Source organism: Mobula hypostoma, chromosome 2, assembly GCF_963921235.1.
Source record: "Mobula hypostoma chromosome 2, sMobHyp1.1, whole genome shotgun sequence".
Taxonomy (NCBI): Eukaryota; Metazoa; Chordata; class Chondrichthyes; order Myliobatiformes; family Myliobatidae; genus Mobula; species Mobula hypostoma.
In genome coordinates, this window is record NC_086098.1 from 247,541,536 (window position 1) to 247,613,037 (window position 71,502).

Genomic DNA, 71,502 nt, shown 5'->3' on the forward strand with positions numbered 1-71,502 from the left:
AGCTCTTAATGATAGCGGAGTGAAGGGATATGGGGAGAAGGCAGGAACTGGATACTGATTGTGGATGATCAGCCATGATCACAGTGAATGGCGGTGCTGGCTCGAAGGGCCGAATGGCCTACTCCTGCACCTGTGGTCTATTGTCTACACCCAATGACTTCGCCACCACAGCCATCTGTGACAATGAATTCCACAGATTCACTGTCCTCTGGCTAAAGAAATCCCTCCGTCTCTCGGTTCTAAAGGGACCCCCTCTATGCTGAGGCTGTGCCTTCTGGTCCTAGACTCCCCCACCACAGGAAACATCCTCTCCATGTCCAGTCTCAGTTTTGTCTGATGAATAAGAACCTTTTAAAGGCCTCCATCATATGTGACTCCACCTCTGGCGTTCGAGGCACTCACCAGTCTCTCTGTAAAATAACCTGCCCTGCTCATCTCCTCTGAACTTTCCCTTCCCAGCTTCGTGCATGCCCCCCCAGTATTAGACCTTTCAAGCCTTAGAGAAAGGTTCTGGCTGCCTGACCTTTCTATATCTCTCATAATCTTATAAACTCTCCCCTCGGCCTCTGTCACCCCAGAGAAAACAACTCAAGTTTAGAGTCACAGTCATAGAGCACTACAGCACAGAAACGGGCCCTTCAGCCCATCTAGTTCATGCTGAGTTGTTATTCTCCCTAGTCCTATCGACCAGCCCACTATCTCTTTATAGCTCACACACTCTAACCCAGGCAGCGTCCTGGTGAACCTCTTCTTCAGCCTCCACATGCTTCCTGTAATGGAGGTGACCAGAAATGAAGGTCGTACTCCGGGTGAGGCCTAACTTTCCGACCCCTGACTTCAGTGCCTGGACTAATAAGAACAGGAATGCCACACACTTGCTTTACCACCCATTTCTGCAGCCACTGAGGAGCTGCAGATCTGGCTCCAGCATCCCTCTATGCATGACGTGCAGATAAGGCCTGAGGCCTATCAACCATCATCAAATCAAATGGTGGGAGCAGTCCTAATGTTTCTGTTTTCTTTTGTTCTTACGCAAGGTTAGGAACAGCCTAGAGTCAGAAACAATAAATAGACAGGATTAGGAAAGGAGTGTTAGAACATCTCAAGCAAGATTGCTGGAATGATGGGAACAGAGTGAGTCCATTGCCTTCATGCGGGAGGCCCAAATACTGGGTTGTGAATCTGAGGGGTGGGGTCCTCTGTCATAGAACACTGCCACCTTCCGTCTGCCCCAGGCACTGCTGCAGTTGTACAGACCAACCCAGCGGAATGAATCAGTGACATTTGTTGTTTCGCAAGACATACAAATTTGACGTCAATACCTCCAGTGCAGTTGGATCCTCGATTTCCCCACTTGCAGACCCCAGTCAGTTCGGGGTGGGAACAACATCCCCACAATCTCCACCAGCATAGGTGCGCCAGCGTGTGCGTGACCCCAGTTCTACTTGCCGTACACTTATGACTGTGTGGTCAACTCTAGTACCACACTCAGGTTTGCTGACGGCACCACTGTCGTGGGCCAAGTCAAAGGTGGTGATGAATCAGCTTATAGGAGGGAGGTTGAAAATCCGGCTGAGTGGTACCATTTCAACAACCTCTTGCTCAATGTCAGCTGATTATTGACATCTGGAGAAGGAAACCAGAAGTCCATGAGTCAGTCCTCAGTGGAGGAACAGAGCTGGAGAGGGTCAGCAGTTTTAAAATTCCTCGGTGTTGTCATTTCAGAGGATCTGCCCTGGGCCCAGCACGTGAGCGCAATTACGAAGAAAGCCAGGCAGCAGCTCTACTTCCTTAGAAGTTTGCGAGATTCAGCATGACGTTTCAAACTTTGACAAACTTTTATTTGTGTGTAGTGGAGAGTACATTGACTGGCTGCATAGAACTGCACAGTACAGGCCCTTCGGCCCACAATGTTGTGCCGACCCTCAAACCCTGCCTCCCATATAACCCCCCACCTTGAATTCCTCCATATACCTGTCTAGTAGTCTCTTAAACTTCACTAGTGTATCTGCCTCCACCACTGACTCAGGCAGTGCATTCCACGCACCAACCACTCTCTGAGTTAAAAAACCTTCCTCTAATATCCCCCTTGAACTTCCCACCCCTTACCTTAAAGCCATGTCCTCTTGTATTGAGCAGTGGTGCCCTGGGGAAGAGGCGCTGGCTATCCACTCTATCTATTCCTCTTATTATCTTGTACACCTCTATCATGTCTCCTCTCATCCTCCTTCTCTCCAAAGAGTAAAGCCCTAGATGCCCTAATCTCTGATCATAATCCATACTCTCTAAACCAGGCAGCATCCTGGTAAATCTCCTCTGTACCCTTTGCAATGCTTCCACATCCTTCCTATAGTGAGGCGACCAGAAATGAATCACAACTTGGTATGGAAACACCAATGTTCTTGAACAAAAGTTCCTTCAGAAACTAGTGGATATGGTCCAGTTCATCACGGGTAAAGCCCTCCCCACCATGAGCACATCTACACGGAACGCTGCTACAGGAAAGCAGCATCCGTCATCCGGGACCCCCACCACCCAGGACCTGCCCTCATCTCACTGCTGCCATCTGGAAGAAGGTACAGGAGCCTCAGGACCCGCACCACCAGGTTCAGGAACAGTTACTATCCTTCAACCATCAGGAAGGAGGTACAGGAGTCTCAGGACCCACACCACCAGGTTCAGGAACAGTTACTATCCCTCAACCATCGCTCCTGAACCAGAGGAGATAGCTTCACTCAAAGTCACTTACCCCATGATTGAATTGTTCCCATAACGTATGGACTCACTTTCAAGGGTTCTTCATCTCATGTTCTCAATATTTATGGCTTATTTATTTATTAGTATTATTTCTTTCTTTTTGTGTTTGCACAGTTTGTTGTTGTTTCCACAGTGGTTGAATGCCCAAGTTGGAACAGTCTTTCATTGATTCTGTTATAGCTACTACTCTATAGATTTACTGAGTAGGTCTGTAGGAAAAAGAATCTCAGGGTTGTATATGGTGACGTGTATGTACTTTGATGGCTATGGTGGTGGCATCCATTAGTCTCGCAAGACCATGGATCTGCGCCTGGAAAGGTTTCCAGGGCACAGGCCTGGGCAAGGTTGTATGGAAGACCGGCAGTTGCCCATGCAGCAAGTCTCCCCTCTCCACCACACCGATGTTGTCCAAGGGAAGGGCAAGGGCCGATACAGCTTGGCACCAGTGTCGTCACAGGAGTTGCCAGAACGAGGTTGAAGGCAACGTCGGACTGCCTTAGGGACTCCAGCTCCGGATTTGTCCTCAGGGTTTACTCCCTAAGCCTTTCCCATGAGTGGGTATGGCCGCAAGGCAGCGGAGGTTTGAAATCAGAGTTTTCCCTCTCTTAGATGGACTGCCTTCCCAGGCTGACGAGCTCCATCTACCCGAAGCACTGGTTTTAAGGCACCAGGACCCACCTTCGCCCCTTCTCCTGTCAGTAGAAACAGTTCCGCTGGGCTTAGAGGCTAAACCACACGAGAAGGCCAGGAGTTGGACTTGGTCATCAGAGGCTAGTTGAGGTGCATGCCGTGAGGAGCACTTTTATGTAGAGGGAGCTTGTCCCCACTACCACCCCTCAGCTTGACAACCTTGGAACACTATAAATTACAGAAAATCACAAACTTGAACGTGCTCACCTTTTTCACCACCGACCTCTGGTGTGTGTTACTGCCTTTGTTTCCTTGTGTTTTTGCACGTTAGGATCAGCCCAGTCAACAGCTGGAATTCAAAGGGAATGTTAGAAAATCTCAAGCGAGATTGCTGGAATGATGGGAACCTGTTCTTTTGGACCTTCTGAGTCTACTGACTTTGTGACGTGGGACCTCATGACACCCAGCTACAGGGGGGAGGGGGTGAAAGCGGCGGACACCCCTGCTGAAATCTGGAGGAAAACACACAGAGGATGCAGAGGGGGATCACAAAGTCGAGGAAAGAGGACCGAGTCGAGACAACAGAGACTTATGGAGAAGAGGAGTTCGGTGGGTAATAAAATGGGCGAGTTCACTGCGCTAGCCAGGCATCAGAGAACATTTCGGGAGTGCAGTGTTATGTGTTTTACTGGAACGGGGCTGCACGAGGACATACCTGATCAAAACTTTTCCATGGAGGGCTTCCAGACCTTTCGGGCTGACCAGCAGTGCACTGAGAGCGGTAAGCGTAAAGGAGTTGGGGGCTTGCTGTTCTGGTTAACAACGGATGGTGCAATCCTGGTCATATTACGATCGAGGGACGTGTTTGTAGACCAGATATTGAACTTTTTGCTGTTGGACTCCGGCCATATTCCACCGAGAATCAACACTGGGCGTCACGGGAGTTCGTTCCTGCCTGTGGCCATCGAACTTTGCAGCTCCTCTCGTGGAGGGTCAGACACCCTGAGCCAATGGGCTGGTCCTGGACTTATTTCCATCTGACATAGTTTGCATTTTGTTGTTTGATTGTTTGTGGTTTTTGTATTGCTATATTTATGCTCTATTCTTGGTTGGTGCAGCTGTAACGAAACCCAATTTCCCTCCGGATCAATAAAGTATATCTATCTATCTATCTATCTTCGAGGGGCAGGGTCCCGCTGTTGTACAACACTGCCACCTTCTGTCTGTCCTAGGCAGTGTCACAGTTGCACACAGGAACCTGATGCCGTGAACCAAAATCATGTTTACACTTTATTAGGTGCTTAATAAAGCGGCCACAGGAGTGGATCCCGCTGTGGTCTTCTGCTGCTGTAGCCCTTCCACTTCAGGGTTTGTCGTGTTGTGCGTTCAGAGATGCTCTTCTGCACACCTCTGTTGTAATGCGTGGATATCAGAGTTCCTGTCAGCTTGAACCAGTCTGGCCATTCTCCTCTGACCTCTCTCGTTCACAAGGCACTTTCACCCTCAGAATTGCCACAAACTGCTCGCACCATTCTCTGCAAATTCTAGTGGATGCTGTGTGTGAAAATCCCAGGAGATCAGCAGTTTCTAAGATAGCCAAACCACCCTGTCTGGCATCAACAAGGTCACTGAGATCACATTTCTTCCCCATTCTGATGTTTGTCCTGAGCAACAACTGAGCCTCTTGACCATGTCTGCATGCTTTTACGTACTGAGTTGCTGCCACATGATTGGCTGATGAGATATTTGCATGAACGAGCAGGTGTACAGGTGTACCTAGTAAAGTGGCCACTGAGCACACATTGTGAAATTTGTTGTTTGGTGGTGACAATACAGAGAAAATAAAAAAAATTACCATAAGTTGAAAATAAATTACTATTGCAAAGACAAGTGGTGGCCCTCCTTTGGGGCTGACCTGTCTACATCAAAGTTGGCACGCGAGCCTGGGCAGTACGATACGGAGAGCAAGCTCGCCCTCTCCAGGCAGCTGGTGAATCTAAAGGAATGGCAGAGGCCGATACAGCTCGCCACCGGCGGCAATGCAGGAGTTACAAGTGTTACAACAGTGGTGTGTAGAAAAGAGCATCTCAAACGCATTGAATCTTGAATTTGATGGGCTACGGCAGCAGAAAACCATGAACGGACACACAGTGGTCACTTTATTTGGTACGGGAAGCCACAGAGTGTTTTTCAGGAGAGTTTTATCACGTCATTGATAAAACTCTCATTGTATCATCGTTCCTCAGCAGACAGCAGACAGCACTCATTGGTCAACTGTCTGTATATTCTGTACCAAGTTCCTCTTATGCCATCATGGTGACTCATCTCATCAGAGTCCAGCGCTGACAGTCCTTTGTGATTCTCTAGCCCCAGTCCCCTCCCGGACCCTCTCCTCCCCAACACCAGACTCCCTGTGTCTCATCCACCAACACCCCCCCCCAGTCCACCCCCTCGATGTTGACAATAAACTGGTCAAAGAACACTGAGGCTGTCTACAAGAAGGTTCAGAGCCGTCTCTATTTCCTGAGGAGACTGAGGACCTTTAACATCTGCCGGACGATGCTGAGGACATTAGGAGAGGAAGAACTTAACTGTTTCACTGATGGGCTGGGAGAAGTTGGTCTCTGGCTCCATCTTTAGCCTCTGCAGGGTAGAAACATTTCCACCAGCTTCACACGAAGGCCAGGACCTGGACTTGGTTGTCAGAGGCTATTTGAGACGCGCATCATTGGGAACATTTAATAGGTGCTGGGAGCCCAACCCCACTACCCCACTCCCCCACTACCCCACTACCCCACTCCCCCACTGCCCCACTCCCCCACTACCCCACTACCCCACTCCCCCACTCCCCCACTACCCCACTACCCCACTCCCCCACTACCCCACTCCCCACTCCCCCACTACCCCACTCCCCCACTCCCCCACTACCCCACTACCCCACTCCCCACTCCCCCACTCCCCCACTACCCCACTCCCCCACTCCCCCACTACCCCACTACCCCACTACCCCACTACCCCACTACTCCACTCCCCCACTACTCCACTCCCCCACTACCCCACTCCCCCACTACCCCACTACCCCACTACCCCAGTCCCCACTCCCCCACTCCCCCACTACCCCACTCCCCCACTCCCCCACTACCCCACTACCCCACTACCCCACTCCCCCACTCCCCCACTACTCCACTCCCCCACTACCCCACTCCCCCACTACCCCACTACCCCACTCCCCCACTACCCCACTCTCCCACAACCCCACTCCCCCACTACCCCACTACCCCACTACCCCACTCCCCCACTACCTCACTACCCCACTCCCCCTACCCCACTCCCCCACTACCCCACTACCCCACTACCCCACAACCCCACTCCCCTGGCTATGACAGCCTTAAGGAACCAAAAGGCGAAATAGTGATGTAATACTCATAGGTTGACAGGCCATTCAGAAATCTATAGTGGAGGTGAAGAAGCTGTTCCTGATATTACTGAGACTGGAGATTCGAGTGAAAAAGGGAAAGATTGGATAAGCTGTGTCTGTTTTCCCTGGAGTGAAGGAGGCCGACGGGTGACTCGACGGAGGTTTATAACATTTTGAGGGGCGTAGACAGGGTGGACATAGAAACATAGAAAAATAGAAAATAGGTGCAGGAGTAGGCCATTCGGCCCTTCGAGCCTGCACCGCCATTCAGTATGATCATGGCTGATCATCCAACTCAGAACCCTGTACCAGCCTTCCCTCCATACCCCCTGATCCCCGTAGCCACAAGGGCCATATCTAACTCCCTCTTAAATATAGCCAATGAACTGGCCTCAACTGTTTCCTGTGGCAGAGAATTCCACAGATTCACCAATCTCTGTGTGAAGAAGTTTTTCCTCATCTCGGTCCTAAAAGGCTTCCCCTCTATCCTCAAACTGTGACCCCTCGTTCTGGACTTCCCCAACATGGGGAACAATCTTCCTGCATCTAGCCTGTCCAATCGCTTTAGAATTATATACGTTTCAATCAGATCCCCCCTCAATCTTCTAAATTCCAGAGAGTATAAGCCTAGTCGATCCAATCTTTCATCATATGAAAGTCCTGCCATCCCAGGAATCAATCTGGTGAACCTTCTTTGTACCCCCTCTATGGCAAGGATGTCTTTCCTCAGATTAGGGACCAAAACTGCACAAATACTCCAGGTGTGATCTCACCAAGGCCTTGTACAACTTCAGTAGTACCTCCCTGCTCCTGTACTCAAATCCTCTTGCTATGAATGGACGGTTACAGACAGTAGAGGAGTCTAAAACTAGAGGGCACAGGTTTAAAGTGAGAGAGGAAAGATTAAAAAGCGAATTAAGGGGCAACTTCTTCACCTAGAGGGTGGTCAGTCTATGGAGAGAGCTGCCAGAGGAGGTGGTTGAGACAGGTACATTAACAACATTTAAAAGGCACTTGGACAGCAACCTGGATGGGAAAGGTTTAAGGATCCAAACCCAGGGAAATAGGATTATCTTCAAGGGAAGTCTTGGTCAGCACGGACGAGTTGGGCTGACAGGCCTGTGTGAGTCTAATTTACACTTTATTAAGTCCACCTGTACACCGGCTCGTTAATGCAAATATCTAATCAGCCCGTCACACAGCTGTGTACAGTCAAGGTCAAGAGGTTCCGTTGCTGTTCAGACCGAACATCAGAATGAGGATGAATTGTGACCCAAGTGACTTTGACCATGGAATGGTTGCTGGTGCCAGATGGGGTGGTTCGAGTATCTCAGAAACTGCTGATCTCCTGGGATTTTCACACACAACAATCTTCACACCAGAAAACGGTGTGAAAAAAAGAGAAAAAAACACAGTGGCAGATGTGTGGGTGAGAACACCTTGTTAACGAGAGAGGCCAGAGGAGAACGGCCAAACTGGTTCAAGCTGACAGGAAGGCAACAGCAACTCAGATAACCAAGTGTTACAACAGTGGTGTGCAGAAAAGAGCATCTCAAACACATTGAATCCTGAAGTTGATGGGCTACAGCAACAGAAGACCAAGAACGGACACACAGTGGCCACTTTATTAGGTACAGGAAGCCACAGAGTGTTTTCCATGAGAGTTTTATCACGTCATTGATAAAACTCTCATTGTATCATCGTTCCTCAGCAGACAGCAGACAGCACTCATTGGTCAACTGTCTGTATATTCTGTACCAAGTTCCTCTTATGCCATCATGGTGACTCATCTCATCAGAGTCCAGCGCTGACAGTCCTTTGTGATTCTTTAGCCCCAGTCCCCTCCCGGACCCTCTCCTCCCCAACACCAGACTCCCTGTGTCTCATCCATCAACACCCCCCCCCAGTTCACCCCCTCAATGTTGACAATAAACTGGACTGGTCAAAGAACACTGAGGCTGTCTACAAGAAGGGTCAGAGCCATCTCTATTTCCTGAGGAGACTGAGGTCCTTTAACATCTGCCGAATGATGCTGAGGATGTTCTACGAGTCTGTGGTGGCCAGTGCGATCATGTTTGCTGTTGTGTGCTGGGGCAGCAGGCTGAGGGTAGCAGACACCAACAGAATCAACAAACTCATTCGTAAGGCCAGTGATGTTGTGGGGATGGAACTGGACTCTCTGACGGTGGTGTCTGAAAAGAGGATGCTGTCCAAGTTGCATGCCATCTTGGACAATGTCTCCCATCCACTACATAATGTACTGGTTGGGCACAGGAGTACATTCAGCCAGAGACTCATTCCACCGAGATGCAGCACAGAGCGTCATAGGAAGTCATTCCTGCCTGTGGCCATCAAACTTTACAACTCCTCCCTTGGAGGGTCAGACACCCTGAGCCAATAGACTGGTCCTGGACTTATTTCCTGGCATAATTTACATATTACTACTTAACTATTTATGGTTCTATTACTATTTATTATTTATGGAGCAACTGTAACGAAAATCCAATTTCCCCCAGGATCAATAAAGTATGATTATGACTTTGACTATTTGACAGGAGTACGTGTGTCACCCCACTTCCAACAGTCAATAACCAGCTCAAAGTATAAAGTAATTGAATTATCAAACCATACACAGCCTTCAGTTTAATCTCTTCTTGCAGGCAGCCACTAAACAAAGAAACAGAATGGAATTCACACAAAACACAGACCGACAAACATCCAATGTGCGAAATAGAACAGGTCACGGAATGGTACTCAGAACAAGAGCCACTATTCTTTTGTTTTGCTGACATTGAGGTAGGAAAGGTTGTTGTCATGACATCACGTCACTGGGCTCTCTGTCTCCTTATTGTACTCTGACTCATTGATATTTGAGATACAGCCCAGTACGAGAGTGAAAATGGAGTTAGAGAATCATATGGCCACACAGCCGTGAGTCTATAGGGAGCAGGGTGGGCGTCTGAGGATACCGTGTTGAGGGTAATTCTGCTGGGGGTGTGGCTGCCTACCCTTTCTCAGACTGGTCCATTGGTCAGAAAGTCAAGAATCCAGATGCAGCGGGAGATGTGATGGCACATGAGATGAGTTTGCCTGGAATCATAGCACTGAGCTTGGAGCTGTAGTCCATAAACAGGCTAATGTACTGTCCAGGTGCTCGGAAGATGAGCGTAGGGCCAGGGAGATGGTTTCTGCCAGAGGCCTGTTTCGGCAGATGACTTGCAGTAGGTCAAGGTTTTCTTGGAGGCTGGAGTGTGACCAGACTCGCAAAGTACTTCATGGTGGTGGATGTCAGACCCACTGGGTGGTAGTCACTAAGGCACATTACCTTATTTTTATTCAGTATTAAGATGATAGTCATCTTCTTAGAACGGGAGGGAACATCATGCGCGATGGCACTGGGTTTGCTGACTGAGAAGTTCCAAACTCAGCCAAAGACCTTAAGCCCTATCGGATATAAATAACTACGTCTGTGTAGCCACGTCGAGAGGGTGGACTGGGAGGATGGGTGAAAGGTGACAGGCAAAGGGAGTCAAGGGTGAGGGAGGAGACAGAGGGAGTCAAGGGTTGGGGAGGAGAGGGTGAGGGAGGAGACAGAGGGAGTCAGGGGTTGGGGAGGAGAGGGTGAGGGAGGAGACAGAGGGAGTCAGGGGTTGGGGAGGAGAGGGTGAGGGAGGAGACAGAGGCTAGAGGGTGTAAAGCAGAATCACAAAGGAAATTAAATTGTATCCACCTACTCTTCAAAAGATCGTTCATTTTCTTGTTTATTCTCCAAGGTGTTTAGTTGGTCCTTATCAAGGAGGAGATACTTCCAGCTAACAAAGTAGTTTGCCACACAGTTCATTTATTTTCAGTGATACACGCTTAAACCCACACAACACTCTTAAATCACATGTAAAACTCAGAGGATTTTAATCTTACAAAAGACTTCAAAATTACAAGCCAATTCTAAGACACAAAGGATTTCCAAAACACAGATACAATTCCTATACCCACGAGCCTTGGGATAAACAAGTTGTCCTTCGCAGAAATCGAAGGCGGAGGAATAGTTTCTAGTTCATACTGTGTTTCTGTCCTGCTTCCTGATGTTCCTGGACCATTTCTAAAAAGCCTGAACTGCTCTCTACATTTATACTATTTCTCTGCCATTCGGGTGGCTTCACACACATGTGATATTCTTTTTAACACAGTCTAAAAACAAAGATCCCACACACTCACAATTAATGCTGTGAAGCTGACTCTTTGAATATACAAACTTTTAACTAATCAGCTTATTTAAGTGATAATCTCAATCTAGTCTGCAAACTTCCCTGAACTAAATGATTTAACCAGCGTTACCTGGTTTGAAACAAGCCAACTTAAATTGTCTAACACTACACCTCTTGAGTAGCTAGCCCGGGTGCTGAAAGCTAGCAGTCCGCTCAAAGACAGTGCTTGTTTGTAAAGTTGTCTTTTCAACTTCAATCTGAGTACCATTTGCCATTTACATTAAGGACTAAAGACTGGCTCCTGTTTACAACAAGAAACTAAACAAAGAATACTGGAAGGAATCTTAGCTTACTTAAAAAGAACCTTTGGTCTTTAGAAGTGTCAGGTGCTGTGTCTAGAAGATTGAGTTTGGCAACAAAACAAGGAGGCACCTGGCCCAGGAGTGAATATCCATCACACAGGAAGAGGTTAAAAATGTCTTCAAATATGCTGGTTGATGTGCTCAGGAACTAAGGACACAGCCAGGGACACCGTCTGGCCCAGGTGATTTATGAGGATTCACTCTCTGGAAGACTTGACCTGATCTCCTTCACTCACTCACTCGTTGTACACAGCCACAAGCCCATTTGCACTCTGTGGCTGAATCCAGCTCCCATCTCTGGCTCAACACTGCCTCCTGCTGTCCTGACCTAGAACAAAGCAATGTGCCTCCTATAAAGCAAGACACACATGATCCTGGTGACAAGGTGTGGTTATGGCCCAAGTATTGAGAGAGGGAGACACTGACATGGATCTAATAGGAACTGTGCAGAAATAAAGGAAAAAACAATAGACACTAGGCCAATGGGGCCATTAACTAAAACTTTCAAACTAAAGCTAATACCAATACAGTGGCTGGGCAGTAGTAGATTAATACTAAATAAACACCGCTCCTTAACAGTGTTAGTCCTGGAAGCACGACAACGGTAAGCAGGGAGCGTCAATGTTGTTCTGCTTTTGGTCAACTTTCAACAAGACTGAAATGAGAGGAAGGGAGTTAAATACCACCACAATGAAACACTAATTGGCTGGAACGTGCATTTTCATAAGCGTGTTTGCCACAACCGGTTCTGCAGCCCGCCCGAGATGGCGTGCAGACGCCACGGCAGAGTCCATGGTTATTTTGACAGGGCCCCTCCCTAGCGCAAATCCTGAGGCGTCGGAGACCTGTGACTGCCGGAAGTCCTGGATGAGGGAGTTGTCCAGGATATCATATGCCGGAATCCAAGAAGGTTCCTCAGGGCCACACCCCTCCCCATCTACAAGATACAGGACCCTTCCCCACACCCGGTGAGATGCCCGAAGTCACCGCACTGAATAGACCAGGGATCCATTCACCAAGTGGGGAGGAGGGAGAAGGGATGGGGGTGACTGGAGCAAGGGCAGTCGCTGGTTTGATCTGGTACATTGGGTGAATCTTCTTTGATGATGGTGGGAACAAGCTGTCTGAGACTTTGCTGATAGCCTTGTCCAATATAAATGGCCCCATGTAGCGAGGGACAGCTGTAACCTCTCCCCTATCTGGCCAATGTCAGGTCCAAGGTCAGCTATTCTCTCTTTGTTGGGTCCATTTTCCTTGGTCAAGACTTGCTGATAGGGTGCTCAGAGAGACAACAGAGACAGACTTTAAAGTGGATCAACGGGTCACTGAATTTAATAGGAACTATGCAGACATAAAGGAAAAACAATCGATGCGAGGCCAACGGGGCCATTAACTAGAACTTACGCTGTTGCAGCAGCTTGGCAGTGGTAGATTAATATTAAATAAATACCGCTTCTTAACATCATCAGTCTAAACAGTAGACTTCTCTCCCGGAACCAGGACAATGGTAAGCAGGGAGCGTTAATGTTGCTCTGCTTTCGGTCAAGTCTCGACAAGACTGAATTGAGAGGAAGGGGGTTAAATACCAGCACAACGAGACACTAATTGGCTGGAACGTGCATTTTCACGGATGTGTTTGCCGATCCCCCATTCCACAGCCTGCCCGGGAAGCCGTGAAGAACCGCGGCAGGGTTGGTGATTGACAGCTGCAGGAACTCAGCAGGCCAGGCAAGGAGGAGGACAACCAGTCAACACTTTGGGCCGAGACCCTTCATTACGACTGGAAAGGAAGGAACAAGGTGGTGAGGGAAAGGGGTGGAGTACAAGCCGGCAGGTGATAGGTGAGACCAGGTGAGGGGAGGATTGAGAATCTGGGGGGGGGGGGTGAGAGGTGGAAAAGGTAAAGGGCTGAAGAAGAAGGAATCTGATAAGAGAGGAGAGTGGACCGTGGAGGAAGGGAAGGTGGAGGGCACCAGAGGAGGTAACAGGCTGTTCACAGAGAACAGGTGTGTAAAAAGGGCCGAAGGATCATTGGGGACCCGAATTACCCCAACCACAAACTGCTCCAGCTGCTACCAGCCAGGACCAACGGGCTCCGGGACAGCTTCTTCCACCAGGACATCAGAATGCTTAACTCACTCTGATACAATTGTATTTCTATGTTATATTGAATCTCCTGTTGTACCTACTGTTTATTATAAATTACTATAAGTTGCACATTTAGACGGAGCCGTAACATGAAGATTTTTACCCATCACGTAGATGATGAATGTAAGAAATAAAGTCAATGCAATAGGCAGGGTGAAGGGAAGGAGTAAGGAGGGAGCCAGCATGGGGGAATTGAAAAAGAGAGATGGGTGAAGGGGAGACATTACTGGAAGTTAGACAATCCAATATTCCTGCCATCAGGTTGAAAGCTACCCAGACCGAATAAAAGGTCTTGCTCCTCTAACCTGAATGTGGCCTCCTCATAGCAGTAGAGGAGGCCATGGATAGACATGTTGGAATGAGAGTGGGAAGTGGAATGAAAATGGTTGGAACCAAGAAGTCCCGGTGGTTATAGCAGAGGAGCAAAAGTGCTCTCATATCTCTCACCCTGCTTCAGCTCACACACAGTTTCCTCAGCCCCAGTAACTGAACATCGAAACCCTGAACCTGCCGAGGACTCCAGTCCCCTCTCCCCACTCCCACACTGATCTACTGGTGTGTTGGCCTCTTGCTCTGCTCGAATGAAGCCAAAAGCAAGCTTCAAGAACAGGTGCCCCATCTTCCGTCCGGACATATAGGACAGCGTAGCATCTTCCGTCCGGACATATAGGACAGCGTAGCATCTTCCGTCCGGACATATAGGACAGCGTAGGACGGGCAGGCTTCAGCACACAGTCGGTGCTGAACATGATGCTGAATTAAACTAAAGCTCGTCTGCCCACACATGATCCATCTCTCTCCACTCCCTGCCTATTTACATGTCTCCCTCGATACCTCTTAAACCTGTCTGCCTCCACGACCACCCACTGCAGCACACCAGACACCCACCACCCTCTGTGTAGAAAAACTGGCCCTACACATCGCATTTAAACTTTTCCCCTCTCCCCTCTCTAGTACTTAACATTCCTACCATGGGACCAAGACTTTCTTCTCCATTTAATCCTCCCATAACTTTATAAACCTCAATCAGGTCTCTCCTCCATCTCTGACACTCCAGATCTCCCCTCTGTCTCCGACACTCCAGGTCGTCTCCCCTCTGTCTCCGACACTCCAGGTCGTCTCCCCTCCATCTCTGACACTCCAGGTTGTCTCCCCTCTGTCACTCCAAGTCTCCCCTCCATCTCTGACGCTCCAGGTCCTCATTCTGTCTCTGACACTCCAGGTTGTCTCCCCTCTGTCTCTGACACTGCAGGTCGTCTCCCCTCCATCTCTGACACTGCAGGTTGTCTCCCCTCTGTCACTCCAAGTCTCCCCTCCGTCTCCGACACTCCAAGTCTCCCCTCCACCTCTGACGCTCCAGGTCGTCTCCCCTCCATCTCCGACACTCCGGATCGTCTCCCCTCCATCTCTGACGCTCCAGGTCGTCTCCCCTCCATCTCCGACACTCCAAGTCTCCCCTCCATCTCTGACACGCCAAGCCTCCCCTCTGTCTCCGACACTCCAGGTCATCTCCCTTCCATCTCTGACACTCCGGGTCGTCTCCCCTCCATCTCTGACACTCCAGGTCGTCTCCCCTGCGTCTCTGACGCTCCAGGTCTCCCCTCCGTCTCTGACACTCCAGGTCGTCTCCCCTCCGTCTCTGACGCTCCAAGTCTCCCCTCTGTCTCCGACACTTCTGGCTTCAGGTGTTGTTTTAGATGTTGATAATGAATCAGAATCGGGTTTGTTGTCACTGACGTGCACCGTGAAACTTGTTGCTCTGCGGCAGCAGTTCAGCGTCATGTACCGAACTGGATAGGGTGCATGGGGTGTCCGGGGAGGGGTGAGGGGGCTTGTCGTGTCCATTCCGGGGCAGATCACTCACCTTTCGTCCCTGCTGGACACTCAGCTCCCACCTGTGGCTCCAGGGAGATGTCTGCATGTGAGAGTGGCCTCTCCCCAGTACACTGCTCCGACAGGCGGGCTGAACCAGACGAGGGGAGGTGACTGGCCTCAGACCCCGGTGAGGGCAGGGACATGAGAGCTCAGCTCTGGTGGGCTTGACGGATGAGATCCACAATGAGGTCCGACGGCCAGGAAGGTGCCTCTACAACGCTCCGTGCAGAGTGAAGGGCTTGGCGAGGCACAGAAGATGTCACGGTCATCCCACTGCAGCCAAAGACGACCCCAGTTGTGACACTTGTCTGGACTACTGGACCTGGACTTCTGAGGTGGAGGGAGTGAAACTGCCCCAGTGTAACGACTTTTCCACTTTAAAAACTCTCCCACACTGGTTTCCTGTCATCGTGGGACATGATGGACAACCATCACTGCTCAATTCATAAAATATACTATGAAATACAATTTTTTAAAAATGTGCAAATGCTGGAAATCCAAGCAACACACACAGAATGCTGGAGGAACACAGCAGGGCAGGCAGCATCTATGGAAGAGTACAGTCGACGTTTCGGGCTGAGACCCTTCGGCAGGACTGGAGAAAAAAGATGAGGAGTAGGGGCCCTGAATGGTAGTGAGGGAGGAGGCGTAGGGGCAGGTGTAGCACTTGTTCCGCTTGCAAGGATAACTTCCAGGAGGGGGGATCAGAGGGGAGGGACGAATGGACGAGGAAATCGTGTAGGGAGTGACCTCTGAAGAAAGCAGAAAGTTGGGGGGAAGGAAAGATGTGCTTGGTTTCGGGAGATGGCGGAAGTTACGGAGAATTATTTGCTGGACGTGGAGGCTGGTGGGGTTGCAGGTGAGGACGAGAGAAACCCTAACCCTGATGGGTGGCGGGAGGATGCGGTGAGCGCAGACGTGCGTGAAATGAAAGAGACGCAGTTGAGGGCAGAATAGTGAGATATTGTTCATGGGGTCATGGACCATTCAGATGTCTGATGGTGGAGGGGTAGAAGCTGCTTCTGAGTTCTAGAGTCTGGGTCTTCAGGTTCCTGATGAAAAGAGAGCACGTCCTGGGCGGTGGGGTCTTTAATGATGGGTGGCGGCTTTTTGAAAACGTCTACAATGGTGGGGAAGCTAGTGCTCACGATGGAGCTGGTTGTTTGTAAAGAAAGAAATTACAGTAATAACTCACTTCACTTTGAGAACGAACCAAAGAGAAAGAAAAACATGAGGATTTCTGCAGATGCTGGAAATTCAAGCAACACACGTCAAAGTTGCTGGTGAACTCAGCAGGCCAGGCAGCATCTCTAGGAAGAGGTGCAGTCGTGGTTTCGGGCCGAGACCCTTCGTCAGGACTGACTGAAGGAAGAGTGAATAAGATTACTAGCTCTTTCTTCAGTTGGTCCTGACGAAACATCGACTTTACCTCTGCAAAGAAAAAAACAAAGAACAAAGAAGTTGTGGTGTTAAAAACCAGCTCAAACTAGACAGATAAGTAAATTCTTTTGCAAGGAACAGACCACAAGACGGTTGAAGGCACGACACAGGCTGCAGGCACAGAAGCTACAAGGGCAGAATAACCTGTACTAACCCAGGACACCATCACTCACCTTTTTCACATGGGTTGTTTGTCAGTCTTTGTTTATACATAGTTCTTCATAAGTTCTATTGTATTTCTTTACTTTACTGTAAATACCTGCAAGAAAATGAATCTCATAGCAACACGTGTAGTTTTACAATAAATTTACTTTGACTCACTTTGAAACTACAAATAACTCAAGATCTACTGAACATTTAAGAACAGCACATGCTTATAAAGTCCATAAAACATAGGAGCAGAATTAGGCCATTTGGCCCATCGGGTCTGCTCCACCATTTGATCAATTTCCCTCTCAGCTGCATTCCTCTGCCTTCTCACTGTAACCTTTCACGCCCTGACTTATCAAGAATCTATCAAACTCCGCTTTAAATACACTCAAAGATCTGCCCTCCACAGTCAACTGTGGCAACAAATTCCACAGATTCTCTACCCTCTGGCTGAAGAAATTCCTCCCCATCTGCATTCTAAATGGACACTCCTGTATTCTGAGATTGTGCCCCACCATAGGAAATATCCTCTCCCCATCCACCCTATCTAGGCCTTTCAACATTCGATAAGTTTCAATGAGATTCCCCTCATTCTTCTGAACTCCAGTGAGTACAGGCCCAGAGCCACCAAACACACCTCATATGACAAGCCTTTCATTCCCAGAATCACTTTCAGAATCTCCTTTGCACCCTCTCCAATGTCAGCACATCCTTCCTTAGATAAAGAGCCCAAAACTGCTCCAATACTCCAAGTGAGGCCTCACCAGTGCCTTGTAAAGGCTCAGCTCTACATGCTTTCTTTTATATTCTAGTCCTCTCGAAATGAATGCATCTGCCTTTCTCAACATCAACTCGATTTGTAGCCACCACTACAACCTGCAACCTGGTCATCTCTGAGGCTGAGGTACGCAGATGTTTCTAACGAGTGGACAGTCACAAGGCTGTGGGACTGGACGGCATCCCAGGGCGAGTACTCAGGATGTGCACAGCACAACTGGCAGGTGTGTTTACTGACATTTTTAATCTCTCCCTCTCCCAATGTAGAGTGCCCTCCTGCTTCAAATTATCCACCATTGTCCCTGTACCAAAAAAGACCAAGGTAACACGCCTGAACGACTGGCATCCTGTCACACTCACCTCAATAATAAGCAAATGCTTTGAGAGGCTGGTCAAGGATTACATCTGCAGCATGGACCCCCTACAATTCGCCTACCGACATAACCAATTGACAGATGATGCAATAGCCACAGCTCTACACACCGTCCTTACACATCTGGGGAAGAAGGATGCTTATGTGGGAATGCTGTTCTTGGACCACAGTTCAGCATTTAACACCATAATTCCCTCCAGGCTCGACAAGAAGCTCAGAGACCTCGGCCTTCACCCTGCCTTGTGTAGCTGGATCCTGGACTTCCTGTCAGATCGCCAGCAGGTGGTAAGAGTGAGCTCCCTCACCTCCAACCCTCTGACCCTCAACACAGGAGCCCCTCAGGGCTGTGTCCTAAGCCTCCTCCTTCAACAACCTCTCCCTCAATGTCACAAAAGCAAAGGAGCTGATCGTGGATTACAGGAGGAATGGAGACGGGCTCACCCCTATAGACATCAATGGACCTGGGGTTGAGAGGGTGAACAGCTTTAAGTTCCTTTGCATTCACTTCACCGAGGACGTCACGTGGTCTGTACACACCAGCTGTGTGACTGGCTGCATCACTGCCTGGTGTGGGAACTGTACGTCCCTCAATCGCAGGACTCTGCAGAGAGTGGTGCGGACAGCCCAGCGCATCTGTAGATGTGAACTTCCCACTATTCAGGACATTTACAAAGCCGGGTGTGTAAAAAGGGCCCAAAGGATCATTGGGGACCCGAGTCACCCCAATCACAATCTAATCCAGCTGCTATCATCCGGGAAACGGTACCGCAGCATAAAAACCAGGACCAACAGGCTCCAGGACAGCTTCTTCCACCAGGCCATCAGACTGATTAACTGATGCTGATTTGAGTGTATTCTATATTACATTGACTGTTCTATTTATTATAAATTACTGTGATTGCACATTGCACACTTAGACGGAGACATGACGTAAAGATTTTTACTCCTCATGTATATGAAGGATGTAAGAAATAAAGTCAGTTCAATTCAATTCAATTTGCAAATTAACCTTTATGGAATCCAGCACGAGGACTCCCAAGTCCCTTTGCACCTCAGAGTTTTGAATTTTCTCACCGTTTAGAAAATAGTCTGCACTTTTATTTATTCTACCAAAATGACCACACACTTCCCGACACTGTATTCCATTTGCCTCTTGTTTGCCCATTCTCTAAATTCTTCCGTAGCCCCCCTGTTTCCTCAACACTACCTGCCCCTCCACCTATCATTGTATCATCCACAAACTTAGCCATAAAGCCATCAATTGTCTCATCCAAATCATCGACATACAATATAAAAAGAAACGGTCCCAATACCAACCCCTGCAGAACACCACTAGTCACCGGCAGCCAATCAGAAAAGCCTCTCTTTATTCCCACTCTTTGCCTCCTGCTAATACTCTGTCCACGCCAGTATCTTTCCTGTAACATCATGGAATCTTATCATGTCAAGCAGCCTCATGTGAGGCACCTTGTCAAAGGCCTTCTGAAAATCCAGGTGAGCAACATCCACTGATTCGCTTTTGTCTATCCTGCTCGTACCCTTCATGTAATGGGGTGACCGGAATCAACATAATCCTCCAAGTCAAAATCAGAATCAGTTTATAACCACAAACATATCATGAAATTTGTTTTTTTTTTGCAGCAGTACAGTGCAAGACATACAGTATAATATAGTATAATTTACAATGAGAAATAGTTAATTAAATAGTACAAGAAGAGCCCAAAATAGTCAGTGAGGTGGTGTTCATGGGTTTATGGACCGGTCAGGAATCTGATGACAGAGGGATAGTGAGGTGTTGTTTATGGACCGGTCAGAAATCTGATGGCAGAGGGATAGTGAGGTGTTGTTTATGGACCGGTCAGAAATCTGATGGCAGAGGGATAGTGAGGTGTTGTTCATGGGTTTATGGACCGGTCAGGAATCTGATGACAGAGGGATAGTGAGGTGTTGTTCATTGCTTTATGGACCGGTCAGGAATCTGATGACAGAGGGATAGTGAGGTGGTGATCATGGACCGGTCAGAAATCTGATGACAGAGGGATAGTGAGGTGTTGTTTATGGACCGGTCAGAAATCTGATGACAGAGGGATAGTGAGGTGTTGTTTATGGACCGGTCAGAAATCTGATGGCAGAGGGATAGTGAGGTGTTGTTCATGGGTTCATGGACCGGTCAGAAATCTGATGGTGGTGGGGAAGTTCAAACCCATGATTGGCACCCTGGGCGTGAAGTCCGAGGTTTATTTTGTACCTGCACTCTGGCAGAAAGCTATGGACCAGGTGCTGAAAGGCTCTCTAGGTAAACAGTGTTGTTGGTGAGGATGACAAGACATCTCCAAAATCTCAAGACTGTGTTAAAAGATTAGAAGATTATGGTCTCGGAGCATGATTTACCAAGTGTGAATTCTTCAAACCAAGCATCACTGACTGCAGTCATACCATTGGTGCACAAGAGTTACACAAGGATTTACACGAGTGCTGGGAAAATTCAAGAGTGGTGGGTGTCCCAAGGCTAAAATATGTGTCAGAGTTACAGTCCCTTTTAAAATTTGTCAATTACTATAACAGGTTAGTTGTCCTCCGAGAAACAGAGCCCATTTCTCATCCGTGCTGCTGCTGTTAGTGGAGCACCCATCTGTGGATTGAAAATGGACACTACTGGTTGAAGATCAGTAATGAGGGTAAACTCTCTCCCATACAGGTACTAGTTGAAACGTCTTACACCCCAAACCAAACTCAAGGCCTTTCTGTCAATCTGTGCGTAATTTTTCTCTGCAGCAGTAAGGGAAAGTGAGGCAAAGGCTGTGGGACGTTCACTTCCATCGCTCATAAAATGTGACATGATTGCTCCTGTACCATAAGGCCAGGCATCACAGGCAAGTTTCACTGGATGGTGTGGATCATAATGTGTGAGTACAGTGTCTGTTATCACCATTTCCTTCACCTTTTGGAAACACACTCACACTGTCCATTGTCATTTCTGTCCGATCTGTCGTAACGAGATCAAGGACTGGAGCACGGTAACCAGGTTTTCCTGTGACAGCATCTCATGTGGATGTGCTCAGTGGTGGTGGTGGGGGGGGGGTCTTTACCCTTGATGGACTGGGCCGTATCCATAACCTTTTGTTGGACTTTCCCTTCAAGGGCTTTGGTGTTTCCATACCAGGACATGATACAGCCAGTCAGTAAACACACAACACATCTATAGGGGCTTGTCAAAGTTTTAGATGTTATGCCGAGTCTGTCCTTAAAGAGGGTGAACCCTCACAAGGCGGCAGGACCCGATGGAGTACCTGGTAAGGCTCTGAAAACCTGTGGCAACCAACTAGCAAGAGTATTCAAGGACATTTTCAACCTCTCATTACTACAGGCAGAAGTTCCCACTTGTTTCAAAAAGGCAACAATTATAGCAGTGCCTAAGAAGAATAATGTGGGCTGCTTTAATGACTATTTCTCGGTAGCTCTCACATCTACGGTGATGAAATGCTTTCAGAGGTTGGTCATGGCTAGACTGAACTCCTGCCTCAGCCAGGACCTGGACCCAATGCAGTTTGCCCATTGTTACAATAGGTCAACGGCAGACACAATCTCCATGACTCTTCACACGGCTTTAGACCACCTGGACAACACAAACACCTACGCCAGGATGCTGTTCATCGACTATAGCTCAGCATTTAATACCATCATTCCCACAATCCTGATTGAGAAGTTGAGAAGTTACAGAACCTGGGCCTCTGTACCTCCCTCTGCAATTGGATCCTCGACTTCCTAACTGGAAGACCACAATCTGAGCTGATTGGTGATAATATCTCTTCCTAGCTGACAATCCACACTGGTGCACCTCAGGGGTGTGTGTGTAGCCCACTGCTCCACTCTCTCTATACCCATGACTGTGTGGCTAGGCATAGCTCAATTACCATCTATAAATTTGCTGATAATACAACCATTGTTGGTAGAATCTCAGATGGTGACGAGAGGGCGTACAGGAGTGAGATATGCCAGCTAGTGGAGTGGTGTCACAGCAACAACCTGGCACTCAACGTCAGTAAGACGAAAGAGCTGAGTGTGGACTTCAGGAAGAGTAAGACAAAGGAACACATGCCAATCCTCATAGAGGGATCAGAAGTGGAGAGAGTGAGCAGTTTCAAGTTCCTGGGTGTCAAGATCTCTGAGGACCTAACGTTGTCCCAACATATCGATGCAGCTTTAAAGAAGGCAAGACAGCGGCTACATTAGGAGTTTGAAGAGATTTGGTATGTCAACAAATACACTTAAGAACTTCAATAGATGTACCATGGAGAGCATTCTGACGGGCTGCATCACTGTCTGGTATGGGGGGGCTACTGCACAGGACCGAAAGAAGCTGCAGAAGGTTGTAAATTTAATCGGCTCCATCTGGAGTACGGGCCTACAACGTACCCAGAAGATCGTCAAGGAGCGGGAGTAACGAGAAGCGGTCACGTCCCAGATGGCAAGTGATGGATGCCGCCTTCGTGAGACACCGCTTCTAGAAGATATCCTTGATCTTTGATGAAGGTGCACAGTGTAATTCCCATCCAGGCGAAGCTGTCCAGCCGGTAGAAGGACGTGCCGCGGAGGCGCCGGATTTTCACCCCTTCCCCAGATCCAAGCCGGAGAAGATCGCGGCTGGCGAGGCCGCCGAACGTGCGGTGGTTGATGCCGGCGAGTCGGCAGACTGGGCGCAGTGCGGCCGGAGCAGGCGTCTCGCCGGGTCGTCCCACGGTGTCTATGTAGAGCAGCAGCACCCCCCGCTCCGGGGCAGAGGCACTCAAAGAAAAGATCTCCAAGCGGCGGCGATCCCATCACCCAGGACATGCCCTCTTCCCATTGCTACCATCAGGGAGGAGGTAAAGGAGCCTGAATAATTCTGACACTCAATAATTCGGGAACATCTTCTCCTCTGCCATCAGATTTCTGAGTGGACATTAAAACCCCCTCACTAATTTTTGCACTATTTATTTAGTTTCACTTTATTCGTCCCTCCACAAAGGTCGCCGTATACCAAGCGGTCTGTGTCACCACCCTCCTTTATAGCTGTGAAGCTTGGGTAACCTACAGCCGTCACATCAAGTCCTTGGAGCCCTTCCACATAAGCTGCCTCCAGCGCATCCTGGGAATTACCTGGAGTGAGCGGGTGCCTCACACTGAAATACTTGTAAAGACCAACCGCAGGAGTATTGAGGCCATGATCACCCAGCGTCAGCTGCAGTGGCTGGGGCACGGGATAAGAATGCCCCCATGTGGGCTACCCTGCAGAGTGTTATACGGCCAGCTACATCATGGTCGACGCTCAGCTGGAGGGCTGAAGAAGTGCTATAAGGATCAGATGAAGAATGCTTTAAGGAAGTGCAAGATCAGACCCGAGGACCTGGAGGAGGTTTCTGCTGACCGTACCACTTGGCGACAGCTGTGTAGGGATGGGGTTCGTATTCTGGAGATGGAAAGAACAACCAGAAGACAGCAGAAGAGAGCCAGGAGAAATGCAGCCATGGTTGTCACCACCACCACATATACATGTCCCACCTGCAATAGAGCTTGTGGGTCCAGGATAGGACTGTGTAGTCATCAAAGATCTCACTGTTAAAGGAGTTGACGTCGTCATCAGATTTTGATGGACAACCGAAGATATATATATATAATTTACTGTAATCGCAGTTTTATTATAATGTAACAAAATTTTCCGACGAATGCCCGTGATATTAAACTTAATTCTAAGTATGACTCTGAAATATGTAGCTATGCAGAGTTGTTGTGTAACATCTGGCGTCCCCCAGCTCTACAGCAAAGCGGCCGGTTAGCTCAGTTGGTTAGAGCGTGGTGCTAATAACGCCAAGGTCGCGGGTTCGATCCCCGTACGGGCCAACTGCTTTTCTTACTCCGAAGAATTTCCCGTTAAAACAAGAGTTCGGACCATTAATCCCGGAGCGGTTCGAAGAAATTGCCAGGAGATTTCCACCTCAACACCGTCATTGTTTTATTGCAACCGCTCCGGAATTTTTCACAAATCAGTAAACATAAAACTGCTAAAACTTCCCGAGCAACGCACATCAAAGTTGCTGGTGAACGCAGGGAATTAAAAGCATGACGTTAAACGTTCAACAGTTCAAGATTATTGTCCTGAGCACACATTCCCAGATTATTTTATTTATCACAGCAGACACTGAAATGCAAACACGAGGAATTCTGCAGATGCTGGAAATTCAAGCAACACACATCAAAGTTGCTGGTGAACGCAGCAGGCCAGGCAGCATCTCTAAGAAGAGGTACAGTCGACCTTTCAGGCCGAGACCCTTTGTCAGGACTAACTGAAAGAAGAGTTAGTAAGAGATTTGAAAGTGGGAGGGGGAGGGGGAGATCCGAAATGATAGGAGAAGACAGGAGGGGGAGGGACAGAGCCAAGAGCTGGATGTCCCCAAGCCTCCTGTCCCATGATCCTCTTGTATCCCTTTTGCCAATCACCTGTCCAGCTCTTGGCTCCATTCCTCCCCCTCCTGTCTTCTCCTATCATTTCGGATCTCCCCCTCCCCCTCCCACTTTCAAATCTCTTACTAACTCTTCTTTCAGTTAGTCCTGACAAAGGGTCTCAGCCCAAAACGTCGAGTGTCCCTCTTCCTAGAGATGCTGCCTGGCCTGCTGCATTCACCAGCAAATTTGATGTGTGTAGCTTGAAATTCCAGCATCTGCATATTTCCTCGTGTTGGCGTCCCTACATAGCATGCTTACGATATTTATCAGAAGCACACTATTGACAGCAAACACAGCAAAACGTTTCATACTCCCACCCACCCGCCCACAGCCAGGCCTCCAGCCCACGACAGTCTGCCTCCAGCCTTCCAGTCCTTGCTCAAGGCTCCAACTTCGGACTTTGCCCCAGAACTCTCCATTTGCGGGTTTGACCTTTGGGCCTAGACCCCAGGACTTGCAAACCACAGGTCTGATATTTGGGCCTTGACTTTCTGGGACTGTGGTGGGATATATTTCTCAGGGCAATATATACTATAACCTTCCCTGTCAGTCTCCTTGTAAGTATAACACTCTCTGTGAGTCTCTCCCCGTAACTACAAGCTTCCTGGTCGGTCTCTCCCTGTGACTATCACTGCTGTGGCGATTAATGAGGCTCATCAGTGTGTTCACTTTCTCAGGTGCCTGAGCAGATGCGACCTGTCCACGAGGATTCTCTCAGACTTCAAAAGATGTGCTGCAGGAAGTATCCTGACCGGGTTCATCTCAACGTGGAACGGCAGTGGCTCTGCCCGTGACCGCGAGGCATTACAGAGAGTTGTGAACACAGCTCAGCACATCACAGAAACTCCACCTACACTTCTTGCTGCCTCGTTAAGGCAGCCAGCAGAGTCAGAGACCCCACACACCCCACGCACCCCGAGATGTTCTTCTTCTCCCCCCTCCCACCAGGCAGAACATATATAGGCCTTAAAGCACCTACAGCTTCTACCCTGCTAATCATTGACCAGCTCCTTAGACCTCACAATCTACCTCGTCGTGACCCTCGCACCTTATTCTCTGTCTGCACTGCACTCTCTCTGTAACTGTCACAGTCTATTCTGCATTCTGCTATTATTTTTCTGAAGTACTGATGTGATGTGTATGGATGCATTCATGTTATGATGTGACCCATCCTGCTGAAGGGTCTCGGCCCGAAATGTCGACCGTACTCTTTTCCACAGATGCTGCCTGGCCTGCTGAGTCCCTGCGGCGTTCTGTGTGTGTTGCTCAGATGTATCTCTAGTTTCTGGCTGCCTGCTCCTTTTGTGTAACTTTGATCAGGGCAGACTGACTCTGCGGCCTGCGGTCAGCACTGGATTCAACTGAACCGAACGTTCCATTCTGGTTTGATGTTTTATATTGTGTGTTTTTTGCTCATTTTTGCCATTTGCGCAATATGATTGTTTTGTGTGTGTTGAGTGTTTCTTTGAATGGGTTCTGTGGTTCTCTTTGTTTTGTGCCTGGCCATAGGGAGACAGACATCAGGGCTGCATACTACATACATACACCAATAATAAATACACTTTCAATCTTTGAAGCAAAGATTCTCACTGCACCTGACAATAACAAACTAATTTACCAAATCAGCAAGTTACCTGCATGGTGTGTTGTCTCAGGAAGGTCAAGGATTCCTGCCACTCTGAACACTGCCTTCTCTCTCTTCTGTTGTCTGGGGGGAGCTACAGGGGCCTGACAACTAAACTCAGAAACAGTAACCTCTCTCACATTCCTTCCCCACCGCTGAGCCAATCACCTCTCTCACATTCCTTCCCCACTGCTGAGCCAATCACCTCTCTCACATTCCTTCCCCACTGCTGAACCAATCACCTCTCTCACATTCCTTCCCCACCGCTGAGCCAATCACCTCTCTCACATTCCTTCCCCACCGCTGAGCCAATCACCTCTCTCACATTCCTTCCCCACCGCTGAGCCAATCACCTCTCTCACATTCCTTCCCCACCGCTGAGCCAATCACCTCTCTCACATTCCTTCCCCACTGCTGAGCCAATCACCTCTCTCACATTCCTTCCCCACTGCTGAACCAATCACCTCTCTCACATTCCTTCCCCACCGCTGAGCCAATCACCTCTCTCACATTCCTTCCCCACTGCTGAACCAATCACCTCTCTCACATTCCTTCCCCACCGCTGAGCCAATCACCTCTCTCACATTCCTTCCCCACCGCTGAGCCAATCACCTCTCTCACATTCCTTCCCCACCGCTGAGCCAATCACCTCTCTCACATTCCTTCCCCACCGCTGAACCAATCACCTCTCTCACATTCCTTCCCCACCGCTGAACCAATCACCTCTCTCACATTCCTTCCCCACTGCTGAACCAATCACCTCTCTCACATTCCTTCCCCACCGCTGAGCCAATCACCTCTCTCACATTCCTTCCCCACCGCTGAACCAATCACCTCTCTCACATTCCTTCCCCACCGCTGAGCCAATCACCTCTCTCACATTCCTTCCCCACCGCTGAACCAATCACCTCTCTCACATTCCTTCCCCACCGCTGAGCCAATCACCTCTCTCACATTCCTTCCCCACCGCTGAACCAATCACCTCTCTCACATTCCTTCCCCACCGCTGAGCCAATCACCTCTCTCACATTCCTTCCCCACCGCTGAGCCAATCACCTCTCTCACATTCCTTCCCCACCGCTGAGCCAATCACCTCTCTCACATTCCTTCCCCACCGCTGAACCAATCACCTCTCTCACATTCCTTCCCCACCGCTGAACCAATCACCTCTCTCACATTCCTTCCCCACCGCTGAGCCAATCACCTCTCTCACATTCCTTCCCCACCGCTGAACCAATCACCTCTCTCACATTCCTTCCCCACCGCTGAGCCAATCACCTCTCTCACATTCCTTCCCCACCGCTGAGCCAATCACCTCTCTCACATTCCTTCCCCACCGCTGAACCAATCACCTCTCTCACATTCCTTCCCCACCGCTGAGCCAATCACCTCTCTCACATTCCTTCCCCACCGCTGAACCAATCACCTCTCTCACATTCCTTCCCCACCGCTGAACCAATCACCTCTCTCACATTCCTTCCCCACCGCTGAACCAATCACCTCTCTCACATTCCTTCCCCACCGCTGAGCCAATCACCTCTCTCACATTCCTTCCCCACCGCTGAACCAATCACCTCTCTCACATTCCTTCCCCACCGCTGAACCAATCACCTCTCTCACATTCCTTCCCCACCGCTGAACCAATCACCTCTCTCACATTCCTTCCCCACCGCTGAACCAATCACCTCTCTCACATTCCTTCCCCACCGCTGACCAATCACCTCTCTCACATCACCTGACCAATCACCTCTCTCACATTCCTTCCCCACCGCTGAACCAATCACCTCTCTCACATTCCTTCCCCACCGCTGAACCAATCACCTCTCTCACATTCCTTCCCCACCGCTGAACCAATCACCTCTCTCACATTCCTTCCCCACCGCTGAACCAATCACCTCTCTCACATTCCTTCCCCACCGCTGAGCCAATCACCTCTCTCACATTCCTTCCCCACCGCTGAACCAATCACCTCTCTCACATTCCTTCCCCACCGCTGAGCCAATCACCTCTCTCACATTCCTTCCCCACCGCTGAGCCAATCACCTCTCTCACATTCCTTCCCCACCGCTGAACCAATCACCTCTCTCACATTCCTTCCCCACTGCTGAACCAATCACCTCTCTCACATTCCTTCCCCACCGCTGAGCCAATCACCTCTCTCACATTCCTTCCCCACTGCTGAACCAATCACCTCTCTCACATTCCTTCCCCACCGCTGAGCCAATCACCTCTCTCACATTCCTTCCCCACTGCTGAGCCAATCACCTCTCTCACATTCCTTCCCCACTGCTGAACCAATCACCTCTCTCACATTCCTTCCCCACTGCTGAGCCAATCACCTCTCTCACATTCCTTCCCCACCGCTGAACCAATCACCTCTCTCACATTCCTTCCCCACTGCTGAGCCAATCACCTCTCTCACATTCCTTCCCCACTGCTGAACCAATCACCTCTCTCACATTCCTTCCCCACTGCTGAGCCAATCACCTCTCTCACATTCCTTCCCCACTGCTGAACCAATCACCTCTCTCACATTCCTTCCCCACCGCTGAGCCAATCACCTCTCTCACATTCCTTCCCCACCGCTGAGCCAATCACCTCTCTCACATTCCTTCCCCACTGCTGAACCAATCACCTCTCTCACATTCCTTCCCCACCGCTGAGCCAATCACCTCTCTCACATTCCTTCCCCACCGCTGAACCAATCACCTCTCTCACATTCCTTCCCCACTGCTGAACCAATCACCTCTCTCACATTCCTTCCCCACCGCTGAGCCAATCACCTCTCTCACATTCCTTCCCCACCGCTGAACCAATCACCTCTCTCACATTCCTTCCCCACTGCTGAACCAATCACCTCTCTCACATTCCTTCCCCACCGCTGAGCCAATCACCTCTCTCACATTCCTTCCCCACCGCTGAGCCAATCACCTCTCTCACATTCCTTCCCCACCGCTGAGCCAATCACCTCTCTCACATTCCTTCCCCACTGCTGAGCCAATCACCTCTCTCACATTCCTTCCCCACTGCTGAACCAATCACCTCTCTCACATTCCTTCCCCACCGCTGAACCAATCACCTCTCTCACATTCCTTCCCCACCGCTGAGCCAATCACCTCTCTCACATTCCTTCCCCACTGCTGAACCAATCACCTCTCTCACATTCCTTCCCCACCGCTGAACCAATCATCTCTCTCTCAGTCCTTCCCCACTGCTGAACCAATCACCTCTCTCACATTCCTTCCCCACCGCTGAACCAATCACCTCTCTCACATTCCTTCCCCACCGCTGAACCAATCACCTCTCTCACATTCCTTCCCCACTGCTGAACCAATCACCTCTCTCACATTCCTTCCCCACCGCTGAGCCAATCACCTCTCTCACATTCCTTCCCCACTGCTGAACCAATCACCTCTCTCACATTCCTTCCCCACTGCTGAACCAATCACCTCTCTCACATTCCTTCCCCACCGCTGAGCCAATCACCTCTCTCACATTCCTTCCCCACTGCTGAACCAATCACCTCTCTCACATTCCTTCCCCACCGCTGAACCAATCACCTCTCTCACATTCCTTCCCCACTGCTGAACCAATCACCTCTCTCACATTCCTTCCCCACCGCTGAACCAATCACCTCTCTCACATTCCTTCCCCACCGCTGAACCAATCACCTCTCTCACATTCCTTCCCCACTGCTGAACCAATCACCTCTCTCACATTCCTTCCCCACCGCTGAACCAATCACCTCTCTCACATTCCTTCCCCACCGCTGAACCAATCACCTCTCTCACATTCCTTCCCCACTGCTGAGCCAATCACCTCTCTCACATTTCTTCCCCACCGCTGAACCAATCACCTCTCTCACATTCCTTCCCCACTGCTGAGCCAATCACCTCTCTCACATTCCTTCCCCACTGCTGAACCAATCACCTCTCTCACATTCCTTCCCCACTGCTGAGCCAATCACCTCTCTCACATTCCTTCCCAGCGGTGCTACCACATTCTCGGGCTCTTGGAATACAAGACATAGGACATCAGGCCATTCAGCCCATCAATTGTGCTCAACCATTCCATCATGGCTGATTTATTATCCCCCTAAGCCCAATTCTTCTTTATTGTCCCCACAATATATTTTCCCACAGAACTGCCTCTCACTGGATGGTCTTTTTAAAAAAATTCTTTGCAACATTCTCTGTAAACTCTAGAGCGCGTTGGGCGTGAAACTCCCAGGAGATCAGCAGTTTCTGTGATATTCAAACCACCCCATCTGGCACCAATAGTGGTCAAAGTCACTTAGATCACATTTCCTCCCAATTCTAATGTTTTCATGCATTGAGAGATGCTGCCAAGTGACTGGCTAATTAGATATTTGCATTAACGATATTTGCATTAACGAGCAGAGAGTACAGGTGCACCTAATAAAGTGGCCACTGAGTGTACAATTACACGTATTAGGAACCTGCAGAGGTGTGTTGGTCATGAATCCAAAGCTGGAGGAACCCAGCAGGTCAGATAACACCGATGGAGAGGCAGTCGTACGTGGTGATAGGTGAGACCAGGTAAGCAAAGGTGGATGAAGTGAGATGCCGGAAGGGGCTAGGCCATCTTCTCTTAGCTCCCATCGGGCAGGAGGTACAGAAGCCTGAAGTCCCACCCCACCAGGTTCAGGAACAGCTTCTTCCCTTCAACCGTTCGGTTCTTGAACCAACCGGCACAACCCTAATCACCATCTCGGTGCAAACATACTGTGACCACTTTGCACTACAACGCACTTTCTTTTTTTTTGTTCTAATTGTATTATTTCTTGTAAAAATGTGATAGTTTATACTTCATTTGTTTTTTTTTGTTAATGCTGCTTATATCATACTATTTGCCAGAGAGGCTGCTGCAAGATTTTTCAGTGCCCTCGTGCCTGCACATATAACCCTAAACTCGACTATGAGGAAGTTATTGGGTATATTTAAACCGGAGCTGCACCAGTTCTTGATTAGTCAGGGAGTCAAAGGTTACGGGGAGAAGGATGGAGAATGAAAGGGAAAATAAATCAGCCATGGTGGAATGGCGGAGCAGACCCGATGGGCCGAATGGCCTAATTCTGCTCCTATGTTTTATGGTTCTATGTCTTTGATTGTGTCGTACAGGTAACACCCCTGTCTCTGCATACGCAATACTTGGGGTTTGCTTTTTTTGAATGTTGGCAAGTGAGTTCATTTCTCTATCGTCCCTGCAGCTTGGCTGTCTTCGATTTCTGCATTCAGTGTCGACCTGGACCTGTGCTACAGGACTAATTCATTCCATAATGACTATTCCTGGTGACCGGTTTCAGATAGAAAGTAACACAAGTCAACTTATAGAATGTATCGGCAAAGATGGTGCCAAGGCGGCCGGTTAGCTCAGTTGGTTAGAGCGTGGTGCTAATAACGCCAAGGTCGCGGGTTCGATCCCCGTACGGGCCAGTCCGGTTCTTTTGCTCGCGGAACCCAGGAATGTTTCTCCCTGTGGTTTAGCAACTCCACTTTTAACTAACTCGGATGAAGACAAGCGTAGGGATTATATCTAACCTACAACTAAATTTTCTAATACAGCAAACGCATCGTTGGATGGAACTTCCCGCTTTGAAAAAGGGCTTAAATCAGAACAATAAAGGGAACATTTAGATTTACGTCGTAGAGTGTTAACCGTCGCAGACGCGGCCTGATCCGCTGAGCAGTTTATTTCCCGATCTAACTGAGAAGTTTGTTTTCGCATTTTTTTGCAAACGCTTAATGGGCTACAGGTTTCCCGTCTGAATTGCAAAGCATTCCTCGCTGCAAGGAGGTCGTGTAAACTGGATGCTATATAATAGTCATAGTTTATTGATGGCGGGGGAAATTGGTTTACGTTACAGTTGCACCATAAATAATTAAATAGTAATAAAACCATAAATAGTTAAATAGTAATATGTAAACTATGCCAGGAAATAAGTCCAGGATCTATAAATGATGTATTTTGCACCATCTGAATTAAAATGCATTTCCTCTGTAAGATCGTGCTAGTTGGGTGCAATATAATGAACTTGTTGAAATAATTGAAATGTTGAATTGATATTTCACGACATATGCTAGTGATATTAAACCTGCTGCCGATTCCGAAAGGCATTTCTCTCTGCTAGATCGCGCAAATAAAATAAATTTAAGAGAGCTGCTGAGAAAATGATTTCTGGCGAGTCGCTGCGAGCAGGGTTCGAACCTGCGCGGGGAAACCCCATTGGATTTCGAGTCCAACGCCTTAACCACTCGGCCATCGCAGCCACACACAGGCAGCGTTTTCCGCCCGGCCCGAATCAAGCCGCCAGCCGCAGGAAGCCGCGTAGCAACTCTCTCTTCTGGGGGCGCAGCGGCAGGGCCGAGTGCTCGGGCCGGCCGGTTAGCTCAGTTGGTTAGAGCGTGGTGCTAATAACGCCAAGGTCGCGGGTTCGATCCCCGTACGGGCCAACCCTTTCTTATACACTTATTCCGAAAGAGTGCATTTTTTAAAAATCTGTTTCGGCCTGTAAACAGAACAACGGAGGATTTAAAAAAAAAAATAACAACAGCCTAGCGACATGAGCAATTATATTTAATGTTACTTTAGAACATGGGAGATAGACATTTGCAGCACATTACATGCTCTTGGATGCTGTCCAAGTTGCATGCCATCTTGGACAATGTCTCCCATCCACTACATAATGTACTGGGTGGGCACAGGAGTACATTCAGCCAGAGACTCATTCCACCGAGATGCAACACAGAGCCTCATAGGAAGTCATTCCTGCCTGTGGCCATCAAACTTCACAACTCCTCCCTTGGAGGGTCAGACACCCGAAGCCAATAGGCTGGTCCTGGACTTATTTCCTGGCATAATTTACATATTACTATTTAACTATTTATGGTTTTATTACTATTTAATTATTTATGGTGCAACTGTAATGAAAACCAATTTCCCCCGGGATCAATAAACTATGACTATGACTATCTTCAGCCCACAACATTGTGCCGATCATGTAACCTACTCTAGATACTGCCTAGAATTTCCCTAAAGCAGAGCCCTCTATTTTTCTGAGCTCCATGCACCTATTTAAGAGTCTCTTAAAAGACCCTGTTGTATGCGCCTTCACCACTATTGCTGGCAGTGCATTCTACACACCCACCACTCCCTGTGTGGAAAACTTGCCTCTGACATCCCCTCGGTATCTATTTACAAGCACCTTAAAACTATGCAACACACATCAAAGTTGCTGGCGAACGCAGGAGGCCAGGCAGCATCTCTAGGAAGGGGTACAGTCGACGTTCGGCCCGAAACGTCGACTGTACCTCTTCCTAGAGATGCTGCCTGGCCTGCTGCGTTCACTAGCAACTTTGATGTGTGTTGCTTGAATTTCCAGCATCTGCAGATTTCCTCGTGTTTGCACCTTAAAACTATTCCCACTTGTATTAGCCATTTCAGCCCTGGCTATCCACATGATCAATGCTTCCTGTATCAGGTCACCTCTCATCCTCTGTCGCTCCGAGGAGAAAAGGCCAAGTTCACTCAATCTATTCTCATAAGGCATGCTCCCAATCCAGACAACATCCTTGTAAATCTCCTCTGCACTCTCTCTATAGTATCCACATCCATCATGTAATGAGGTGACCAGAACTGAACATGATACTTCTAGTGGGGTCTGACCAAGATCTTGTATAGCTGTAACATTACTTCATGGCTCTTAAACTCAATGGTTTGAAATCCATTTATTGTTTACAGGCCAAAGTAATCTTTTTAAAAAAGTGCACACCTTCTAAGTAAGTCTCATACTTATTTCGAGAGTTGATACTCCTGTACCAAGAGAAAATACTTGGGTTGTTCTACCATTGTAGAACTGATGGGAGACTGAGCATTGCAGACCTGACAGAGGTTTTTAAATTACGAGAGGCATAGACAGTGTCCATTCAGAGTCTTTTACCCCCGGATCGAAATGTCGGACATGCTTTTAAGACTAGAGAGGGCAGGTTTAAAGGCGACATGAGGGGCAAGATTTTTACATGGAGAGCTGCAGGTGACTGGATTGTGTGGGGTACCGTGGCAGGCTGTGGGTAGAGTTTAAGAGGCCTTTAGATAGATGCATGAATGTGAGGGGAGTGGAGGGATACACAGGAGGAGTCCATCAAAATCAGTGCATAATGGGCTGAATGGCCTGTCCCCTGTTGTACTGTTCTGTTCTAGATTCTATATTTTTAGAGACTGGAACTACCTGTAATTAATTTTCTCTCTCCTGCACTAGTGTTCTGTATTTTTTTTGTGTGGTGTAAGTTGTGGTAACTTATGTTTGTAATGTACTGTGCTGCTGCTACAGACAGCTAACTTTCATGGCATTTTCACGCCGTGTGTGCCCATGGCAATAAACTTCAACTTGACTCTGGATCTGCCGGAGGAACAGCACTGGCGGAAGGGATAGGAATGTGGAACTCTCCCCTCCCCACTCTCATCCCCAACCTGAGATATCGACAGTGTATTGCACCAGCAGGTGCTGCTCAACCACTCGGTTCCTCCGGCAGACGTATGCACCAACAACCAGTTCCTCACACTAAATGTCTCCTTTTTATCCAGAATTATGCTTTGGCCTGTGAATAAATTAAGGATTCATACCTGTTTTTTTTTAAAGAGTTTGGACTAGAGAGGAGAGATCAATGAAACACACGCAAAATGCTGGCGGTCAGACAGCTTCTGTGAAAACGAATAAACTGTCTGCATTTCGGGCTGGGTCCCCTCGTCAGGACAGGACAGAAAGTGGGAAGAAGCCGGAATAAGAAGGGTGGGGGAGGAGTACAGGGACAGAAGGTGACGGGTGGGGGAAGGGGCATGAAGTAAGAAGCTGCGAGTGAAAGGTGGGAAAGTTAAGGAGGTGCGGCTGCGGGAGCCAGTCTATGTCCGGTGCTCCCGTTGTGGCCTCCTGTATATCCGTGAGACCCGACGTAGATTGGGAGACTGATTTGCCGAGCCCCTACACGCCACCCGCCAGAAAAAGCGGGATCTCCCAGTGGGCACGCATTTCAGTTCTACTTCCCATTCCCATACTGACATGTCAATCCACGGCCTCCTCCACTGTCGCGATGAGGCCACACTCAGACTGGAGGAACAACGCCTTATATTTCATCTGGGTAGCCTCCAACCTGTTGGCATGAACATCGATTTCTCAAACTTCCAGTAATGGTCCCTCCACTTCACGATTCCCCATTCCCTCTCTCACCTTATCTCCTTACCTGCCCATCCCCTCCCTCTGGTGCTGCTCCCCCTTCCCTTTCTTCCATAGCCGTGGTCTTTTATCCTCTCCCCCTTCTCCAGCCCTGTATCTCTTTCACCAATCAACTTCCCAGCTCTTTACTTCACTCCTCCACCTATCACTTACCACTTGTACTTCTTCCTCCCCTCCTCCTCACTATGACTTCTCATCTTTTTTTCTCCTGTCCTGCAGAAGGGTTTAGGCCCGAAACGTCGACTGTCTACTCTTTGTTTTCCCCCCCATAGATGCTGCCTGGCCTGCTGAGTTCCTCCAGCATTTTGAGAGTGTTGTTTACGTTAACCTATGTCTGTAATACATGCCATGCCCCTTCCCGATGCCGATTTTTGTGGCATTTACACTCCTTGCCATGGCAACGATGACAAACTTTCCCTTCACTCTGTTTTAGCGCACACGTCGGTCTCGCCTCTTCCCTGAAGCCCCGCCCCCTCCATCATGGCCCCGCCTCCCCCGAAGCCCCGCCCCGCCCCGCCCGCGGTGGTCCGGCTCTGCGCCTGCGCTGGGCTGGGCGGAAGTGACGCTGGGTTGTCGCTACCGGAGCGCTGGGCGGCGGGAAGATGGCGGACGTACTGGATCTTCATGAGGCGGGCGGCGAGGATTTCGCCATGGACGATGAGGGTGACGGTGAGGGACTCCTCCCTACCCCTTTCGCTAACCTCTCCTACCCTCCTTTCCCCCGAAGCTCAGCCCCTGCATCCGACAAAGTCCGGTGATGTTACCAGGACAAGGTCTGTAGAAAGAGTTGCACAGCAGATCCCGGGGTCATCTGTCCCCGCACACTCCCCTTCCTCCCTCCACCACCCTGTATTATTTTACCTTACAGGTTTTAATTTTAAACACAACAGTACAGCTCAGGAACAGGCCATTTGATCCACCGTGTATGAGCCGAAAGTGATGGGTTCCTGTCGTCTTTAACAGCCTCATGTGGCTCCTTGTCACCTTTGGAAAATCTACATAAAAAAACATTCAACCAACACACAAAGCCTGCTGCGTTCACCAGCAACCAGGCAGCATCTCTAGGAAGAGGTACAGTCGACGTTTCGGGCCGAGACCCTTCGTCAGGACTAGAAAAACATTCATTGACTCTCCTTGTTTGTTAATCCCTTCATGCCCTGCATATGTCTCATTAACAGCTTCTTAAGCAGCTGGTATCTCCTCTCTGCACCAATCCTGGAGCCTGTTCCAGGCACCTATTGCAGGCACTTGGTAAGCTTGACCTCTGAGTTTATCCCTTCCCCACCTGAATGCACGTCTTTCAGTATTTGACATTTCTATCCTCGGGAGAAACATTCTTCCTGGACAGACCTGGATTGTTCTCTCTGAATCGTCGAAGCTGAGGGGCAACCTGATAGGAAACCAATTTGCCCCGGGATCAATAAAGTATGACTATGACTATAGAAGTTAATTGTCATTTTGATGAAACCACATACACTCTTGCTGTTGCCCCATTCTCCCTCATGTCTGCGTGTACTTAAGGTGCTTGCATTCTCCCCCCACAGAAAGCATCCACAAACTGAAGGAGAAGGCGAAGAAGAGGAAGGGTCGGGGCTTTGGATCGGGTGAGTAGTGGGTTCCTCCTGTGTTCTTTGCTGTCTGTGTGATGGTCCCAACAAATTTTTTTTTCAAATCAAGTTTATTGTCATTTAACTGTATACTGTCGAAGGAGACACAGTTTCTCCGATCCAGGGTGTAAAGCACAGTACATAACACAGTAACTTATGACTAAGAAAATCTGCAAGTGAATTACACAAAGTAAGTAAAATGCTTACATTAAATATTGTAGGGTACAGAGCAGATTGACCAGTGACACTTTGAATGCGTTGTGGTAGGGAGTTTAGAAGCCGAATGGCCTGAGGGAAGAAACTGTTCCCATCCTGACCGTTCCTGTTTTTGTGTTTTGGCATTCTCCTGCCTGATGGTAGAAGTCAAAGAAGATGCTGGACGGATGGGTGGGGTCATTGAGAATACTAAAGGCCCTGCGTAAGCAGCGCTCCTGATCAGTGTCCTCGATGGATGGTGGGGAGACCCTGTGATCCTCTGAGCTGCTGTCAGTCCTTTGCAGGGACTTCGGCCCGATGCTTGGCTATGGAGATGCAGCTTGTCAGAATGTTCTCAACGGTGCTCCTGTAAAATTCACTGCTGCACTGGAAAACAGGCCCTTTGGCCCAACATCTGTGCTGACCACCTCTCACCCCTCACCCCAGGAAGCAGTTTACAACCAATTGTAAATTGGAGCATCTGGGAGAAATCGACACAGACACAGGGAGAATGCACGGACGCCTCACGTGAGTGCCGGAGGTTGAGAATGACCCCAGGTCTCTGGCGCTGTGAGGCGGGGACTTTACCTACTGTGCCCGTGACTAGCTACTCAGAAGAGGGTAGCGCTAAGACTCCCTGAATGGCTGCAGTTCTTGTGGGGAAGCTGGTCCCACAGTGCTGTCGGGACGGCAGTCCCCATGTAGACCCGTAGCAACGGCCAGTGTGCCTCCAAGTCACAGGTTTGTGTGGATTGGAGAGATACCTGCAGGTACCTTTGTGCTTGTTCATCTGCTGTCAAGCTACGCGTATGGCAGCACTTACAACCCTGAGATTTGTTTTCTTGAGGGCATACACAGTAAATCCAATAATCAATGAAAGACCGCACCCAAGGGACGGACAAACAACCAATGTGTAAAAGACAAAAATAATAGTAATAATAAATAATAAGGAAGTGAGATGAAGCATTCTTGAAAGTGAGTCTATAGATTGTGGGAACAGTGATGGGCGAGTGAAGTTATCCCCACTGATTCAAGAGCCTGATAGTTATTGGTAAACTTGGTGGTGTGAGTCCGGAGGATCCTGTACCTTTTATCTGATGGTGGCAGTGAGAAGAGAACATGACCTGTGTTGTGCAGGTTCTTGATAATGGATGTTGCTTTCCTGTGACAGTGACAACATTTAACTGTTTCAATTTACATGTGACAAATAAGCTAATCTTTCCTTTATCTTTAGAAACATAGAAAACCTACAGTACAATACAGGCCCTTCGGCCCACAAAGTTCTGCTGAACATTACCTAGGGTTAGAAATGAGAAATTACCTAGGGTTACCCATAGCCCTCTATTTTACTAAGCTCCATGTACCCATCCAAAAGTCTCTTAAAAGACCCTATTGTATCCACCTCCACCATCGTCGCCAGCAGCCCATTCCACACACTCACAACTCTCTGCGTGTTTAAAAAAAAACAACTTACCCCTGACATCTCCTCTGTACCTACTCCCCAGCACCTTAAACCTGTGCCCTCTTGTGGCAACCATTTCAGACCTGGGAAAAAGCCTCTGACTATCCACACGATCAATGCCTCTCATCTTCCTATACACCTCTATCAGGTCACCTCTCATCCTCCGTCACTCCAAAAAGAAAAGGCCAAGTTCACTCAACCTGTTTTCATAAGACATGCTCCCCAACCCAGGCAACATCCTTGTAAATCTCTTCTGCACCCTTTCTATGGTTTCCACATCCTTCCTGTAGTGAGGCGATCAGAACTGAGCACAGTACTCCACATCGGGTCTGACCAGGGTCCTATATAGCTGTAACATTACCTCTCGGCTCCTAAATTCAATTCCATAATTGATGAAGGCCAATACACTGTACACTTTAAGAGGAAACATTCTCCTTGTGTTCACCCTGTAAAGGCCTCCACGGAATCTTATAAACATTAATACAGAGAACAATGTAAATTTTTTTTTAATTCCGGAGGGTGTAAGTCCAACTTGCTCATAAAGCTGCTTCCTGAGTACAGATTTAACCCAGAGAGCCATCCCTAATACATTTATATCTGTCCATCAGTGAGGAGACCAAAATGGTATGGAGATACCAGCAACAGCAGGTGCTGGATTCTGCAGCTACACAGCAGGTCAAGCAGCATCTGTGCAGAGAAAGGGATTTTACACAAGAGTGATGCAGGGCCTAGAACCGAAACATCAACCTTTCCTCTGCTTCAACAGATGCTACTCAACCTACTGAGTTTTTAAACCAGTATTGTATGTAGAACTGTGTGTGTCACTTTATCAGTGTCCTGTAAAATTGTAGCCAGACCACGTGCCCTTGCGATAGACTTGTTTGTCCTCTTGGCTATTATTAATAGATGTGTCCATATTAATTTTGTGTTTCACGTGCATGTCCTTCTGGACGGCAGCTATCTCCATTCAAACCACATCCTGCTTTACAAACTGTCCCAGTGGGGTTTATTATTTTAATTTTTATTGTCGGTACAGTGCAGAACAGGCCCTTCTGGCCCGACCAGCCCACCCGATTAACCCTCGCCTACTGACTGGACAGTTTACAAAGACGCGTCCCTTTGAAGTGTGTGAAGAACCCGGGGGTCACCCACTCGGTCACGGGGAGGAATGTACACACTCTGACACACTGGGCTGTGATGGTGTTGTGTTAGGTGATGCGTTACCGTGGCTCCCGAACCTGTACAGTTGAACTACCGTCATCAGCCTCGTGCATCTCATTGGGTGACAGTCATAGAGAAAATGCAGCATGAATCCAGGCCCTTCGGCCCAACCTGTCCATTCTGACCACAGTGCCACCCAGCCAGTCCTGTTTTCCTGCATTCGGTCTATATCTGTGCTCCCTCCACGTACTCATTCAAGTGCTTCTAAAATAAGTACCTGCCTCAACTTCTCTTGGCAGCCCGTTCCATATCACCTCAATCTGTGAGATGAATTGCCCCTCAGTTTCTATTTAAATCTTTTCCCTCTCACCCTAAACCTCCGCTCTCCTATGCCTTTTCACTCTCCGGGCTTACAGTTCCTGCACTCCCTTTCAGACCACTTTGTTCACTGGAAAAGCTAACACAGTGTCCTCCCACATTCTGAAGACGTACATGTCAGGGTTAGTGAGTTGAGGGCGTCTGGTGACGCTTTTGGGCTGCCTCCTCTGACTGTGTTGGTCCTTGATGCAAACGATGCATGTCACTATGTTTCCATGCACAAGTGACAAATAGTACTAATCTTTCATCTTTTGAAGTCTCAACTGAGGTCTGCTGAGTCGCATTGAGTCCAGGGTCCCCACTCTGACTGAATCACATCACCCTCCTGCTTTCTTTCTCCTGCCGCCCCCCCCCCCACCCAAACACCCCTCTTCCTCCCTTCTTCCCTTTGAATATGCCACCCCAACACATTCCATATCCTTTCCACCCCTCTGGCCCTCTTCCATCCTTCTCATGCCCCCGCCACCCCCGAGCATATGAGCCTCAGTTGCTCATGACTGTTTATATTGCTGCCTCCGGGCTGTGGGTGACAGTGTACGTGCCTGCCATTGTCTTTGTGTTTGTTTTGGATGCTGACTGCGATCCATTAACGGTGTGACTCTTTCTGTGCAGAGGAAGGCGCTCGCTCCAGGCTGCGTGAGGACTATGATTCTGTGGAGCAGGATGGCGATGAGCCGGGTCCCCAGCGCTGTAAGTACAGAAACCTGATTCCTCGTCTGGCTGATAGACAAGGAGTGGAGGGGATGGTATGGTTCAGTTAGCAGGGACTGGGTCACTACAGAGAAGGTCTGGGGGGTGGGGGGTAGGGGGTATACAATGTGAGGAGTGTGATAGATAAGGTGCATAGCAGGAGTCTTTTCCCCATGGGAGAGATGGCTAAATTCAGACATAAATTTTGAAGTTACAGAAATTGGAAGGTGGCCCTTTGGCCCATCTTGTGCATGCTGACCTGAGGTAGTTCTAGTTGTCTACATTTGAGTCGTATCTAAACCTCTTCCATCCATAAATTTATCCATTACAAATATTGTAATTGTACCTGCCCCTAGCAGCTTGTTCCATGTTCTAACAATGCTCTGTATTATAAACATACCCCTTCAAACTTCCAAACTCTCACTTTAAAACTCTGCCCTCCCGTTTTCGACCCTCCTAACCTGTGAAAACAACTGTGACCAAACATCTTATCTCTATGCCCATCATATTTTGATAAATGTCTACAAGTCATTTATCCCCTCAGCCTCCTTTGCTCCAGGGAAACTTACTGTTAAGGCGCCAGAAGGACTGACTCCATGCTTTACCGCTAAAATAAAATATAAACAAAATTAAAAAGACACAGCTGATCCAGTCTTTCTGTAAGCTGCAGACAGGTACAGTTACAACACTTAAACATACGTGGACAGGGACACGGATAGGAAAGGTTTAGAGGGATATGGACAGGTACACGGATAGGAAAGGTTTAGAGGGATATGGACAGGGACACGGATAGGAAAGGTTTAGAGGGATATGGACAGGTACACGGATAGGAAAGGTTTAGAGGGATATGGACAGGGACACGGATAGGAAAGGTTTGGAGGGATATGGACAGGGACACGGATAGGAAAAGTTTGGAGGGGTAGCGGACAAATGGGACTGTATCAGATGGGTATCTTGGCTATATGGCTGTAAATGGGATTAGTGTAGATGGCTAATTCACGGTCAGCAGGGACATGTTGGGCCAAAGGGCCTGAGCCGATCAGGCCTGGTGCGCATGTGGAGCTGATGTTTCCCCCCCACCCACACAGCGGTCGAAGGCTGGATCCTGTTTGTGACTGGTGTCCACGAGGAGGCAACAGAGGAGGACATCCACGACAAGTTTGCGGAATACGGCGAGATAAAGAATCTCCACTTGAACCTGGACCGGCGGACGGGCTACCTGAAGGTGGGAGATGGTCTCGGCATGTGCCCTCGGGAGCGGGCTCTTTGGGGAGGTTGGGGGCAGGGGGAATGACAGTGTGTTGGGCTTTGGAGAGCAGTGGAGAGTAGCAGTGAGGGGAGAGAGGTGATATGGTAGGAGGAGGTGTGAAGAGCTGGAACTGGGATGTAGGGGCAGTCAGGGATGAGGGTGGGATTATGTGGGGAAGAAATAGGGAGGTGGATCTCAAACAAAGTGGGATGGGGATGGATGGAAGTGGGAAGGGGTGGGTGGGTGCAGGATGGGAGGTGGTTGGGGGTGCTGAGGAGGGTTGAAAGGATGGGATTGGGGCAAAGTAGGTGGTTGAGTGAAGGCAAGAGTGCCATGAGGTGGGAGGGATGAGGAACCAAAGATGTTGTTGGCTTGTGGGTAGGTTTGGAGGGGGTCACAGTGGAGGGTTGGCATTGGGTGGTTGGGTGGGGTGGGGATAAGGAGGAAAGGGGTGAGCTTTGGATTCTAGAGATTTGTGTTGTGGGGGGAGGCATGTGTTGGGGGATGGTGAGGGTGATGCCAGACAAATTGACTGGGATTTCTTTGAGCCAAGGTGGTACCATGGTCCTGAAGTTCGTGTCTCTCAATCCCACCCCCAGGGTTACGCTCTGGTGGAGTACGAGACGTACAAGGAGGCCCAGGCAGCAATGGAGGGATTAAATGGTTCTGAGCTCGCGGGACAGCCCATCAGTGTAGACTGGGGCTTCGTCAGAGGGCCTCCCCGGAGCAAGAGACGGTGAGCCTCGGTTGGAGGGTGGGCGTGACCTGAAGGGGAGGGGGCTGGACCAATTTTCTAGCAAGTGGTCTCTCCGTCCATGTCCCTCCCCCAACCCATTTTCCATTATCCTTTGTCTGAATCCCACACCATTCCTCCTGACTCCCTCTCTCCCTTCCGTCAATTCCCTCTTCCCTTTTCCCCCTCTCTTAACTCCTGACACCAGTTTCCTGGGAAGATGTGTCCCTCATTGCTCCTGCTCTGAATCCCACCCCACCCCCCTTCTGACACTATAAACTCTTTCACCCCCCCCCACCCCGACCCAACCATTCCCCCTTCCTACTCACCACAGCTTTCCAAGGAGAGGTCCACCGTTGTCTCTCCACTAACTCCTCTGTCCCCATTGCCCCTTCCCTCTGACCCTCCTTGAATTCCCACCCCTCTCCAGTTCCCCAATAAGGATACATCTATTACCCCTCTCTGTTCCAATGTCTAGGAGTGGGCGCAGGAGAAGCCGAAGTCCGGATCGGAAGCGTCATTGACCCTGGAGTGGACCCGGAACCAACGGGATGAAATTCCTCTGGTGGAGAGCTGCCAGTGATCTGTTTTGTTCAGGCTGAGTTGTAGTTTCTTTGGTTTGGACCAGGAGTTGGAGGAATGGGGAAAGGAGAGGGGTCAGCGTGCAAAAGCAATGCTGTGGTTTCTCAGAAATAAATCTTTTATTTAAACTCTGCCCACTCTGCCTTCACCCTCTCCCATGCCGCGGGTTAACGAGCAGAAGAAGCTGAACAAACACAAAACGCTGGAAGAACTCAGCAGGTCAGGCAGCATCTGTGGAGAGGAATAAACAGTCGACATATCGGGCTGAGACCTTCAGGACCGAAAATGGGGGTGGGGGGATCGGGGGGGAAGAAGCCAGAATAAAAATGTGGGTGGAAGGGGAGGGGTACAAGCTGGCAGGCTTTAGCTGAGACCAGGTGGTGGGGAACAGGTTGGGGGTGGATGAAATGAGGCTAGGGGCTGAGACGTGGAAGGGATAAAGAACTAAGAAGAAAGCATCTGTTAAGGAGAGTGGACCATGGGAGAAAGGGAAGGAGGAAGGGCACTAGAGGGGGGTGATTTTTCAGGTGAGAAAAGAAGGGGTAAGAGGAGTGTTGGAATGGAAATGGAGAGATGGGGGGACAGGAGAAATTACCGTAAGTTAGAGAGGTCGACATTCATACCATCAGGTTGGAGCCTTCTGGTTAAGATGGTGCCACAACCTGTGCAACAGCTTCCTGCTAGTCAAAAAGCTAAGAAATCAAACTAAAAACATCACTAAAACACCTTTTCTGAGGTAAATCGTGTTAAATTATCAGTGAAGGGGCGAGAGATGGTGAGGCAAGTTTGGGGGATGGGCTTTCAATGCCTGTACAACGGGCCTGGGAGCAAGGTTGGATTTCTCTGGGCACCGTAAGGAGAAGGTGGGGCCTGAGCAGAGGAAATACTATTTTGATGCTCGGGTGTGAGGTTGGTTCACTCCAGGCACCAAGCTGGTTTGAAGAGCTTAAGAATGGATTTGGGCCAGGCGACAATATCTAGGCCTGGAGCAAGTCACTGGCAGTGTGATCTGGCCTGGGGCCTTTCGCAGCGGTGCTGCCTGGGTCCTAGAGTGAGGCTCAATGCACTGTTTAGACGATTTAAATGCCGGCCCAGATCAGAGGTGAGAGCAGATTTTGCTTGCTCCCCACGATTTTTACTGCTCTGTCTGGGTCACAGTGCCTTTCACTGTTCCATTGTTCAATTTAAATGCCGGCCCAGATAGACTAAAAAGATAGGCTGACATTTGGGATGAGAGCCAATTTTGCTCGCTCTCTGCGATGGTCAGCTCCATGTCACTGAGGCTATGAACACTGCCCTGGCTGCTGTGCTCCAGGCCCAGTAATGAACTGATAAGTGAGGCTTTGGGCCTGCTCTGGGGTTGGGATCTAATGACTCAGCTTTGGTTTGGGTTGCTGTTTGCTTCGATTGTTTGCAGGATTTGTATTTTTTTCCTTTCTCTTGCACATCAAGTGTTGGTCTTTTTAGTTTTATTCTTTTTCTTTAATTGGGTTCTTTCGGGTTTCATGGCTACCTGTGAGCAAGGGGATCTCAAGGTTGTATGGTTTGCACATTCTTTGATAATAAATGAACTGAAATACCCAGATGGAATTTGAAATTTTGCTCCTCCAGCCTGAGAGTTGCCTCATGATGGCAGCAGAGAGGCTGTAGACCGACCTGTTGGAATGGGACGTAGAACCTGTAACCCTGCCCATGAGCCTAGCTGTACCCTCTGCCAAAGCGTGAGCAGTACAGGAATTTGTTTGCAAAGCTTCTCCCTTGTAGGGATTCAACTTCTGCAAGTTACAAAACATCCGGATGCTCTAGTTTGCTCCCACATCCCAACAGAGGGATCCATAGATTCCTCAAAAGTTGCCGTGCAAGTCGATAGAGTGGTTAAGAGGCTTAGGGTGTGTTGGCTGTTATAAGTTGGGGGATTGAGTTCAAGAGCTACAACTCTATAAATCTCCATTTGGACCACTCTTGGAGTATTGTATTCAGTTCTGGTTGATGAGCCACACTCTTGGAATACTGTGTTCAGTTCTGGTTGACTCAGGAAGGATGCGGAAGCTTTAGAGAGGATGCAGAGGAGATTTACCAGGATACTGCTTGGATTAAAGAGCATGTCTTCTGAGCAAAGGTTGAGGAGATGGGGCTTTTTACTTTGGAAAAAGGAGAATGGGGAGTGACTTCTTGGAGGTGTGTGAAATGTTAAGAGGCATTGGTAGAGTGAAAAGCCAATGAGTTTTTCCAGGGTGGAAACGGCTAATGGGAGAATGCAAAAATTTAAGGTATTGGAGGATAGTATAAGGGCAATGTCAGAGCATGATTCTTTACACACAGTGGTGGCTGTGTGGAATGCACTGCCGGGGTGGTGATAGAACTGGAATGTTACGCAGACAAACACCCTCACCCCACCCACAGCACATGAGGTCTGGATCGAGCTGTGGGTGGGGTGAGGGTGTTTGTCTGCGTAACATTCCAGTTCTCTCACCACCCCTGGCAGTGCATTCCACACAGCCACCACTGTGTGTAAAGAATCATGAGCTCTGAGGCAGAAGCTCTACGTGTAGCACCACTGGGCTGCCTGTACTTTTTGCTCTTTACCCTCAGTCTCCATTGCCATGGGTTCCTGACTGTACTCACTGAGTATTCAGTTCCCAGCTGTGTTTTCTTCACTGTGATCTAGACTGTTGGATTCTCGGGACAGTTGAGGCCCTCCATTAATCAGGGGTGACTGAATATTGCATCCTAGCTGTCCAGCATGCTGTGTCCATTCAGCAGGCACACCCTCTGTTTGCAACTGATGAAACCAAAGGAACAGCAGACCAATACCGTTTGACAACAGTGGTGTCGCAGGAGTTGCCAGTTGAACTCAGCAGAAGACTGCCTTAGGGCCTGCAGCTCTGGATTTGTTCTCTGTGTTTACTCCCGAAGCCTTTCCCATGAGTGGGTATGGCAGTAAGGCAGTGGAGGCTTCTGGATGAGCTGCCAATCATGGCTGACAGGCCCCGTTTGCCTGAAATCACTGGCTTTAAACCTGTCTCTCCCCTTGTCAGTAGAAATGGTTATGCTGGACTTGGTAGCTAAGCCTCGTGTGAAGACCAGGAGTTGGACTTGGTTGTTAGCAGCTATTTTGAGATGCACACCCATTGGGAGCATTCAATTGGTAGAGGGAGCTAACCCCATTTCCTCCCCCTTGTTGCCTTTTATAAATCCAGCTCAATGTATGAAGGTCAGGAGTTATCAGGTCTTGATAAGATTAGCTTTACTTGTCACATCTACGAGACAAACAGGAAATGCATCATTCTGTGTCAAATCAAATCAGCAAGGATTGTGCTGGCCAGCTGCAACATACAACACACAAAAAGATTAACGAGGATGTTTCCTGGACTGCAGAGCTTGAGTTAAGACATTTAACTTTGGGGGGGGGGGGGTGCTGTGCTATAGATAAGATGGATGGTCATAACCTTTGCCCCATGGTAGGGGAGTCTAAAACTAAAAGGCATAGTTCTAAGATGAGAGTGGGAGAAACGTTTTTCACCCAGAGGGTGGTCAGTATATGGAACAAGCTGCCAGTGGAAGTGATCGAAGCAGATACGTTAACTTTTAAAAGACACTTGGACAGGTAGGTGCGGCTGTAACGAAACCCAATTTCCCTCGGGATCAATAAAGTATATCTATCTAATAGGAAAGGTTTAGAGGGATTTGGACCAAACACAGGCAAATGGGACTACCTCGGACACCTTAGCTAGCATGGACAACTTGGGCTGAAGGGCCTTTTTTGTGTGCTGTATAACTGACTTTATGAACAGTGACAGGCCCTTCAGCTCACTACATCCATGCAGACCCTTTTTCCTGTAATAGGACAATATTCCTCTATGGCCGTGCCTATCTAAGTGACTGTGATTCCTCACCATCTATGTCACCGCATTGCTCAGTGCTGTATAACTGTATAAGCCAGACCAAACCTCTCTGATCGGTAATCTTCCATGCCAGTAGTTCTCCAGATCTTTTATTAGCCCAATTAACCAAGTGCATCAAAGGAGATACTTCCACTATCCTGTCCATGTAAATTCCTGCACACGCAGCCCCACCACCCGAGAATGAATCTACATGAGCCCCCCCTTCCTTTCCCGTCTTGATGAAGGGGCTCGCCAGAAAATATCAGCAGTTTATTCCTTTCCATAGATGATGCCAGACCTGCTGATTTCTCTAGCATTTTGTGTGTGTTGCTATGGATCATTTGATTCTAAACAACTTCCTAATATAAGCCAGCTAATGGTGATTGCCAACAGTTTATTTTTCCACTGGATTTAAGCTCAATATTGGGACAATATTAAGCTGCACATTGAAACATGAATCAAAATCAGATTTCATAGTACCCAGCATATGTCACAAAATGTGTTAACTTTACAGCAGCAGAGCAATGAAATACATTCTAAATAGAGGGATAAACAATTATAAATAAGTATATCTGTCTTATAGTTAAGATAAGTAGTGCAAAAAAGTGTTAGTTGCCAAAAAATTAAAACCAGAGCCATTATAATAGTCAACTACATCAATAACATTCACTGTGGGCATGGGCCAGATCCTAAATTAGTCACTTCCTTCCCTCTGATTTCTTGTGTAATCATCTAAAATACATAAACGTGCCTGATGAAAGCCTGGACATAAGGAATTCAAATTCAAAGACAGTTACTGCAAAGTGTCACTTCTTGGCCTTCAGTTGCCCTTACTCAAAATAAGGGTTCCTGACTACCATCTGTCTCAAATCATGCCCATATGTTTCAAAGTCAGTTTCTGTGCAGGGCTTTTCTCATTAATGAATTAGTTTGGTTTTTCTTACTCTGTTCCCCTCTGTCTATTTGTCTCTCATTTTCTTTCTGACTTTTCCTCTCTGTCCCCCTCTGGACGTCTCCCTAGTTTCCTTTGTCTCATGCTCAGTGTACGTCCACCTCCCTCCCCGGACTCTGTTGTGCCGTGAAGAAATTCACCAGAGAAACATTGAAACTAGTGGATGTGTAAGTGTTTTATTCATCAGAAGTGAACAACAAGCATCATACTGAGACATTCTTGGAAGAAGGAGGACCGCTTGACCTGATATTACATGACATTTTTTTATATGCTTTAGGTCAAAGGTAACAGCAGGACAATTCTATATTTACAATGTATCTACAGTGAATTACTTATAGTTTTTAGACACCTTCGCACCCACACTCTGGACACCCAAAGTGAATGTTAATCCCCACTGTCTCTAGGCTGCATTCATGCACATGTGGACATCTCAGGTCTAATTGTTCTGAGCTGCTTTTTAAATCCAATCTGCAGTCCACGTTTATATCTGGAGATTGGTTGCTGGTGAAATTAATATTTGCTCTATGCCCTAACTCAGCAGGCAGCACCTATGGAAAAGAGCATTTTGGGCCGAGACTTCATTGGGGCATCTTAAAACACACAAACATACTCTACCAAAATTTGGGATTAAACCCAGGTCTCTGGACCCGTCAGGCAGCATCTCTACCTGCTGCAATGTTTCTTGAAGAGAAGGAGTCAGAATCGGGTTTACTATCACTTGCATATGTTGTGGAATATGTTGTTTTGCAGCAGCAGGACAATGCAATACATTAAACACTATAAACTACAATAAGAAATGTATATATTAAATTAGTGGTACAAAAAGAGAGTGCCCAAGGAAGAAAACGTGATATTTGAAATAAATAATTGTCCATTCAGAAAAGTGTTGGCAGTGGAGCAAAATGTTACTAAGACTGTGCAGGTTTAACTCCTCCCTAATGGTAGTAATGAGGAGAGAATATAGGATGGGGGTCTTTAATAACTGATGCTGCTTTTTTGAGCTGAATTGTCTAAGTGGAGGCTATTTTGTTCCAGAAAACAGCCAACATTCCTGAATGGAAGCCTGTGACAGAGCTGGGAGTGATGTTAGCAGATAAGTCCTTAAATCTTGGAGTGATGGGAGTTTCTTTACTGCACCTCTTGTGCGTCAGATGCCACGAACAACTCGTAAAATCATGCAGCAGAGAAATAAGTACTAACTAAGTACAGGAAATACTGCAGATGCTGTAAATCCAGAGCAACACTCTGCTTGAAACATTAACTGTTTATTCCTCTCCATAGATGCTGCTGACCTGCTGGGTTCCTCCAGCATTTTGTATGACAAACAAGTCTATAGCCCAGCTTGGTGCTGACTGTCATGCCTATGCTGCTCATATTTGCCTATAGTTCATTGTGCCTCTACCTTTCCAAATCTGCAGTAATGCCTTTTAGATGTTGCAATTGCCTCTACCTAGTCCAGGTAACCAAAGTTCAAAGTATGTTTCCATTATACAACCTTGAGATTTGTCAGCTTACAGACAGCCATAAAACAAGAAATCTAAACCCATTAAAAGACCCAACAAAAAATAGATTTAAAAAAAAAATCATGCAAGCAATGAAAGCAAGCCACAGTATTCAGAATGAAAGTGAGTCCATAGACACGAAGCCATAGAAAAGGTCCACGTTCTCAGCCTTAGTACAGCAAAGAGCGGAACTGGCCTGACCCTCACCTCTGATCCTGACACCCTGCCTTTTCAATCCATCCAGTCCAACGCTTAACTCATCCAAACATCGGTTGTTCCTCATTGCAAGACTTGGGCTCTGTCGCATTGATACCGCCACCCTCTACATAAAAAATTTACCCACCAAATGTCCAAAGCAGTGGCCCTTACCATTGTAATGTGAACCAGAGAAACCCAGCTAGTAGATATAAGGGGAAGGGACGTCGACTCAGACCATGAGAGGCCTGTGTCGGGCATTTTCTCAGATTGGAAGTCTGTGGGGCACCACTCCTCCCACATAAATATGCTAGTAGATATAAAGTAGTCCTTTATTCAACAAAATGAGACACTCTCTGGAGGAAGAGGTCCGTCTGACCCAATATGACATGATATTTTATATGCTAAAGACCAAAGGACAATTCTGCAGTTACAATGTATCTACAATGCTTCCTTTGAATTACTTAATTTTCACACCACCTTCTTCACACCCACACTCCAGACACCCAAAAGGAATGCTAATCAGCATTGTCTGGTTTTTCAACTAACTGATGTCCACAGCTCCAGGTAACTATTGTCCAGGGCTGCATTTTAAGTTTAATCTGCAGTCCATGTTCAGATCTAAAGATTTGGGATGGCACAGTACTGTAGTGATTAGCACAACATTTAGAGTACAGGTGACACGGGTTCAATTTCTGACACTGCCTGTAAGGAGTTTGTATGTTCTCTCTGTAACCCTGTGGGTTTCCTCCGGGTGCTCCGGTTTCATCCCACAGTCCAAAGGTTAATTGGTCATTGTAAATCAGCGCAGATTGTGGTCTTTGGGTTAGAAAGTCAAGGATCCAGTTGCAGAGGGTTCAGAGGCCCAGGTTCTGTAATTATCAGTCAGGATTGTGGAAATGGTGGTGTTAAATGCTGAGCTCTAATGGATCCTGACGTAGGTGTTTGTGTTGTCCAGGTGGTCTCAGGCCATGTGAAGAGCCATTGAGATTGCGTCTGCCATTGACCTATTGTGGCAATAGGCAAATTGCAATGGGTCCAGGTCCTTGCTGAGGCAGGAGTTCAGTCTAGTCATCACCAACCTCTCAAAGCATTTCATCACTGTAGATGTGAGTGCTACTGGGCGATACTCATTAAGGCAGCTCATGTTATTCTTCTTAGGCACTGGTATGATTGTTGCCTTTTTGAAGCTAGTGAGAACTTCTGACTGTAGCAGTGAGAAGTTGAAAATGTCTTTGAATACTTCCGCCAGTTGGTTGGTACAAGTTTTCAGAGCCTTAACAGGTACCCCATGGGGTCCTGCTGCCCTGCAGGATTCACTCTCTTTAAAGCCAGCCTAGCCTCAGCCTCCAAGACCGAGATCGCAGGGTCACGGGTGCTGCAGGGATCATCACAGCTGTAGTGATATTCTCCCTTTCAAGGCGGGCACAGAAGGCATTGAGCTCATCTGGTAGGGAAGCATTGCTACCATTCATGCTACTGGGCTTCGCTTTGTAGGCAGTAATGTCTTGCAAACCCTGCCAGAGTGGATGCTGGAATCCCTCCCAAAATCGTTTCTTGGCTCTTGAAATAGCCCTCCGCAAGTCATAGCTGGTTTTCCTGTACAGACTCAGGTCACCAGATTTAAATGCCACAGGTCTGGCCTTCAGCAGACGATGTGCCTCCAGGTTCATCCATGGGTTTTGGTTTAGGAATGTACAGCAAGGTTTCATAGGCACACACTCATCCACATAGATTTTAATGAAGTTGATAACTATAGGAGCATACCAATCCTTGAATACACTCTAGTCCACTGATTCAAAGCAGTCCTGTAGGCGCTCCTGTGCTTCTCTTGTCCATACCTTCTTGGTCCTCACTACTGTTGCTGCAGTCTTCAGTCTCTGCCTATAGTCAGGGAGTAGAAGTACAGCCAGGTGATCAGAATTTCTTAAGTGTGGTTGTGGAATAGCACGGTGGTGTAACAGTGGTCCAGTGTGTTGTTTCCTCTGGTACTACAAGTTGATGGTAATTATTGACTATTTTAGGCTGGCCTGGTTAAAATCCCCCAAAATGATGGTGAGGGCATTAGGGTGTGCTGCTTTATGCATGTTGCTCATTTCATCCAGATCCTGCTTGACATTGGCATTTCACTTTTAACCCATGACCTCTTGTTGTAATGTCACTCAATCTCAGTGGGAAAGCTTGTTTGCATTTACCTATCTATACCTTTCATAATTGTGCATACCTCTGTCAAGTCTCCTCTCAGTTTTCTATGCTCCAGGGAATAAAATCCCAACCTGCTCAGCCCTTCCCTGTAACTCGGGTCCTCGAGTCCCGGCAACGTCCTTGTCAATTTTCTCTGCATTCTTTCAATCTTATTTACATCTTTCCTGTAGGTAGGAGACCAAAATTGGACACAATACTCCAAATTAGGCCTCACCAACATCTTATACCATTTCACTATAACGTCCCAACTCCTGTACTCAATACTTTGATTTATGGTGGTCAATGTGCCAAAAGCATTCTTTATGACCCTAACTCCCTGGGATGCCATTTTCAAGCAATCATGAACCTGTATTCTTAATCAGGGCCTCAATATCCCTCAAAAACCAAGGTCCCCTAAATCTGTTATCCTTGTCTTTTATTCTGACAGGAACATACAAACTCTGAACTCTCAGAACATCACTTTTGAAGGCCTCCTACTACCAATTACACCTTTGCCAGAAAACAGCCTGTCCCAATCCACACTTGCCAGATCCTTTCTGATACCATCAAAATTGGCCTTTCTCCAATTCAGAATCTCAACCTGAGGACCAAACCTCGCCTTTTCCATAACTAATTACTTTGAAACTAATGGCACTGGATGCAAAGTGTTCCCCTACACAAACTTCTGTCACCTGCCCTGTCTCATTCCCTAATAGGAGATCAAGTATCACACTCTCTAGTTGGATTTTCCTGAACACATTTGACAAAGTATTTCCCATCCAGCTCTTTTACAGTACGAGTGTCCCAGTCAATATGTGAAAAGTTAAAATCACCTACTATCACAACCTTAAGTTTTTGTTGCAACAGTGTGTGATCTCTCAACAAATTTGCTCCCCTAAATCCTATGGACTGCTGGGTGGTCTATAATATAATCCCATTAACGTGGTCAGCCCTTTCCCTTTCTCATTTCCTCTGTTCTACCCATAAAGCCTCATTAGACGATCTCTCTGGTCTGTTCTGACTTAGTACTGCCATGACAAGTAATCCCTCCCACTCCATCACGTCTACAACGGAACCCTGGAGCACTGAGCTGCCAGTCCTGCACTCCTGCATCCCTGTGTCACTAACGGCTACAATGTCATAATTCCATGTGCTGATCCATGCCCTAAACTCATCCGCCTTTCCGACAATGCTCCTTGCATTGAAATATACGCAGCTCAGAACATTAGTCCCATCATGCTTGACCTTTCGATTCCTGACTTTGTATGTAGGCTTAACAACATCTTTCTCCACAGCCGCTCCGCTGTCTGCTCCGGGAATCTGGCTCCCATCCCTCTGCAACTTTGGCTTAGACCATCTTCCGACCTCTGTACAGTACTAGCAATTCTTCCCACGAGGATTAGATTAGATTAGATTATGAGGACATGCAGTCCTCTTTTATTGACATTTAGTAATGCATGCATTAAGAAATGATGCGATATTCCTCCGGGATATTAGTCCCCATCCAGTTCAGATGCAAACCGTCCCTTCTGTACGGGTCCCACTTCCCCTGGAAGACAGCCCAGTGATCCAAAAATCTGAAGCCCTCCCTCCTGCACCAACTCCTTAACCATGTGTTAAACTGTATGATCTTCCTAGTTCTGACCCCACTAGCACGTAGCATAGGTTTCAGTCCTACCATCACAACCCTGGAGGTCCTGTCCATTAACTTAGCACCTAACTCCCCGAACTCCCTCCGCAGGACCTCGTCACCTCTCCTACCCATGTCACTGGTACGTACATGGACCATGACCTTTGGCTGCTCACCCTCCCACTTAAGAACACTGTGGACTTGATTTGAGATGTCCCTAACCCTGCAGCCGGGAGGCAACATGCCATCCAGGAATCTTGTTCTCATCCACAGAACCTCCTTTCTGTTCCCTTAACCAACGAATGACTCCCCATCAATACAGTTCACCTCTTCTCTCCTCCCCCTTACTTTCTGAGCCACAGAGCCAGACTCATTGCCAGAGACCTGGCTGCTGTGGCTTTCCCAGGTCAATCCCCCAACACTATCTAAAGGAGTATCACACACAAAATGCTGAGTTCCTCCAGCATTTTGTGTGTGTTGCTCGGATTTCCAGCTCTGCAGATTTTCTCTTGATTGTGATCTAAACCAAGCATGCAAGTACAGCAGGCAGTGAAGAAAGCTAATGGCATGCTGGCCTTCATAACAAGGGGAATTGAGTATAAGGGCAAAGAGGTCCTTCTGCAGCTGTACAGGGCCCTGGTGAGACCACACCTGGAGTACTGTGTGCAGTTTTGGTCTCCAAATTTGAGGAAGGACATTCTTGCTATTGAGGGAGTGCACCGTAGGTTCACGGGATGGCGGGACTGTCATATGTCGAAAGATTGGAGAGACTGCGCTTGTATACTCTGGAATTTAGAAGGCTGAGAGGGGATCTTATTGAAACACAAGATTATTAAGGGATTGGACATGCTAGAGGCAAGAAGCATGTTCCCACTGATGGGTGAGTCCAGAACCAGAGGCCACAGTTGAAGAATAAGGGGTAGGCCATTTAGAACGGAGTTGAGGAAAAACTTTTTCACCCAGAGAGTGGTGGATATATGGAATGCTCTGCCCCAGAAGGCTGTGGAGGCCAAGTCTCTGGATGCTTTCAAGAAAGAGATGGATAGAGCTCTTAAAGATAGCAGAATCAAAGGTTATGGGGATAAGGCAGGAACTGGATACTGATTGTGGATGATCAGCCATGATCACAGTGAATGGCGGTGCTGGCTCGAAGGGCCGAATGGCCTTCTCCTGCACCTATTGTCTGTTGTCTATTGAGTATACCTGTTATTGAGGGGAATGGCCACAGGGGTACTCAGCACTGGTGATCTGTCTATCCCCTTCCCCTCTCCTGACTGTCACCCAGTTCTCTGTGTCCTGCATCTTGGGTGGAACCACCTCTCTATATGCCCCATCTATCACCCCTTCAGCCTCCCGAATGATCTGGAGTTCATCCAGTTCCAGCTCCAGCTCCTTAACGCGGATTGTTAGAAGCTGCAGCTGGATGCACTTCTTGCAGTTGTAGTCATCAGGGACACTGGAGGCCCCCTGCCTTCCCACATCCCACAAGAGGAGCATTCCACTATCCTGCCTGGCACCCCCAGTCCTCTTCCTTGTCCTATGACATGGACGATCATGGTCTTGACTGTGATTGTTCTTGGCAAAATTTTTTTGCTGAAGTGGCTTGTCATTGACGCCATCTGGGCAGTGTCTTTACAAGACAGGTGACCTCAGACATTATCAATACTCTTCAGAGATTGTCTGCCTGGCACCGATCGCTCCTATGGCCATCCATCCCCTGCTCCCATGGCTTCACGTGATGCTGATTTGGGGCGGGGGGGGAGGTGGTAATAAGCAGGTGATACACCTTGCCCAAGGGTGACCTGCAGACTAGGAGGGAAGGAGCTTTGGTAGAGATTAGATATGTTTGTGTTTGATAATAAACTGAGCCTCCTAAGAAAGCTGGTGTGCCTTCCTTTTCGTTACATCTGTGTACCGGGCCCAGTAGGACGGGCTTTGCGCCAAGTGTTTAGAAGGGAACTAATATAGATTGGAACCCACTGGGTCGGCATAGACATGGTGTGCAAATTGCTGTTTCAATTTTGTACGATTCCGTGGAGGGAGATCGAAACTTTGACTGTAAAAGTAACGCAAACACGAGGAAATCTGCAGATGCTGGAAATTCAAGCAACACACATCAAAGTCGCTGGTGAACGCAGCAGGCCAGGCAGCATCTCTAGGAAGAGGCGCAGTCGATGTTTCGGGCCGAGACCCTTCGTCGGGACTGTACCTCTTCCTATCGATGCTACCTGGCCTGCTGCGTTCCACCAGCATTGTGTGTGTGTGTGTTGCTGTAAAAGTAACGACTTGTTTTTCCCGGGAATTCCGGAAATTCCCTGCTCGCGGACGTTGGGCCACGGGTCAGACGGGCAGCGAAGGCAGCCGATGTCTTCAGCAGTGGGTAGACTTGGGCAGGAGCCACCGGGTCAGTGCAGGGAGGCCCCGGCAGGGGGCGCACCTCTCCAGCGTGGCGGCGGCGAATCAAACAGACGCTGGACGTCCCCGGCAACACGCGAAATGTTGCTGTGTACCTTCGCTCGGGCCGCAACAAGCACGATTTCCCGGTGGCCAACCATGTTTAACAAAATAAACTTTATTCATAATAAAAATACTTACAATATTTAACCGTTCAATGCGTTTTCATTCCTTACATTCACAGTCAATGCTTTCCGTACGTTCATGTGGCCAAGCATTTTAATTCCAGTTCCCAGTCCTATTCCGAGATGCCCGTCCACTCTCAGTTTACAAGAGCAACACTTTATATTCCTGACGGACCAAAGGAAAATTGGCTGGAGTCGCTTCGTACTAGCGCAATGGTGTTTATTAGGTGCGTCAAAAATCAAACTTAGGAAAAATAGTGGGGAAAAAACTGCAAACAAGAGGAATTCTGCAGATGCTGGAAATTCAAGCAACACACATCAAAGTTGCTGGTGAACGCAGCAGGCCAGGCAGCATCTCTAGACCCTTCGGGTCTCGGCCTGAAACGTCGACTGTACCTCTTCCTAGAGATGCTGCCTAGCCTGCTGCGTTCACCAGCAACTTTGATGTGTGTTGCGGAAAAAAAACTGCCAATGTTTACAAAACTAAAGTACAAGAGCAGCTCCATACTTTGCCCAGTGTGAACTGCTGGCAACCCCGGTCTCTCTCTCCTGGTGAGAGCGATGAACTCAGATTTATTAGGTAGCAGGCCTTTTCATTACCCTCAAAATTAACTGTAGGCCACACGTGAATTGGAATATGATGCACCCCACAATGTAGTTACAACCACATTACAAAATAAACAGAAGTGTCTGCATTGAATACAGTAGACAAACTACATGTACGCAGTTACCCCCCCGCCACTGAAGGAGTAGAGTATCCCGCTGTGGATGGCGGGAAAGGTCCCGTCAGGCCAGCCCAAGCTTGGGACCCATTATGAGAATCTGCCGGGGAGGTCACTGAAGCGCGCACTCAGCCCAGCAACAAGGCGATACTTGAGCGCAAGGAGTGCGGTGAGTGCTCTCGGGCACGTTTCCTTTCCCTGCTCCACGATGGACGCCGAGTTTGAAGGTTTGGAGCTCCAGGTACCGCCGTGTCGCCCTGGCTTTGTCTGAATCCATGTCAACGCTCTGTGGTCTGTGAAAAGGTCAAACGCCCTGCCAAGGAAGTAGTACTGGAGGCTGTCAAGGGCCCCCTCAATGTCCAGATACTCCTTTTTTAATGGTGAAGTAGCTGGTTCTCCTTGGGCTAGTCTATTCCTGAGGCACCCACCTGGACAAGGGACCATTCGTCCACCTCACCGGGTTCCCAGTAAGATTAGGTGCAGCCCTACTGGCGAATTGGGGAATGGGCCGTCCTACCACCCTACCAGATCCAGGAAGGGCTTCACTTCCTTAGTGTGAGGTCGAGGGCTGTTGTGGATTGCTTCCACTTCATCTGTCTGTGCTCGAACCTCTCCGTGTCCCAGCTGGTATCCGGTTTCTCCTTTTTCCACCCACTTTTTTGTAGAGTGGGAGTGAGACTGGCAGCATAAATACTCCCCAGGGCTCTGTGTGGATGGTCCAGATGCTCTGGCTGCAGAGGACCACACCATCTAGGTAGGCCACACCGCAGTCCTGCAGCCTTGTAGCACCCGGTCCATCAGCCACTGGAAGAGTGAGGGGCATTACAGTGAACCAAAACAGGCCCGGGCTGTGCAGAAGGCACTGAGGGATTTGACTGGTCATCTGGGGAACCTGCCAGTAGCTTTTTCAAAGTTCCAGTGTAGTTTGCCCATCCAATCTTTTCTAACAGGTCATCAATGTGGGGCATAGGATATTCATCAAAGGGAAAAATGGCATACAACTGCCAGAAATCGATGCATATCCTCAGAGTGCCATCTTTCTTGGGGCCAATAATGATAGGACGGCTCCACTCACTATTTGAAGGCTGGATGGCTCCCAGCTCCAGCATGATCCGAAGTTCATCCTTCAGGTTCCCCACAAGTCATTCTGGCACTCTGTAGCAGTGTTGGCATACTGAACCCTGGTCAGGTCTGATCCTGATGGAGTGTTTTAGGACCTTTGTCAGCCCTGGTCTCTGCTGGAACAGCTGTGGGAATGGGGAACCACTCTCTGCAGCTCCCACTGGTTGGCAGCCATTCGGATGGGAGAGGCAAACCTTCCCAGGCCTCCATGAACCCTTTCGAGTCTCATCTACAAATATCAACGGATACTGGTGAACCAGCCTATTTCCCATGGTACCACCTCTCTCAGCCCTTTGGTTTCTGTCTCACACAGACTAGAACCCAAGTCAGAGAGAGGCTGTAACCTGGACATTGCTCTGGTTTTAGCACGAGTCATGCCAAATTAGGGAGCAGCACCGTCTACTCCTGGAAAAACAGATGGATGTGTTGGCTAGTTCCCTTCGGCAGTAACTCATGTAACACAGACAAATCTCTCTCCAGGATCCTGTCAGCTGGTAGTTTCTCCAGAACCAGACTTTCATCAAGTACCCGTGGTCATCCAGCCCAGTAGCGAGTTCTGCCAGTGGCTCAGGCTTCCAGTCACCATGGACACATTGGATGGGTGTCTGGTGACTGGAGTCAACACCAAAGGCAAGGGCAAGACTTTTCTTAATAAATGACAGAAATCTGAGTGCTTTCACAGGTTTTCCATTAACTTTGACTATTATAAACATGGGCTCTTTCTCCTCACATTCTGCCTGTTTTCCACGACCATAATCACCATCATTACAGTCATTATATCCCCCCTCTCTTGACAATTTGGGCTTCTTGAGAGGACACAGAGAGGATTTATGACCTGGCTGCTGACAATGATAATAGACAATAGACAATAGGTGCAGGAGTAGGCCATTCGGCCCTTCGAGCCAGCACCGCCATTCACTGTGATCATGGCTGATCATCCACAATCAGTATCCAGTTCCTGCCTTATCCCCATAACCTTTGATTCCGCTATCTTTAAGAGCTCTATCCATCTCTTTCTTGAAAGCATCCAGAGACTTGGCCTCCACAGCCTTCTGGGGCAGAGCATTCCATATATCCACCACTCTCTGGGTGAAAAAGTTTTTCCTCAACTCCGTTCTAAATGGCCTACCCCTTATTATTAAACTGTGGCCTCTGGATCTGGACTCACCCATCAGCGGGAACATGCTTCCTGCCTCCAGTGTGTTCAATCCCTTAATATGTTTCAATAAGATCCCCTCTCAGCCTTCTAAATTCCAGAGTATACAAGCCCAGTCTCTCCAATCTTTCGACATATGACAGTCCCACCATCCTGGGAATTAACCTTGTGAACCTACGCTGCACTCCCTCAATAGCAAGGATGTCCTTTCTCAAATTTGGAGACCAAAACTGCACACAATACTCCAGGTGTGGTCTCACCAGGGCCCTGTACAGCTGCAGAAGGACCTCTTTGCTCTCGTACTCAATTCCCCTTGTTATAACGGCCAGCATGCCATTAGCTTTCTTCACTGCCTGCTGTACTTGCAGGCTTGCTCAGTGACTGATGAACAAGGGCACCTAGATCTCGTTGTACTTCCCCTTTTCCTAACTTGACTCCATTTAGATAATAATCTGCCTTCCTGTTCTTACCACCAAAGTTATATGATACCACATAAAAGTCCTAGAAGAAACGACCAAAGGATCTTTGCCCTGATTTCTCCCGCTCCCCAGTTCCACAGAGTTACCCTGAGAGTCTCTTGGAGCGTTAGTCTCTGTGGTTTCAGAATGATGGCTGTGAAAGCACCCCCTTGAGGTACTGCGGGGCAAGTCCAGCCACAGTGAGTCCATCTGCTGGCTTGTGTTCTCCGACCCATGTTCTGGTGTCTGGAGGAAGAACACAAAGCAACTGCTCCAGAACAACAACCTCACCAATCTCCTCCTTGGACTTCTGGTCAAATCCATTGATGGCAGACATCCACCAGCCGATGATACATCTCGGTGCGTGACTCCCCTTTTGATAAGAGTACTGGAACGGAAGCGCTGGCGATAGGTTTCTGCCAATGTATCAGATTTAGCCAGCCATGCCTCCTTCAGGTCAGGATAGTTGTTGGACCTCTCTTCATCCATTGCAGTGTAGGTTTTGGGAGCTGTACACATCTGTAGTTGCACCAGCTGACAGGCCCACTCCTCCCCTGGCCATTCGAACCTGAGGAGATAGTTCCCAATATTGTCACCTCGTTGAGAAGAAAACCAGATGGTCTGCATCCCAGAGTGCTTAAGGAAGTAGCCCAAGAAATAGTGGATGCGTGAGTGATAATTTTTCAAAACTCGTTAGATTCTGGACTAGTTCCTGAGGATTGGAGGGTGGCTAATGTAACCCCACTTTTTAAAAAAGGAGGGAGAGAGAAACCGGGGAATTATAGACCGGTTAGCCTAACGTCGGTGGTGGGGAAACTGCTGGAGTCAGTTATCAAGGATGTGATAACAGCACATTTGGAAAGCGGTGAAATGATCGGACAAAGTCAGCATGGATTTGTGAAAGGAAAATCATGTCTGACGAATCTCATAGAATTTTTTGAGGATGTAACTAGTAGAGTGGATAGGGGAGAACCAGTGGATGTGGTATATTTGGATTTTCAAAAGGCTTTTGACAAGGTCCCACATAGGAGATTAGTGTGCAAACTTAAAGCACACAGTATTGGGGGTAAGGTATTGGTGTGGGTGGAGAATTGGTTAGCAGACAGGAAGCAAAGAGTGGGAATAAACGGGACCTTTTCAGAATGGCAGGCGGTGACTAGTGGGGTACCGCAAGGCTCAGTGCTGGGACCCCAGTTGTTTACAATATATATTAATGACTTGGATGAGGGAATTAAATGCAGCATCTCCAAGTTTGCGGATGACACGAAGCTGGGTAGCAGTGTTAGCAGTGAGGAGGATGCTAAGAGGATGCAGGGTGACTTGGATAGGTTGGGTGAGTGGGCAAACTCATGGCAGATGCAATTTAATGTGGGTAAATGTGAAGTTATCCACTTTGGTGGCAAAAATAGGAAAACAGATTATTATCTGAATGGTGGCCGATTAGGAAAAGGGGAGGTGCAACGAGACCTGAGTGTCATTATACACCAGTCATTGAAAGTGGGCATGCAGATATAGCAGGCGGTGAAAAAGGCGAATGGTATGCTGGCATTTATAGTGAGAGGATTCGAGTACAGGAGCAGGGAGGTACTACTGCAGTTGTACAAGGCCTTGGTGAGACCACACCTGGAGTATTGTGTGCAGTTTTGGTCCCCTAATCTGAGGAAAGACATCTTTGCCATAGAGGGAGTACAAAGAAGGTTCACCAGATTGATTCCTGGGATGGCAGGACTTTCATATGAAGAAAGACTGAATGAACTGGGCTTGTACTAGTTGAAATTTAGAAGATTGAGGGGGGATCTGATTGAAATGTATAAGATCCTAAAGGGATTGGACAGGCTAGATGCAGGAAGATTGTTCCTGATGTTGGGGAAGTCCAGAACGAGGGGTCACAGTTTGAGGATAGAGGGGAAGCCATTTAGGACCGAGATTAGGAAAAACTTCTTCACACAGAGAGTGGTGAATCTGTGGAATTCTCTGCCACAGCAAACTGTTGAGGCCAGTTCATTGGCTATGTTTAAGAGGGAGTTAGATATGGCCCTTGTGGCTACGGGGGTCAGGGGGTATGGAGGGAAGGCTGGTACAGGGTTCTGAGTTGGATGATCAGCCATGATCATAATAAATGGCGGTGCAGGCTCAAAGGGCCGAATGGCCTACTCCTGCACCTATTTTCTACGTTTTCTATGTAAAACATATTGGGACCCTTCCACAGACTTTGGAGCTCCTTCCTAAAAGCACCTCCTCTGCTGGGCAGACAACAATTCTCAAAACAGATTTTCCAGGGAGGGTTCGGATGTAGTTCCTGCTTCTGACCTGAGTTTGGTCCTGGGCTGAAGTTGTTCCTCCTTTGAGGTCTCCACTGTTTTCCTTGTATCTACTTCGCCTATCCACTGGGGGGATTTCCTGACTTGGGACCGCAATCCCACTCTACCCTGAGTTGAACGACTGGGCATCCCACCACTGTCACCATATGCTAGATACGTGGGTTATGACCAAAGAAAAACACGGCTGGAGTCGCTTAGCACTTCTCACAAGCATGCTTATTCGCTGCATCAAAAGTCAAACTTACAAAAATTAGTGAAAAGAAAACTGGCAATATTTATAAAAAGATATCTGCCAGTAAGTACAACAGCAGCTCCATACTTTGCCCAGTGTGAAATCCTGGCAACCCTGATCTCTCTCTCCAACTGAGAGTTTTATTAGGCACCAGGATGTAATCTTTCATTACCCACAAAGTTAACTTAAGACCACACATGAATTAGAATCTGCTGCAGCCCACAATGTAGTTGAAACCGTATTACAAAATAAACATAAGTATCTACATTAAATACAGCATACAGACGACATGTACACATTCCCCTTACTAAAGGAATGGGATATTCCGGTGTGTATGGTGGGAAAAGCACTGTAAAGTCAACCTGAGTGTATGGCTCAGTTTGGGACCTATGATGAGAATACCTGGGAAGACATTGAAGTGCGTGCACTCAGCCCAATGACAGCAGAATGTCAAGGCAATGTTGGTGTGCAAGGAGTGTGTTTACCAATCACTCTTCATCACACCCCCCTCTCGCTTCATCCATTCCAGCTTCACTCTTGTCTCTTCTTCACCTGTCTATCTCTTCCCTTTGGTTCCCCAGTTCCTTTCTCTCATAGTCCACTTCCTTCTCCCGTCAGATTCCTTCTTCTTCAGCATTTACCTTTTCTACCCGTCACCTCTCAGCTTCTCACTTCCCCCTCCCCCACCCACCCACCTCCTCCATCACCTGGTCTCACCTCTCACCTGCCAGCCTGTACTCCTTCCCTTTCCCCTCACCGTCTTATTCTGACTTCTGCCCCCTTCCTTTACACTCCTCATGAAGGGTCTCCGTATGAAATGTCGACTTTTGTCCCTTACATTGAAACTGCCCAACCTGCTGAGTTCCTGCAGCATGTGTCTGTGTGTGTGTGTATGGGTGTCTGTGTGTGTGTGACTCTGTGGGTGATAGACTGAGAAGGGAATAAACAGTCACCGTTTCAGGCCGAGACCCCCCTGGTGATCTCCTCCAGTGTTTCGTGTGTCTGCTCAGCAGTGTGTGTGTGTGTGTGTGTGTGTGTGTGTGTGTGTGTGTGTGTGTGTATGGGTGTCTGTGTGTGTATATGGGTGATACACTGAGAAGGGAATAAACAGTCACGGTTTCAGGCCGAGACCCCCCTGGTGATCTCCGCCAGCATTTCGCGTGTCTGCTCAGCACTGGACTGAGAGCCTTTGTTACTGGAGCAAAGTTAAATTGTCAGGGTGATCCAGTTACATGTAGTCCCAACACATTGTCACCTGATATTTTGCTCCAATTTTCCTCCAGGAAAATTAGTGTGGTTTTGGTTTGGGCGATATTCCTTCCATTTCCTGGGATTTTTACTGAGAGACTGGGTGTATTAAAGTGAAAATATAGTCTTTTTCTCAGGGAACGGGAATGAGGAAGTATTGCAGAACTGAGGGACCTCGGAGTACAACGACATGATGCCTGAAAGTGGAGACTACAGGTGGATGGGCTGGCGATGAAGGTGTTTGGCATGCTGGCCTCCGTCACTGGGGACAAGTGTGGGGCCGTACAAGAGGCCGGGAGTATTGCGTGCAGTTCTGGTCACCCAGCTCCAGGAAAGATGAGATTAAGCTGGAGAGGGTGCAGGAAAGATTCGCAAGGATGTTGCCAGGACTGGATAAGGGGATACGGGATAGACTGGCACTGTCTTTCTTGGAGTGAAGGCAACCTTATGGAGGATTATAAAATCATGAGGGGCGTGGATAAGGTGAATGAGCAGGCTTTTTCCCATGGCTCAGTCGCGTCCGACTCTTCGTGACCTCATGGGCCATCGGGTCCGTAGGGTTTTCATGGCAATGATACGGAAGTACTGCTGCTGCCCAGGCTGGGTTTGAACTCAGGACCATCTGCACTGGAGTCCAGTGCTGATACCACTACACCACCACCCGGCCCTTCCACGGACTAACGGAATCTAAAACCAGGGAGCACAGGTTTAAGGTGTGGGGGGCGGAATTTAAACAGGACTAGTGGGGTAACTGGTCACTGGAACAAACTGCCAGAGGAAGTAGTTGAGGCAGGTACATTAACACTTACTGAATAGTTGGGCCAAAAGGCCTGTTTCATGTTGTATGAATCTATGATTCAAGTTCCCGTTTGCTCCATCCCCAAAACCCCAAGGGCAAATCACTCCCACTAATCCTGAACCCCAATGTCCTACGAGCATCCTCTCCAAATCCCAAATCCAAAGCTGCCTGGGCACCTGAGACCCAAATCCTACCCCTCCTGGTCCTTTCTCTTCTCCTGTGTCTGGGAATCTGGGAATCGTGGACAGCTCTGCTTTCTGGTTTCTGGAACTTTAAGTGTGTGTGTGTGAGAGAGAGAGAGAGTGTGAGAGAGAGTGTGTGTGTGAGTGAGTGTGAGAGTGAGAGTGTGTGAGTGAGAGTGTGTGTGTGAGAGAGAAAATGAGAGTGAGAGTGTGAGAGAGTGAGTGTGAGAGTGCAAGAGTGAGAGAAAGTGTGTGTGAGAGTGAAAGTGAGTGTGACAGAGTGAGAGTTTGTGAGAGAGCGTAAGAGTGAGTGTGAGAGTATGAGAGAAAGTGAGAGTGTGAGAGAGAGAGGGAAAGAGAGTGAGCGAGAGTAAGTGGAGTGGTGGAGAAGAAGAGGGGGAGGGAGAGGGAGAAAGAGAGAGGTCGGGATGGAGAGCAGGGGAGGGAGAGAGGGGGTGTATGAGAGGAAGGTGAGAGTATTGGGGGGGGGGGGAGAAGCACTGCGGTTTTCCCGAGTATCCCTCCCGGAGTGTCAGAGTCCGGCCTTCCCTGTGGGGGTGGGGGAGCATCTGTCGCTCCGGGACTGAGACGCGGTTGAGACCCCGAGGCAGGAGTAACACAAGCAGATGTGCACACGGAACGGATGGGCCGAAGCCCCTCTATAAGGAGAAGCAGAAGTTTGTTGGAAGCGTTAACTTTCTTTATTAAATGAACTCTGAAGTGCTCAGTAGCATTTGCGCAGCACAACGCTCGGTCCCTCCTCGTCGTAGTCGGCGCGCCGCACCCACATGGACTGGAAGGAGTTGAGACAGGCGGTGATGGAGCCGCCGATCCAGACGGAGAAGCGGCGGTGCGACGAGGCGAAGACGCCGAGCCGGACGGCTCCGGCTGCGGCCCCCGGCTCGGCTAACAGCCTGTCCAGTTCCCACTTCAGCCGCTCGGCCAAGCCGGGGAAGAGGCTGGAGCCGCCCGACAGCACCAGGTTGCCCAGCAGCTCGGGCCGGTGCTTAGCCTGGCAGAGCTCCAGGCTGCGGGCGGCCAGCTGGTGAAGACCGGCGTCGGTCAGCCCCAGCGCGTCGGGCTGGAAGAAGGCCTCGGGGCAGCGGAAGCGCTCGTTGCCGATGTTGATGAGGTGCCCGTCGGGCAGCCGGTAGTCGGTCAGGTAGTCGGTCTCGGGCGCCAGCATCTCCTCGGCGTAGTCCTGCGCCACGTAGCAGCACCGCTCCTTGATGTCCCGCACCAGCGGCCGCTCCTCCGGGCTGAAAGCGTTGCCGCACTCGGCCAGCAGCTTGGCCAGGTACTCGGTGAGGGCGGCCCCCGCCACGTCTATCTGCTGGGTAGCGTGCGGCAGCGTGTAGCCTTCGACCACGGGCGCCACGTACGAGGCGCCGAAGCCGGCCTCGATCACCAACCCGCTGGTGCGCCCGGTGGAGTAGAGCGACAGCACCGGCTGCGGCACCACGTACATGGCCGGCACCCTGAAGCCTTCGAAGAGGACCTCGGCCGCCTTCTCCCGCTGCGCGCCCGGAGCCAGCGGCCCGTCGGCCAGCAGGACGGCGTGCTCGTCGGGCGAGGCCCGCAGCTCCCCGTAGAAGACGTGATGCCACAGCATCTCCATCGCCTCCCAGTCGGTGACCACGCCGCGGGTGACCGGCTCGCAGCGCCTCACCCCGCGCCGGTTCAGCACCTCGTCGCCCGCGTAATAGTCGGGACTGGAGCACTTACGGGAGGTCGGCAGCCCCACCACGGTGGGCAGCACCACCCCCGGCTTGGGGTCGCCCGCGAAGCCGGCCTTAGTGTAGCCGGTGCCGTTGTCTATCACCACGGCCGCCGTCTCGGTGAAGGACTCCAGGCCGAGGGAGGAGCCCGGGGACGGGGACTGGAGCTGGGCTACGTCGACGGAGGGCTTGTTGCTCATGGCCAGAGGCGGGGAGGGCAGAGACAGAGAAGAGGGTGTTCCGGGAGGGGCTGGTTGCTCACAGTCCAGGGGTGAATCTTGCTTGTCCGCACACAACTGGTCGCTCCGGCCTTTCCGCTGAGAATGTTGGCCCGGGGGAGTCGGGGAGCCCTTCCCTCCTCACCGTCACCGGTGATACTTGGGTCACGTCAACCTCACAAAGGGTGGGGGGACCCGTGGTCACAAAGAGGGGCGGGGGCCTGAGGTGGTGCAGGAAATGGGAGGGGTGGGTGGGCGATGGGAGATGGGTCTGCGGGATTCACATCGGGTTGGAGTTGGGGATATGAGATGGGTGCTGCCTGTCACTTGGTTTTGAAAAACATTTGCATTGCATTGGAGTGGTGAAGTGTATAAACCCACGAGGGGCAGAGGCAGGGTGAATGCTCTCGGTCTTTTCCCCAGGGTTGGAGAATCAAGAATCAAGGGCGCAGGTTTGATGTGAGAGAGGAGAGATTTAATAGGAACCTGAGGGTCAATTTCTTCATCCAGAGGGTGGTCAGTCCACGGAGTGAACTGTCAGAGGAAGTGGCAGATAAATTAACAATATTTAAAAGATACTTGGACAGGTACACGGATAGGAAAGGTTTAGAGGGATACGGACAGGGATACGGATAGGAAAGGTTTAGAGGGATATGGACAGGTACACGGATAGGAAAGGTTTAGAGGGATATGGACAGGTACACGGATAGGAAAGGTTTAGAGGGATATGGACAGGTACACGGATAGGAAAGGTTTAGAGGGATATGGACAGGTACACGGATAGGAAAGGTTTAGAGGGATATGGACAGGTACACGGATAGGAAAGGTTTAGAGGGATATGGACAGGTACACGGATAGGAAAGGTTTAGAGGGATACGGACAGGATCACGGATAGGAAAGGTTTAGAGGGATACGGACAGGGACACGGATAGGAAAGGTTTAGAGGGATACGGACAGGTACACGGATAGGAAAGGTTTAGAGGGATATGGACAGGTACACGGATAGGGAAGGTTTAGAGGGATATGGACAGGTACACGGATAGGGAAGGTTTAGAGGGATAGGGACAAACACAGGCAGATGGGGCTGGTTTAGGTGGTTGGTACAGAGCAGATGTGCTGAAGGGTTGTGTCCTTGCTGCACAGTTCTTTGACTATTCCCACAGTTTTATAAATTAAATCTATAACTGTGTCCATTTCATGTGAAAGATTAGAATTAAAGGTTCATCTTTACATATAACTACACAGTGAAGACATATTTATCCTAAAATTTATAAAGATACTTGTTGACTAGTTTGATAAAAGAGTGTATAGAAATGAACAGTTCCTACCCCATTGTTCTCACTTGTGCAGTAAAATGGACTCTTGGCTTTGTCCCGGCCCTCGCACGTTGCTGTCAGCCTGCACCGCGCTTTCCCTGTAGCCGTCACGCTTTGTCTGCATTCTCTTATTGTTGTCCCTTGGACTAGCCCGCTCTACTGATGTGATGAAACGATCTGTATGGATGGCATGTGGAACAAAATTTCTCTCTGTTCCACAGTGACAATAATAAACCAGTTTTGACAATGCCACAATATATAGATGCCTTCATTAATCCCATCTCTTTGCCCGTTACAGTGCTGGCGGTCGCCTCTGTACACCTTTGGCCATCTTCTCCCCTGTGCCAGGGTCTGATTCAAGGTCCTCATTTGTGCCAAGTTGTCTTTGGTCTCCCGCGGTTTTGCACAATCGTCCACTCCAACCCTTCAAGCTGTACCACCCGACAACCGCACAATCCGGATTTATCCCTAACCTAATCACGGGACAATTTACAATGACTAGTGAACCCAATTAGTATGTCTTTGCACTGTGGGAGGAAACCAGAGCACCCGAGGTAAACCCAGGCATTCCAGGGGGACGACGTACAGAGGACGCCGGGACTGAACTCTGATACCCTGAGCTATAATAACATTGAACTACTGTGGCCCCCAATTTTTCATAGAAAGACTCTATAAAGTTATCTCATAACTTCACTACTCTTGTAATCTCTATGCCAGCAACAGAGCTGAGAATATTGAACATTGCAATACAGGAACGGGCCCTTTGGAGCGCAATGTCTGTGACCTGTCAGTTTGGATTGACAAAACATCTCCTCCACGATCTCCATCAGCACAGGTGCACCACAAGTCTGTGTGCCCAGCCCCTGCTCTACTGACTTTACACTTATGACTGTGAGGCTAAAAAACAGTTCTAATAGACAATAGACAATAGGTGCAGGAGTAGGCCATTCGGCCCTTCGAGCCAGCACCGCCATTCACTGTGATCATGGCTGATCATCCACAATCAGTATCCAGTTCCTGCCTTATCCCCATAACCTTCGATTCCGCTATCTTTAAGAGCTCTACCCATCTCTTCTTGAAAGCATCCAGAGACTTGGCCTCCACAGCTTTCTGGGGCAGAACATTCCATATATCCACCACTCTCTGGGTGAAAAAGTTTTTCCTCAACTCCGTTCTAAATGGCCTACCCCTGATTCTTAAACTGTGGCCTCTGGTTCTGGACTCACCCATCAGCGGGAACATGCTTCCTGCCTCCAGCGTGTCCAATCCCTTAATAATCTTACATGTTTCAATAAGATCCCCTCTCAGCCTTCTCAATTCCAGAGTATACAAGCCCAGTCGCTCCAATCTTTCGACATATGACAGTCCCGCCATCCCGTGAACCTACTCTGCACTCCCTCAATAGCAAGAATGTCCTTCCTCAAATTTGGAGACCAAAACTGCACACAGTACTCCAGGTGTGGTCTCACCAGGGCCCTGTACAGCTGCAGAAGGACCTCTTTGCTCTTGTACTCAATTCCCTTTGTTATAACGGCCAGCATGCCATTAGCTTTCTTCACTGCCTGCTGTACCTGCACGCTTGCTTTCAGTGACTGAAATGCCATATTCGAGTTTGCTGGTGACACCACTGTTGTTGGCAAATGAAAGGTTGTGTTGATTCACCACATAGGAGGAAAGCAAGATTGTTTGGTGGAGTGTATATTGACCGGTCATGTCACAGCCTCCTATGGTGCCCTTGAATGGAAGATCCTACAAAAAGTAGCGTCCTTCACTAGGCCCAGTCCATCGTGGGTAAAGCCCTCCCCACCATTGAGCAGATGTACATGAAACATTGTCGCAGGAAAGCAGCCTCCATCATCAGGGACCCCCACCACCCAGGACAAGCTCTCTTCTCACTGTTGCCATCAGGAAGAAGGTACAGGAGCCTCAGGACCCACACCACCAGGTTCAGCAACATCAGGGCTCCTGAATCAGAGGGGATAACTTCGCAAGCGATCGCTCTCACTGGAGGCTGGAACTACGCAGAGGTCTAAAAAGAGGAGAGGAGAAGCTGAGGCTTGCTGCTGAAGAAAAGCGCACTCGTCGGAAAAACAGCACCAAGACAACACTGGAGGACAGCGCCTTCGAGTGCAGTCGCTGCAGCCGAGACTGTCACTCCGGTGTGGGACTCTACGGCCACAACAGACGCTGCTCTAACACAGACTTTCCAGGCGCAGATCCATGGTCTGGCGAGACTAACGGATGCTACCAATAACTTCACTCAACTTTACTCGCCCCATCACTGAACTGTTCCCACAACGTGCGGACTCACTTTCAAGGGCTCTAAACCCATGTTCTCAGTATTTATTTATTATTATTTTGTTTGTTATTTTTCGCTTTTTCAAGTTGCACCGTTTGCTGTCTTTTACCCATGGGTTGTTTGTCCGTCCTGTTCGGAGCGGTCTTTCGTTAATTCTGAAACGCCAACACGAGGAATTCTGCAGATGCTGGAATTTCAAGCAACACACATCAAAGTTGCTGGTGAATGCAGCAGGCCAGGCAGCATCTCTAGGAAGAGGTACAGTCGACGTTTTGGGCCGAGACCCTTCGTCAGGACTAACTGAAGGAAGAGTGAGTAAGAGATTTGAAAGTTGGAGGGGGAGGGGGAGATCCAAAATGATAGGAGAAGACAGGAGGGGGAGGGATGGAGCCAAGAGCTGGACAGGTGATTGTCAAAGGGGATATGAGAGGATCATGGGACAGGAGGCCCAGGGAGAAGGAAAAGGGGGAGCGGGGGAAAAACCCAGAGGATGGGCAAGGGGTATCCTCGTATCCCTTTTGCCAATCGACTTTCCAGCTCTTGGCTCCATCCCTCCCCTCCTGTCTTCTCCTATCATTTTGGATCTCCCCTTCCCCCTCCTACTTCCAAATCTCTTACTCACTCTTCCTTCAGTTAGTCCTGACGAAGGGTCTCGGCCTGAAACGTCGACTGTACCTCTTCCTACAGATGCTGCCTGGCCTGCTGCGTTCACCAGCAACTTTGATGTGTGTTGCTTTCATTGATACTGTTGTTTCATGGATTTACTGAGTATGCCCACAAGAAAATCTATCTTGGGGTTGTATATGGTGACATATATTTACTTTGATAATAAATTTTCTTTGCCTCCTCCACCCTGGTAAACCATTCCAGGAAACAACCACTCTCTATTTAAAGAAACTTGCCCCATACATCCTTAAACTTTCCCTCTCTCACCTTAAATACATGTCCTGTAGTATTAGGTCATTTCTACCCCGGGGATAAGGATTCTGTCTGCCTGCTCTGCTAATTTTATAAACTTCTGTCAGCTCCTTGAGGCTTGTAAGTGAGACGTGGTGACAGCTGCGGTTCAGTCAAAGGCAAACTCTCTCTCTGTCTTTCTGCGGCTGTCTCGGTCTCTCTCTGTTTCTCCCTCTCCCTACCTCTCTATGTCAGTCTCTCTCTCTCTCTGGGTGGTACGAGCCCTCTGCTCCCAATCCCGCCGCACTACACTCAGACCCTGTCAGCACTTCCTCCACC

At 48.8% G+C, this 71,502-nt stretch overlaps 2 protein-coding genes and 4 non-coding genes across 6 annotated transcripts; 4 read left to right on the forward strand and 2 right to left on the reverse strand.

Annotated features, from left to right (window-relative positions):
- The first annotated feature begins 23,941 nt into the window (after window positions 1–23,941).
- On the forward strand, window positions 23,942–24,015 carry trnai-aau (transfer RNA isoleucine (anticodon AAU)). Its single transcript has one exon. It is a non-coding gene; the product is annotated as a tRNA-Ile (tRNA).
- Window positions 24,016–31,624: 7,609 nt separating this feature from the next.
- trnai-aau (transfer RNA isoleucine (anticodon AAU)) lies at window positions 31,625–31,698 on the forward strand. Its single transcript has one exon. It is a non-coding gene; the product is annotated as a tRNA-Ile (tRNA).
- Window positions 31,699–32,449: 751 nt separating this feature from the next.
- On the reverse strand, window positions 32,450–32,531 carry trnas-cga (transfer RNA serine (anticodon CGA)). The gene has a single exon. It is a non-coding gene; the product is annotated as a tRNA-Ser (tRNA).
- A 110-nt stretch (window positions 32,532–32,641) lies between these two features.
- Window positions 32,642–32,715, forward strand: trnai-aau (transfer RNA isoleucine (anticodon AAU)). The gene has a single exon. It is a non-coding gene; the product is annotated as a tRNA-Ile (tRNA).
- Window positions 32,716–36,023: 3,308 nt separating this feature from the next.
- Window positions 36,024–43,824, forward strand: rbm8a (RNA binding motif protein 8A). Its single transcript, XM_063032715.1, has 6 exons — window positions 36,024–36,161; window positions 37,037–37,096; window positions 40,908–40,985; window positions 42,074–42,210; window positions 42,834–42,970; window positions 43,446–43,824. The coding sequence occupies exons 1-6, from the start codon at window positions 36,095–36,097 to the stop codon at window positions 43,489–43,491; spliced, it is 525 nt and encodes a 174-aa protein (XP_062888785.1). The 5' UTR covers window positions 36,024–36,094; the 3' UTR covers window positions 43,492–43,824.
- A 21,577-nt stretch (window positions 43,825–65,401) lies between these two features.
- Window positions 65,402–66,773, reverse strand: LOC134343076 (actin, clone 302-like). The gene has a single exon (XM_063041938.1). It carries the CDS (start codon window positions 66,631–66,633, stop codon window positions 65,440–65,442), a length of 1,194 nt encoding a protein of 397 aa, XP_062898008.1. The 5' UTR covers window positions 66,634–66,773; the 3' UTR covers window positions 65,402–65,439.
- Between the last annotated feature and the right edge of the window lie 4,729 nt (window positions 66,774–71,502).

Bases quoted from the DNA above. Each gene is read 5' to 3' on its own strand.
- LOC134343076 (XM_063041938.1), bottom strand. From the start codon at position 66,633: ATGAGCAACAAGCCCTCCGTCGACGTAGCCCAGCTCCAGTCCCCGTCC.
- rbm8a (XM_063032715.1), top strand. From the start codon at position 36,095: ATGGCGGACGTACTGGATCTTCATGAGGCGGGCGGCGAGGATTTCGCC. The intron at 37,097-40,907 runs GTGAGTAGTGGG...CTTTCTGTGCAG, and splicing joins GGGTCGGGGCTTTGGATCGG to AGGAAGGCGCTCGCTCCAGG. The intron at 40,986-42,073 runs GTAAGTACAGAA...CCACCCACACAG, and splicing joins TGAGCCGGGTCCCCAGCGCT to CGGTCGAAGGCTGGATCCTG.